We start from the raw sequence: 59889 nt of genomic DNA, 5'->3' as shown, positions 1-59889 counted from the left end.
CCAGCAGAGCTGAAAAATGATGCAAAACCTATCCATCAGATTTGCAAAGAAGTAAAGGCCACCAAACTGAGTCTTCAAAGCACAGGCATTTCCCATAAAAGAAAATCTGAAACAGCATCTGCCTGGCAAATGTTGAGAATTATTCACAATCTTTATTTGTACAAATGATGGAAGGAAAGGAGTTGCTTTTGTTAGGTGTCTGAAATTGAACTACTGTATCTTCCTCCAGGGTCCCCCCTCTCTTCTCTTCCATAGAAGACGAGTTTGCCAGTAACCGACAGGAATGAGAGCTGTATTGCTATAACATTCTCCATCATGGGCTCATCATGTAATATTTAGGCCGCTTACTATTGCACATAATGAGAAAATTTCCCATGCTGCTTCTGGTGAGAGCACAAGGAGGTCTTCTCAAGCCGTTGTTCCCACTGAGGATTTCTGGAGCAATTTTTTAAAAATCCCAGACATCTGAAGAAGCAACTGTTTATATGACATGATCCAAATTCTGCACCATTGCAAACCTCTGATAGCAGAGCATTAAGAAAATCTGTATGAAACACTAGGAGAAGAAAGTCAAGACTGGTTTAAATGTTCCTAGTCAGAGAAGAATATTTAGCCAGTGTAACATATGAAAGGCGCTCAAAATGGACTGTATAGCAAAACACTTCAATCAGAGCAAGTTTAACTGCTCCTTTATCAATGCATTTATTCCTTGTCCTCAAGAACTCCAGCCGAAATGTTTTAAGCAATTAACAAATATTTAAAGCATTGGAAAGAAGTTGCTATATATATATAAACAGAAACTAAAGATGGCAAATAAATTAAATTTGACAGGTAAAACTAAATCTGAAGACATTCCTAGATACTGTATTTTTAAAAAAAATAATAAAAGGAAAACATACAAGCACAAAAATAATACAAAAGACTAAACACAATCATCAAAATGTGAAAAAAGAAAATAAATACAGATAATGATTTTTCAAAATAGGCAATGTAACAAGACTAGATAAATCTGAGTCCATTCTCCTTTTTGTGTTTTCTTCAAAAGGTTATGAAGTTGATACAACTTTAAATGGCACATGCAATTTAGAGGGACCATTTCTGATCGGGTGGAGTGATGTGTACAATTGAAGGCTTGCTTCTTATTAGAAAGGAGAAGTCCGCAAAGCATCCAAGATGCTTCAGCAACCTTTCAAGAGCGTGGAGAAAACTGAGCTCCAGACTTCAGGAGAATCACTTTTCATCCTGCAGTGGTGGTAACAATGCTACAAAGCTAAACGATGTGACTTCCTTTGAAAACCAAGCCACAATAGGAAAGGACCGCTTCTTATACAATGTAAACACATCCAAAATGAGTTGCAGATTGTTCTCCAAATGACGCAGCTTTTTTGGCTCCACAAGACAGTTTAGATTGAAGGATCTACTGATGTATACATTTGGCATTACTTACAACTCCGACTTGGCATCTGCGTTCTCATGTTTTACTCAAAATCCCTCTCCACATAAAAACTAAAAACTTATCTTAAAAGTACTGTGTAAATCCCATCATTTCACAGAGATGCCTTAGACGAGAGAAGCCAAACGGACCTGGAAGTGGTGGGCTAAAATTCTTCAGAATAAACTTTTAGCTTCTCAAAATCTTAAGTCATGGTTTACAGATCCCAAACAGGAACCAGGCTATTCAGGCCAATGCAGTCATATCAGGAGTTCAAAGACTTTATGTGACTGAAGACCGCAGCTCTTTCTGGAACAGGGAGGAATTTGTTGTGCTCCTTTGTAGACATTTGGAAATCTTTGTCAACATCAGACCAGGTCTAATGACCATAAGGAGAAGGGAGTGCAGCATGGCATTTTGCATAAATTCCTGGGCTCGTGCCCAGTATAATTAGGGAGTAGCATTTTATTCAACGAAGAGAGGAATGATGCCCTGATAACAGTACAACAGAACAGAATCAGTGGGCTTAGAGTTGGAGCCTCTCTCTCTCTCTCTCTCTCTCTCTCTCTCTCTCTCTCTCTATATATATATATATATATATATATATATATATATATATATATATATATATATATATATTCAAGCACGTTGTTTTATCATCTCTGTCGAGTCTTTAAATTTCCTCCACTCCATGTGCAAATATCATCACCAGGCCTGGCTCTAGCACCATCTCCTCTCCCATGTGCTGATTCTCACAGGCCATCACAACCACAGCTTGTTTGCCTGGGATGCGTTTGGCCACATAGTTTTCGTAATAACGTCGGTTCATCTGGCGAGTTTCTAGGGTGGCCAAGCCTTGGGGCCAGTTCCGTTCATGGGCATTTTCAATCAATTCATTGATGATGGATGTGGGGCAGCCGCTTTCCACCAAGGAACGCTTGATCACAGCTTGGAGTACAGCATCTGGTGTAGAGATCATACCACCCCATCGGGTTACCCGGGCTGGCTGCAAGGAATTCACCCACCTAGGAGTCAAGTGAAAAGAAACAATCACACAATGAGGAAAGAAAAACAGATGAAACCAATAGCACCGCAATGAAAGCCTAGAGAGCAAGATTCCTTTTACTTTATTTCTGATCAAGTGGATCAAGATGGTTCCCTGCCAAACAATCATGATGAGTAATGTTCAGGTCTATTTGGACTACTCCCTGCATTAGGCACAATGTATTATTTCTAACATAAAATTAAGACTATCTAGGAAACAGAAAGCCACCGGACAAATATTTCAAAATTTCACTTTAAAAAAACTATTTCCTCCAAACTTCATACAGTGATCTTGGAAATGTTTTGAAGCTTATTTTCTTTATGGCAGTCATGAAGAATCTGGATTCACCCAAGCACTCTTGATCCCCTAATAAATCTAGCCTGCACAGCCACAGATGAGGAAGTTGATCTACTGGATCTCCTGTTGAATCTCATAAGCTGTGATCTCTCTAGAACAATCTCTCATTCCTGTGGCTCTACATTGTGTAAGATGAGGCACCAGGACTTATCCTAAAATCACAGCTTCTGAGGTTTACTTTTAAGTCTGTCACATTATGAATCCTTCTAGCATTGCTCCCAATTCTATTTGTCCTAATTTGTTTGGGAATATATTTTTATCTACATAATCACTTGCACACCATCCATTTCCCAGGGTGGTTTACACAATCAGGCCCTTTTGAAATGAAGCCTCAAATCTTAATTATTCTAACAATGGGATACCAAAGTGGTATCCATTGATAATCCAGACATGTTCTTTGGCATTGAACAGGATCTCCACTCCTTTGACTATTTTTTAACATTTAAAATATCTACATTTGTTCAGTATCTTTCGCATTCTTAACATTCCCGTGTCTCCATCAATTAGAACTTAGTCTATGTTCTAAGGCAGTGTTTCTCAACCTTGGTAGCTTGAAGATGGGTGGACTTCAACTCCCAGAATCCCCCAGCCGGCGCTGGGAGTTGAAGTCCACCCACCTTCAAGCTTCCAAGGTTGAGAAACACTGTTCTAAGGTCTGTAATTTCAAGACGGTAAGAGATCAATGCTTCAAAAGTAAAATCTGAACATGTTACCTTGACATTTGTAATTAATCTTAAATCAGTCCCAATTTATCTCCTTTATCATGCTGATAACAGCAGCAACCATCTAGTTAGTGGTCAAGCTACTGTAATGGCTCAGGAAATAAAGAGTTACCTGCTTATGATTTCTGAATTCATAATCTTAACAGGTTATCCAGCTCATTGAATATTTGGAGTTACCTCTTTATATTTGAAAGCTATTGTCCTGAGAAACAACTTCCAGAATTGGAAAAAGATAACCTATTCTTAGCTAGCATAATGGGAAGTGAGGGTGGAGGTTTGTTCTCTGAGCTTATGAGTTGGTTTCCAAATATTTCTTTATCAGGCTAGGTAACATCTTCCATGGAATTTAGGGGAGGTCGGTGTCCATGTTGTTCTGCTCATAAGAGCTTTGTGTGGTCAGTAGGTCTTGTGATAGTGAGGTCACATCAGGCGCGGGTTATGTCAAGTGAGGGTCTTGTGATGGGGATCACGTCAGGTGAGGGTCATTTGGAGGTGAAGTGCTGGCTGTGGGGGGTAGGCATGGGTTGGTTGATGGTTGGTGCCGTCTTTGGTTGGCTGTGTGGTTGGTTTGAATTCTAGGTTGATGTGTCTGTTGATGGAGTTGCTTGTGGAGTGCCAGGCTTCAATAAACTCATGAGCGTGGCAGGTGGTAGCATGACCGATGATTCTTGTACTGCTCCAATTGAATTGGTGCGGTTCAGTGTCAGTGTGGGTAGAGATTAGGGATTGGGGATCGTGGCCTTTGGGAAGTATTATGGGCTCCTGAGTGCTTTCTGAGCTTGATTGTTTGCAGATGTTTCATCTTCATTCACCATAATAACAAGTATTACCTTGATAGCTATGTTTCAACAACTGTACTTGGTAGCATAACATATAAATGTACCCCATAATTTTTCCTACAGAAGTTTGCTCTAATTTTCAATAATTTCCCACCACTATTCGCTATTGCCTTTTCCCAGGTTTGAACCCCCACAACTCTTCCAGTCCAGCATTAGTGAGAGATTAATACTTACTCAAGGATTTCATTATATTCAATAGTCTCCTCCAAATTCTGCAGGTTGGGATTGACACTACGTATTGCTCGCATGTACGCTTTTAACAACTGTATGTCCCGTTTCTGCAAAAATGGATATTACATTAATTTAACTAATAGGACCCAGAGGCTACACTGCAGCAATAAAAAAAAATCCATATATAGCTTAATTTATTACAGTAGTTGTTATCAATAACATTTATTAATGCTCAACACTTTACACATTAATAGTGTGCAGCAATGCAGATTCAAAGAAGAAAGGGAGATTTGAACTGCACTGGGTGTCCTATCAGCAACTCCTTGAATGAAGTCGCCTCTTTTCCCAGGCTTGGATTTGGGGTCCAAAAGAAGGCATATTTGATTCAAAAGGATGCAGACAGGTTCTATGTGACTTCCTCCCCACGTATTAAATCATGTTTGAGTCTAGAATGTTGCATGATGCTAAAATACAAGTCCAGGGAATACAGGTCGTCCTTGACTTGCAACTATTCGTTTAGTGATTGTTTAAAGTTACAACAACACAAAAAGTTGATTTACAACTGGTCCTCGCACTTACAACCATTGCAGTATCCCCATTGTCATGTGATCAAAATTTGGCAGCTGGCATGTATTTATGACGGTTGCAATGTCTTGGAGTCACACGACTGCCATTTGTGATCTTCCCCAGCCGTCTTTTAGCAAACAAAGTCAATGGGGTAAGCTTGATTCACTTAACAACCACCTAATTCACTTAACAACTGCAGCGATTTCCTTAACTGTGGCAAAAAAGATCATAAAACTGGGCGCAACTCATTTAACAACTGCCTTTCTTAACCATGGAAATTCTAAACAATGGAACAATTGTGGTCATAAGTCAAGGATTATCTGTATAGGTAACTCTCAATTTACAACCATTTGTTTGGTGATCATTCAAAGTTACAACAGCATTGAAAAAAGTGACCTATAACTTGTTTTCACAGTTAATGACTGTTGCAGCATCCCTGTGATCAAAATTCAGATGCTTGGCAACTGTTTTTTTAAGTGTATGGCACTTGTTAGCCAGGGATCACCAAAGTGGCTGGCTGCCTCTGTGAAAGGAAATTTTTTCGGGTGGTGTTATCTTACCCGCGGGATGCCTGAATGTCAGTAGGCATTCGGGGAAGGCTCCTTTCCTGTCCCTATGTGGTTTATTTGCTCACGGGAATCGAACCGCCGAGCTGCCAACCTCAGTGGAGCACAAGTTTAGTGTCTTACCATGTGAGCCACCGCAGCATGTATTTATGATGGTTGCAGTGTCCTGGGGCCATATGATCATTTTTTGCGACCTTCTGACAATGGGGAAGCCAGATTCATCTAACAACCCTTCTACTAACTTAAGAACTGCAGTGATTCACGTTAACAACTGTGGCAAGAACCGTCATAAAATGGGGCAAAATGTAGTTAACAACTATCTTGCTTAGCAATGGAAATTGTGGTCATAAGTCGAGGACTCCCTGTATTCACAATTACGACATGTTTTCACTCCAGCACAAGCTGTACAAAGAAACTTTCTAAAAATACAGTCCCATTCTCATTCCTCTTGTTTAGAAAAGGTCAGTGGATCCTTTAAGCCACCTGGCTGTTTGACAAAGGAAAGAAAATGCAATACCTGCTCTGCTAATTGATGCTTATGTTCTGCGGACGTCTTTTCCAATTCAGCTATTCTTGTCTGTTGCTGCTGCACTACTGATCGTAAATGTTTTATACAGTTATGATTCGGCAATTCGTCTTTGGGCATTTCCAAGCTGCACAGAGAAGTAACTACAATTGAGTGCCTAGAAAAAAACTGTTTAGGCGGATAAGCAACCAAGAACAGAGGTAAAAAGACTCTAAGAAAACCGAGCCTGAAAATAACAACTCCCACGCTACCAGCTGCCAATACTGTGCAATTTGGGTACACCTGATGCATCACAAAAGCCATTTCACATTGACAAAACAAGACGGCACAATTATTGCTGCCCTCACTAATGTTTCCAGGTCATGCTGTCATGTGTGATCTTTATCATCAGACCAGCAGAGAATTATGACACGGCTGGGGTCACGATCAGACAGACACCAACAAATTTGGCAAATACTCACCCGCATCCCTGTTCACAGGTCACAGGCCGCTTTGGATTGTGTTCGCAGTCATTGAGGTGAGACATCAGGTTGTCAAGCCGCACTACAGCAGTGCAACCAAAAACAGCGTTGTCACACGTGATTTGCAGCTTAGATAGCATATTACGCATGATCCGGGGAACAGGGCGCAGGTGAGCCACAGTCACAACGCTTCGGTCGACGGGACACGTCTGCTGTTGGGAGAACCACTGGGTGATACAGGCATTGCAAAAAGCGTGCTCACAATGAGGCGCCTGTGTAGAGAACAGAACCAAGCATGCCAATTTAGATTACATCAAGTTTGCTGCTCAAGTTGACGTGGGCTCTTAGCCTTCCATGCAGCTCCTTTTCACTGAATGCTTTTCACTAACAGAATTGGAAATACTGCAGGACAGAACATCCATCGATCAATTAATGTAACCAAGCTATCAAGGGCATATGAAAACATCCGTTCATTCTGCTTGTCGTAGTGAGCACCTATCAGGGAAAAGATATAAAAATCACCCAGCATTAATTATTCACTGCCAGGTGTTAAATTTCTGTCCTTCGCAACGACTCTATTACAGATTACCCTGTATTGTGCCAATTCTGGATTAGTATATATAAGTATGAGAAAAGATACATAGTTACTTCCTTGTACAGTATTCCAATATACTCTCAAAGTACAGAAAAATCCCAAATGTACGTCCCAAAACAGATAGCACAAAGTCAACTATGCCTCTAAATATGGCACAGTTGTCATTCCAGCTGTTTTTCCAAGTACAATTTATTCACATGTTAATATACTTTATAAACGTAGTTCTTTGTCTCACAGCTCTACTTCCAAGTACTGTTGTTTGGAGGAAACGAAGATGATTAATTTCTAAAAGAGCTAAATCAGGCAAAGCTCTGGGACCAGATGGCCTACCAAGCGGATTCTATAACATTTTTGAAGATCAATTACTTCTTCCGATGAAGCACTTAATGAATTCTATTTTACAGGGGAATCTTATACCAGACTCTTGGAAGGATGCCTACATTTCTTTAATACCCAAAGATGGATTTAACTTCTGTGAAGAATTACAGGCCAATCCCGTTCCTTAATAATGACTCCAAATTCTTTACATCTATTCTAGCTGAAAGACTTAAATGTTTTACAGGATTATATACATGAAGACCAGTGTGGCTTCTTATCTAAAAGACAAAAGTTAATGTTAGAGTAATTTTGAATATAATTGAATATTTACAACAATGTAGTGACAAACAGGTTGCATTCATCTTTCTGTATGCAGAAAAAGCTTTTTGACAATTTGAACTGGGCATTTATGTTTAAAGTGGTGGAAAAGATAGATTTTGGATTGGGCTTTATACAGGGTCTGAAGTCCATCTATGCACTCCAGAAAGCTCGAATCATGGTGAATGAAGACTTTACAAAACCAGTTCAAATTCAGAAGGGAACAAGACAGTGGTGTCCTTTATCCCCTTTATTATTTATTCTAATGTCGGAACTGTTAAATAGAGATATTAGACAGGGTAACAGAGCAAAAGGACTACAATTAAAGCATATAATGAAAGTATTTTCCCGAAAATTAAGACCCAACCAGAAAATAAGCCCTAGCATGATTTTTCAGGATGCTCGTAATATAAGCCCTACCAACAGAAAAAAGCCCCGGTTAAGATTTTCAGCCCTCGTGGGGGGGGGGAGATCATGGCTTGCACAAGAGGCAGCGAATGTGCAGGGCCAACAGTGTCTGGCAGCAGCAGCAGCCTATTGGCCCCTTGGCTGGCACACTCTGGGGTTGCATAGCCCACGCAGCACAGGTGAGTCTGAGCACTGTGACTGCTGGCCCAGCCCTCCAAGCAACAAGCGGAGGCAGAGGCACGGGGGGAGGCACATGATCTGACCTGCCGGATGCACTACGCAGCCGGCTGCCCACTCTGTCCCACCGTCTGTCTTTGTTTGCCTGCAGCTGCGATGGAGCAGGTGGCTGTGTGGCATATCCAGTGGGCCAGATTGCCTGCCTCTGCTTGGTAGCAGTGCTCAAAGTCACCTGAGCTGCACACGCTGCACAGCTCCAGAGTGTGCTGGCCAAGGAGCCAGCGGGCTGCAGCCGGACACCGTTGGCCCCCACATGCTCGTCACCTCTTGCGCATCATGTGGTGATCTGCTTTATGACTATCACAACTTATCACAGTAAGTGGCAGGCTCCATTACAGGTGTAATTCAAGAACCTGAAGTTCTCATACTACTTTCGGTTCTACAATAAGGTTCCTACAGTTTTTTCTTGGATCGTCTTAGGTTTTCCTTACACATATTGCTGCACTGAACACTCCTTTGCCAAGCTTGTGTTTATGCTCCCATGTGTGCCTAAAAGGAAGCTGCAGAAAATCAACCAGCTGAAAATCAGAAGACTACAAATTTAATAAAAGTATCTCTCTAATAACAGAGTCCAAATGTCTGTTTTCTTTTAAAGACAGAATGTAGCCACATAGCAAGACACTCATAAGAATTACATTGAGATAAGGACACCATCTTATCATAGCTAAACTACAAATATTACAGAGCAATATTAACTCATACAAAGCAATATTCTCATGATTTTAGTCTCTGTGATTTGCAATTCAGTTTTTAGCACATAAATTTTAACCAGGAACTGAAAAACTGGCAATGTCCCCTTTGAGTCCCAAGTTTCAATCTTCCCTCAAGGATATAAGATATCCTTTTTGATAAGAGTTATGTGAGGCTGCAATGCCCATCATCCTCACCTGGCTGAAGCTGCTTGTAACAATAGCCTGACATATTAAGAGGGTTTGATTGAGGAACCTGGTATAAACAATCCTGAGATAGACAAGACCAGTGGGCAAAATCAGTGGAACAAAATAAATCTAATGTGATAGTTAAGACATAGTTCTGGGATCAGAAAAAAACAGATCCAAGTTCAGAAACTCATTGATGACACTGAGCTAATTGCCGTTTTCAATCCAACCTGTCTCTCAAGGTGGTTGCTATGAGGAAGAGCTCCAAAAGAAAAAACGGGACATCATAAGGTTTCATAATATGATGAAGAAGAAAAAGAAGCATCCTGTGTTTCTATGAATGGGAGAAAATTCTTCAGTGCCATTCATATCATGAAGAACAAATGTTAAAAATGGTTAAATAACCAGAATATTTTTCAGAATATATATATATATTTAGCTGCGAAATTCTACATCCTCCCCACTAACATGCTTAATACTTGCTAAATGGAGTATCAGGATGCTGTCATCTACTAATTACTATCAAATTACATTCTTATACTTGCACTATATAGGTCTTGAATTATGGTTTCACAGTACATTTTACAGCACTGTCGTAAAAACTATTCCTAAGCAAAAAAAAAAAAAATTAATGATGATACAGAAAGCACCATAAGATAGTAAAAAGAGTCAGATCAAGTTTACATTAGAAAAGAACATATTATTTTATATAGTTTTTATCTTTTTAAGATTGTAAGTCACCCAGGTTACCTTATGGTAAAATGGGTGGCCAATAAATTTTACAAATATATAAATATTTACATTTAAGTCCCCTTTGCATGGAGAATTTGTTAATAATTCAGCTTTCCTTATGATCACAAACACTCCTTATAATAGCTAGCGATGATTGAACCTCAGCCATTTAATTATTTTTAATTTACCATACAAGATAGGTTTTTTTTACTTCAGCAAAGCAAAATTAATGTTATTAAAAAACTATTTACCTTTATGAGTTCATTATTTGGCATCCAATTATTTGTCTTGCATAGATGGTTCATATGGCATTAAGCTGATGATAGCCAGAAGCAAAGATTAATATATACTTACAACTCCCAGACAGGAATTCCACATTGCTCATAAATTATGCTGGTATATTCAATTCTATGCTTATGGCAATGGAAACATTTGTTGTGTCACACTTGATCTTAGCCAAAAGGCCAATAAGCCAAACTGTCTCATACCACTCACTATATTATTTCCATTAACCTTACAGCACAAGACTTTCTAACACGTACTGAATGAACAGATTTTGAAGTATAGGTTAGACCGCATAATACTGCAATAACCGAAGAACGCATCTAAGAAAAAAAATTGATCCATTCATGCAAAACGATCCTGAAGATATAGCTGAATTCTTAGTTGCTACAAGTAGAATGAAGCACCTCACCCTTCAATGATTCAATCACTATGATTTCTACTTCTTATAAAAATGAGAATAAAGGCTATAAAAGTTCAGTAGGCAGGTTGTCCCATAATGATGATCTGAAAATAGGCTTTATACAGTTCAAGCCGGATTTCATTTTCGTAATATATTGAAATACTGAAAAATTACTTTTTAAAACTGATGCTAGCTTAAAACCACTGAATCTTTTAAAATAATTATCAAAGAATGTAATAGTTTTATTTCTATAATATTTATTAAGTTCCTACACCATGTTTCATCCTGTATTTTGAACTATGTGTTAAAGCTACTTTAATCAGTTGCACGGGTGTAGCATGTAGAAATCTGCTTGATTATGGGATAAAATCTCCATGAAAAATACTCAAACACAGTCTAGATCTTTGTGCACTGAGCATCCTTAATATTACATAGAATATTTACACCAGTAATAACCTCAAAGGTGGTCTGAAAGACATTAACATAATCTATGAGTTTAACTAACATATCTACTCATGGATGAGACTGTCTTCCCGCGGGCTTTTTGCCCGAGCACCATTTTGGCTCTTACCTCTTTGTAGCCAATTTCTAGTGGAAATAGAACTGCCCGTGTCTGCAGATGCCACTAGAGCATTCAAGCACATTCAGTGCAAAAACGCAAATAGATCTGTTCTGCAGGAATGGGTACTTGATGCAGCTTTGCAAAAGTCATTTTGTTTTGGCTTGCCTTCTACTGAAGAGACCCACAAAATAAGTAATTTTGGACAGATACGCAATGTAGATAATTGCTATTTAGCCTCACTCTAAAACCGTGAGGATAGGTAAGCTGTAGCTCATTGGCTACATGTAGCCTCCAGATCATTGTTATGTTGCCACAGTCTTCTGCTCCCACTTTCAAAATTTAGCTGCAACTTCTACAAAATTTAGCAATGTAATTGTCCAGGTGTTAAAAAAAAAACCTCAAGCAAAATAAGCTTAATGCTTTTATTTTATGACACAACACAAACAAGAGGTCAATGTTTTCAACCCTGTCTCTTCCAAAAAGCCACATAAAAGCACATTTCTTGGCTAATTCTTTCTCATGCAGAAGTTACATATGTAAAGAGAACTAGTGGGGTAAAGAATAGTCCCTGCCAGTTCCCTGATGGAATGAGAAATATCAATAAAGCCTATTATGCGCGTACAGGTAGTCTCAGTTTACAAAAATTAGTTTAGTGACTGTTCAAAGTTACAATGGCAGTGAAAAAAGTGACTTATCACCGTTTTTCACACTTATGACCGTTACAGCATCCCCGTGATCATGTGATCAAAACTCAGATGCTTGACAACTGACCCACATTTATGATGGTTGCAATGTCCTGGGATCATGTGCTCACCTTTTGCAAGCTTCTAACCAGCAAAGTCAATGGGGAAGCCAGATTCACTTAACAACCATGTTACTAACTTAACAGTGATTCACCTAACTATGGCAAAAAGGTAATAAAATGGGACAAAATTCACTTAACAACTGTCTTGCTTAGCAACAAAAATGTTGAGCTCCATTATGGTCATAAGTCCAGGACTACCTGTACAGTATCTATAACTGTGATGGCGAACCTATGGCATGCGTGCCAGAGGTGGCACACAGAGCCCTCTCTTCTGGTTTCCGGTGTGCAGCTGGTCTTCGCACGCACCAGAACGCCAGAAATCCGAAGATCAGGTGGCAGGTGCACATGCGTGTGCTGGCCACTTGGTATTCAGGTTTCTGGTGCTCTGGTGCGCATGAAGACCAGCTGGCTGGTGTGCATGTGCATGCCAGAAACCCAAAAACCAGGTGGCTGGCGCACGCATGCGCACCAGCCACCTGATCTTCGGGTTCCTGGCGCTCCAGCGCACATGCATGTTCTGGTTTGAGCACTCGATGCCAAAAAGTTTCGCCATCACTGATCTATAAGGTCACTGTATTTTGGTTGAATGCATATTGAGATTGAATATTATTGCAGCCACACAATGGCCCTATGGACACAGTGCAGTAATCCACAAGGCTTGGTTAGCAGAAGTATGCCCACAAACACTTTTTTCTAGGACACCACAATTATCAAAGCAGCTGTCTGCGCTTTGCTTGCTGTTAAATTATTGCTTGCTAACAAGACAGATGCAGCTATGGCTAGAAGTACTGTACATCCTGTTTTTAAAGAAGTTGCTCAATTATAAACAGACAATATATGGGTGTTTCTATAGCTGTACTATGTGGAAGGGTGGGGGGGAGGAGGAGTCAGCAAGTGTATTCACACTCACTAACCTTTACAAATTACTGTAAATGTGGTCACGGTTCTGCCAACAAATGTCATTTTTAAATCTGCAAAGCAAGCAAGCTATTCAAAACCATTTAGCTAAATCCATCTTTGCAAGGAAACCGTGCCCTTCCCGTCCACCCCCACTCCAAAATAAAGGAAGAAATCAATCGCTAAACTATTGATTAAAAAAAAAAAAACAGTACTAAGCTATACAGTAAAAAAAGGGTAAAAGTTTCCCTTGTCCAGTCATGTCCGACTCTAGGGCACAGTGCTCATCTGTTTCTTGGACGAGAGCGCCAGTGTTGTCCAAAGACATTTTCCATGGTCATGTGGCCAACATGGCTATATACCAAAAGTGCACAGAACACTATTACCTTCCCCCCTGAAGTGGTACCTATTAATCTACTCGCATTTGCATGCTTTCAAACTGCTAGGTGGGCAGGACCTGGGACAAGGAACAGAAGTTCATCCCGTTGCACGACAGTCAGATCTCAAACCTGGGCTGTCACCTTTTCAGCTGACAAGCTCAGCACCTTTAACGACAGTTCTTAAGGTTAATTCATTTATCATGGTTGCATGCTGCAAATACATATGTATTTCTCCATCTATTCTAGAAATAACGTTCCTTCTGAAGACATGTGCAGAGTGGAAAAGCTAGTCAAATCACAGACTCATTCTATACAAAATGGCTTGTTCTTTAATCCTTTTAGATCCATTACTACCGGTATTAACCAATTCAGTCTTGCAAAATCACATGCCTTTGGATTCCATGGGAGTGAAGTGGTTTAGAAATTGCTTTGAGTAACTATTTTATTTCTGAACTTCTAAATATAATACAATGCACTTGACAGGAAGGAAAGTAGCCTCTTGCAGAGACAAAGAACAAATGGATATATAGAAAGACAGTTTTATTCAAATTTGCCCCAAAGGAAAGCGATACTGAATTTAAGACACACCCCTTAAGCACAACACATACACCCCCATTGTTTGCATCTGCTGCTCTTTTCTCAGCGAACTAAATATAGCTTTCTCATTGTAAAGGCAAATTAATTTGGGGAAAGCAGTTAAGGCAACCTGTCTGAAACAACAAATGCCATACTGCTTTTCTCCATGGATAGTCGTACTTCAGCTTAGAATATGTATTTTTATGAAGGCAGAGGTAAACAGAAACGCCTATAAGATAAACTGTTACTTTGCAATATCCTGATAAATTCCTAACATTTTCTTGACCCAGAAAGTTTTGTTAGCTTTTTTTGTGCGTGTGCTTTTGAATCACTATTGACTCTTGGCGACTGCCTGGACGAGCTCTCATATTATGACACTATAAGTATTAAAACATTGATTGAATCAACTAAAGCTTATTCAGAGTGATTTATTTTTTGCATGATATCCACAACTTTAATTATATCTCTGCACTAACATATATCAAAACTTTTCCAGAATAGGCAAATTTTCTCTCTCTCTCTCTCTCTCTCTCTCTCTCTCTCTCTCTCTCTCTCTCTCTCTCTCTCTCTCTCTCTCTCTCTCTCTCTCTCTCATATTAACAAACTCAGTTTTATATTTTGCTTTGGAAAACTAGTGCTGTTAATTTAAATAAACTTCACAATGCTTAGCATATTGTGCTGAAATTTTCAAAAAAAAATTTTTTTTCTAAACAAAAAGTTTAAACCTGGACATTTAGCTGAAGCAGTTGAACTGAAATAGAAGATAATAGTATAAGAGTGCTACACAGTTAGTTTTAAGTACAATATATTTATTATTACATTGATATTCTACCTTTAATCCAGAAGCTCAAGCAGCATATAAGTGCACCCACCTCCTATTCCCCCCAAAACCAACAGCTTGTGGGAACAGATTAGGCACAGGGCGAAACTAGCTCAAAATTCCACAGTGTGTTTCAGTGGCTAAGTGTGGACTAAGTTTGGTCTCCCCATTACTGGCACAACATCTTAATCATTACACTGTGCTATGTTTCCCTATATGAGTAAGAAGGACTTAATACATAATTGCTTTCTAAAACCTGTATGCAAAATACATATTAATTAATGTAGTCTTTACCACCTACCTGCACTGGCTCCTCCAAAACCCCACTGCAGATGGGGCAAATAAGATCTTCATCAACATCCCCTTGAAAACGTGCTACATCATACCCCATTTCTCATCACCGATGCCAAAACGCTAGGAAAAAAAAAAAAAAAGCAGGAGGAAGAAAAAATATGTATTTGAATTTTCATGACAAAAAGCTCTAAAAGCATGTATTTCAAAAATATTATTTGGGTGGAATCAGTTAGAAATCCTTCGTCTAACCAGGTTGCCTGCCTACTAACTTGATATGGCTGCCTGCTAAGTCACAGATTCACAGAGACGGCTCCAAGCCGCTAAGGAACAGGATGTGGCACGGCAGAGAAAGAACAACTTGATTCAGCCCCGTTTTCTCCGAGATTAATTTTCCACAGTTTTACTAGGCTATTACTACCAGATTAGATACTTCACTCCACACTCTGTTATTATTCACTTCTTCATTTGCAGTTTTATATACAATCGTCTTCAACTTACAACCATTCATTTAGTGACTGCTTGAAGTTACAATGGTGCTGGAAAAATGGACTTATGACCGTTGCAGCATCCTCATGGTCACATGATCAAAATTCAGATGCTTGGCAAATGGCATATATTTATGATGGCCTGAGGTCACACGATGACCTTTTGAGACCTTCTAGCAAGCAAGGTCAATAGGGAAGCCAGATTCACTTAACAACCGTGTTACCAACTTAACTGCAGTGATTCACTTAACTGTGGCAAGAAAGGTCATAAAATGGGGCAAAACTCACTTAACAACTGTCTTGGTTACTAATGGAAATTTTGAGTTCAACTGTGATTGTAAGTTGAGGACTACCTATATTCCACACCCTTCTTTTCTATTTCTGCAGGAACCAGAATATATAGGCATCTAGTCTCCATCTTAGAACCCATGACTGTATATACTGAAGGGAGAGGAGTTCTGGAAATCTGAAAGTAAGCATTTAATGATGGATCAAGGTATTTCTTGCTATCACCTTGCTGAAAAAAGAATTAAATCAAGTTACTCCTAATGTCAGTGAGTGAAATAGACATCTTTGCTCAAGAGAGACTACTTCTCAAGCGTATACATAGCATAAATCTTTCCCCAGAATGCTATCTAGAAAAGTTTGCAAGAGTACATTAGAAGTAGACTTTGCTTGTTCTCTTAGGACTAGCTTGGCATAACTATCTGCATATTTTTTACTAGAATTTGGGACATTTTTGAAAAGCTTGGGATGATTCATTGAATCCTTTTTTTTCTAACATCTCAACAGGATACTGTATATTTTTCTCTGTTCAGTCACCTCTTCCCTTCATCTCTGCTGTCCTCCTCTTTCTCTTTCTTTCCTTTCCCAGTGTTATCCAGTCTTCTTTTTTTGTTTTTGTTTTTCTGTTCTTCTTGTGTGTGAAGGTTATCTTAAATCCTGCTTACCTTCCTCTTGGATAAAAAATGTTACTCATCAATATTTGGGACACTTTTCACTAATTATTTTACACAGCAAAAAAGTTAATGTTGAAAAAAAAAATCAGCCTGGGTGGTCACTTTGAATGAACAGTAGAGAAAAAGACATGTACAATCAGCAACACCACTAAGCTCTACTATAGGATATACAAATCATAGTCAGTCTATTCTGTCTAGAACAATCTGCTTGAACAGAGGACAGCAGCCATTCAAATTACTCAATACTCACAAGTTTTGCAAAGAACATCTAGATGAATTATATTTGAAAGGAAAAGGACGCCTATCAATTTTTTTTTTTTACTGAATTGCAAGCCTATATCAATCAAGACCTCACTTTAAAAATGTTCCGATATTAACTATTGGATCTTTATAAAGGCACAATCAGGCCCTGCCAGGCTGTGCTTGTTCCCTGCCACCCCTCATCATGCCCTCCTACATCTGGCAGAAGCCACCCCTGCCCGGCCATGCTTGTGCTGAAGCAGCCACTTATCAACCTACTGGCCTGCTTGCAAGTCACCCAGGATTTGCAACTTTCTGCCAGCATCCCCACTGACTTTGCTTATTGGAAGCCAGAAGCAATAGCACTTAGACTTTTATGCCGCTTTACAGTGCTTCACAGCCCTCTCTAAGTGATTTACAGAGTCAGAATATTTTCCCCAACAATTTGGCTCCTCATTCTACCCACCTCAGAAGGATGAAAGGCTGAGTCAACCTTGAGCCTGGTGAGATGTGAACTGCCAAATTGCTGGCAGCCGGCATAAGCAGAAGTACTGCACTCTAACCACTGCGCCACCATGGCTCAGAAGGAAATTACAACAAACTCCTTACTTAATGACAGTAACAAGGGACTGCTGGAATTGCTGTCACTAAATGATACAGTCATAATATCGCCTTTTACAACTGCATTGCTTAACAATGGAAATTCCAGTCCAAATTACCTTTGTTAAGAAAGGAATACCTGTCACCTTGCAGAAAATGAAACTTCCCTTATGGTTCAAAGAGAGGACTTTCTTTCATACTACGTTTCCCTGAAAATAAGACCCTGTCTTATATTTTTTTGAACCCTGAAATAAGCATTTGGCCTTATTGCCATGCGCTCAAAAGCCCTATTGGGCTTATTATCAGGGGATGTCTTATTTTGGGGGAAACAGGGTAGTACGAATTCTTTTTTTTTTAAATATACTTTTTAATTAGAGATTTTTAAATGGATAAAATTTAAACATGAAACAATACAGAAATGAAATTAAGAAGGAAATAAGAGAGGAAAAATGCAGAAAAAGGAAAATATATTTAAAGAATCAACTTCCGATTTTTATTACAGCAGTTACAAACAAGCTTGGTATCACTCTATCTTAAGATCACATTACTTAGTTCACTTCTTACCATATTTCAACCCTTTCCAATTGACAAATCAAGAAATCATCAATTTATTCCTGTCCATTTTCAACAAAAAGTCCACAAGGGGTTCCAGTGTTTTATAAAAGTACTTATCCCTGATCAAGCAAGGCAATTTTGTATTGTTTTCTTTTGCAGAGAACTTTACAATAGTTATTTAAGCTTTAGCTTAGTGTTGTCTTAATATTCTTCCTGATGAGGTGCACAACTACGTTCTTTAATACATTTCTTAACTTTCCATTTCTTGTGTTAATTCTGTACAGCTTGTCCATTTCAACATCCATTGATGCCTACTTCCTCCCACTCTAAAAACATTTTTAGGGTTTTAACAATCCTCTCCTTACTATCTTCACTAAATTGTCCTGTAGCTGTTCTCAGTCTCAAGCAGCCTTCATTCTCTTTTAAATTCAGTAGTATCACATTTTCTAAATCTTTTTTTGTCTCTTGGCTTATAATTTCTGTCTCATTTTTACTGCAGATTCTTCAAATTTTTTATTTATCTTTTCTTCTGTATTTAATACACCCAAAGACCAACATTACTCAAATTTTAATAATAAATCATAAACTGTCAACATATTCTGCAGGCAAAACAGAAACTTGACAAAACTCTTATAAGGTGATTTGATAAGAGTTTTGGGGGCTTTTCAGTGTAATTAGCCAGATATTGGCCCAGTGGAAACATACATGATTTGAGGTTCAAGTAAGTTTTTTAAAAAAATGAAAGGCCTTTAACCATAAAAGCCATATTGTTTTTAAATTGAACTTTAAGGGAAACATCAAACCAATTCCCTTTACTGCAGAAGACTAACATGTTCTGATCTTAAAGCAATGCTTGCTGCACATTTTTAGTTCAATATGTAGGAAAATCAAAATGGAGCAGACCCCTCCATACTAAAGTAATTAGTAATTAGATAACTTAATACACAATATGCCACAAATATTGCAAATGCAAAGAAATGCATTCCTAAGAGATATTTTAGTAAGATAAATCTGCAAAACAATTCTAGATCTCAATATCCAAGCTGACTTTCCAGTTGCAATTTATAACCAGTTGCAACTCTTTTCATATGTCAAACTAAAAATTAAGTATTACGTTAATTTAAGGTGACCAGATTTTAACATTGGTAAAGAGGGACATTGTGGGCGTGGCTTATTTTGTGGGCATGGCTAGCTGGTCATGTGACCGGGTGGGCGTGGCTAGTTGGTCATGTGACTGGGTGGGCGTGGCTAGCTGGTCATGTGACCGGGTGGCCATGGCTATGCGTATAGGGTAAGGTGAACAGATTTTAACATTGGTAAGAAGGACACCATTGTGGGCGTGACTTGTTGTGTGGGCGTGGCTTGGAGGCCATGTGACTGGGTGGGCGTGGCTAGCTGGTCATGTGACCGGGTGGCCATGGCTATGTGTATAGGGACTACTCAGAGGGCTGAAAAGTCATTTCTGACAGGTCCTCACACTTTTGACTGGTCCTCACACTTATGACCATCCTCACATTTATGCCCGTGCAGTATTCTTAACAACCATGTCACTCATTTCACAACTGCTTCTCTTCACCATGGTGACAAGATAGGGCAAAAACGTAAAATGTGAGGACAGTCGTAAGTTCGAGGACTGGTCAAAAGTGTGAGGACCAGTCAAAAATAACTTTTTCAGCCCTCTGAGTAGTCCATATGCACAAAAGGACTAACCAGAGGGCTGAAAAAAGTCATTTCTGACAGGTCCTCGCACTTTTGACTGGTCCTCACACTTATGACCATCCTCACATTTATGCCCGTGCAGTATTCTTAACAACCATGTCACTCATTTCACAACTGCTTCTCTTCACCATGGTGACAAGATAGGGCAAAAACGTAAAATGTGAGGACAGTCGTAAGTTCGAGGACTGGTCAAAAGTGTGAGGACCAGTCAAAAATAACTTTTTCAGCCCTCTGAGTAGTCCATATGCACAAAAGGACTAACCAGAGGGCTGAAAAAAGTCATTTCTGACAGGTCCTCGCACTTTTGACTGGTCCTCACACTTATGACCATCCTCACATTTATGCCCGTGCAGCATTCTTAACAACCATGTCACTCATTTCACAACTGCTTCTCTTCACCATGATGACAAGATAGGGCAAAAATGTAAAATGTGAGGACAGTCGTAAGTTCGAGGACTGGTCAAAAGTGTGAGGACCAGTCAAAAATAACTTTTTCAGCCCTCTGAGTAGTCCATATGCACAAAAGGACTAACCAGAGGGCTGAAAAAAGTCATTTCTGACAGGTCCTCGCACTTTTGACTGGTCCTCACACTTATGACCATCCTCACATTTATGCCCGTGCAGCATTCTTAACAACCATGTCACTCATTTCACAACTGCTTCTCTTCACCATGATGACAAGATAGGGCAAAAATGTAAAATGTGAGGACAGTCATAAGTTCGAGGACTGGTCAAAAGTGTGAGGACCAGTCAAAAATAACTTTTTCAGCCCTCTGAGTAGTCCATATGCATTAAAGGATACAGCAATAGAGAGGGATGAAGGAATGGAAATTAGAGTAGGAGTGAGGGTAAGAGAGGGAGGAAGAGAGGAGGAGAAGGAGAAAGGAAGAGGAAGTAGGGAGGAGAAAAAGAGGGTGGGGGGAAGAGAAAGTAAGAAGGAAAGAAAAGAGAGTGGTGGTAGGTTTGAGGAGAAAGATTGCTGTACAATAAAAAAGATGAAAGGGAAGAAAGCCAACCCCAAGCAAATATAAAGATATTAAGATTAAGAATGAATTGTTAAACTTTAAAGAATAAAAGAGAACAAATATGAATAAATAGCAATAATTAGAATTTAGAAACACACATACAAACATGCAATGTATTTTCTTTGAACAGAATATTTGGCTGGTTCACAAATTTAAACAGCGTTTAGTCATTTCAATTAAATTTACAATTTCTATATTTCCTTTTTGCCATATTTATTCCTCATCTATTTTTTTAAAAAAACAATATTACCCTTCATCCTCATCTCTAATCTTAATCAAATTCAATTTTTCCCTTCTATTCTATATTATACCCCTTCCCATTGTCATCTATTTTTATATCCATCCTCACATTGGTTAATTATGTAATTATGTAATACAGTTGTTTAATACAAATTCAACATTTTAATATAAATCAATTAGTTATATAACTATATTTTTTTGTATATTAATCAATATGAACATGAATATTCCAATTATTTCCATGCAATCCAATTTCTTACAAATCAATTAATTATATTTACCAATAATAATAAACCAAATAATTTCCCCCATATATTCCTCCAAACCACAACTTAACCATTTCTGCTTTCAACACAATATGCAATTATTAATAGTATCTCAATTATTACAATTCCCTAGTTAAATAGAGCTTTTTTTCTTTTGTGTTTTAAAATCCAAAATTTCCCATTGTTTGCAGTTTTGTACCTACCTTTTTTGGTGAGGAAAAAGAAAAAGAAAGAAATCTGTCTCTGCCTCATTTTGTCACGTTGCAGGTTTAGTTTCGCTTTCACCTTTGTTTTCAGTATAGCTAGGGGAGGGGGAAATCTGCTCCAGGAACTTTTTGCAGCTTTTTGCAGCTAATTAACCTAGCGGAAGCTTTTAACAGGGGCTGTTTTTCTATTTTTGCAGGCATGGGTCTATTCATTTTTTTTTTTAACACTGATCAGCTGTAGGTCGGCCCTTTGAAGCCCGGCGGCAAGAGTTTAAAGAGTTTTTTTTCCCTCTAGCCATCAGCGGGGATTCAGGAGGCAGAATGAAAAATCGGGACTTTTTTAAAACGCCGCGGGACGCGGGACAAATTGCTCAAAAGCGGGACTGTCCCGCCAAAAGCGGGACGTCTGGTCACCTTACGTTAATTACTCTTTCACATAAAATCAGTTTCTTGGCCTTGAAATGAAAGAAAATATTCTCCCCTCTCCAAAATTTTAAGCTGTTTGGGCTAATTTATGAGTAAGACAAATCCATTACTTACTATAAATTGCATTAAAACTGTTTTCAGGTATCAAATTATATCATATGGCTGTAATTGGTTGTTAACAAAAAGCTACCACAGCTGTATAAAGCTTTTTAACCTGGTCAGCAACAAGATGGAAATGGATTAAAACTGCACGCTACTCCTCTTAGTATAATGCAGAGACCTGGCCACCTTTTAATTATCTTCTACTGAAATATTCCGTACTTCATAGAACATTCATTTCAACTGTTTAGTCTACCTACTGTATAGATGCATAATGCAATATTATAATTGCATGTATGTATTCAAGTGACTATTTGCAAGCTACAAATATGATTAATCACATAAAAATCACAACATATATAACTAAAACATTATTTTGAAAATAACATCCATATTTTAATCTACATCAGTATTTATATTCAACCTGCTGTAATCCACTAAAACTTCCTCTGGACAATCCAACAACCTCTAATTCACTCTAACATCTGGCAATTAAAAATTTAGCAATTGTAATTAATCTCAAATTAGCATTAATATTTCTCAATGTGGGGTCGTCAGAGCTGAAAAGCAGAAAAATATATAATAGTTTATCAACACATTGAAATAAATCACATTTATACATCATTCAGAAGAAATAATAAAAAGCTAAGAAGGAAACAAAAAAACCCCCAGAAGATGTCTTCTACAGCAACAAATACCCAGATAAGCAGGGATTAACACCATACAAACAATCAAGCAGAAAACAATACCCTAATCAAGGAACAACCAAGGAGAAAACCATACCCCCACCAACACTGGCAGGGCAAGCTGCTGTTTATAAATAGGGAGCAAACCCCACACTCACCAATACTGATGATGTTATCTAATTGGGTAATGAGATATCTGCAAGCAAACAATCAAGCTCAGACCATACCAAGGACTCCACAGTTCAACCTTAAACTACAGTCACCTTCTTCTATTGCAAGTTCATAGAAATGTCTATGTAATTTTCTTGCCAGCAAAAAGACAATAGTTTGCCATTTGCTTTCTTCTGGAATTTTTTAAATTCAATATTAGGCTACAGAGATAATAATCTTTGGCAATTTATATAACTAGATCCAAGTTTGAACAACATCTAAGCCCAGATAAGAGTAGCTAGGTGTGGACATCTGCTGAGACTTACTGGTAGCACCCACTTCTCCATGATATCCATAATGAATCTGTTCAGTTAAACACCAGATTTCAACAGAAAATGAGATATACCTATAAAAGCAAACAGTGTATTGACTTCTGGAAGAAACAATTATTTTACCTTCTGCAGCAGAATTTCTTCCTGAATAGCAACAAGACAATGCTGATGTTGCTTTCCTCTTCTGAATTGAACTCTCACCATGGCCCATTTTTCTCTCTCTTCTTGTTCAGATTAAGTCATCGTTTATTTTAACAGCCAGAATCTGTGGTCATAAGAGGATAAATAATTTAACAGAAAATTTAAAAAAAACAAAACAAATTTATACCAGTATGGCATGTTGTGTTAATGCCTTAATATTTTTAGTAACAGCAGAGCAGAGCAGAGCAGTGCACAAAATTATGTAGATTCTCTTCATCATTTGTTCTATACACGGAATACAAGAATTAATATTCAGCTCATTTCCATACCCTTAGGCAAAGTATATTATTTGCAACATATTTATTATGTCTGACTTATTTGAAACATTTCACAACAGTATATATTTTCAGCCTTCTCTGACACTTAATTCTCCCAATTCTAAGTAGTTTATAGTGAGAAGATGCTTCATGTTTAGCTTTGCTCAGAACATACCCTAAAAATAATACTTGGTGCTTATTTAGTGGCAATAGCAAATAGCAAGAAGATTAAAGGTGATTAAAAAAAAAGCATTCAATATTCACCACACGAGTTTTCATTTCATAATGTTCTGCTTCAAATACTAATGATGCCTCATTTCATATCAACAGATATTTTACCCATTTGATTTAAATAGGCATCTACCATGTTTACCAAAAATTGAAATCACACATATTATAAGAGCTTTTATTTTTAGGTGAAACCCACAATGCCATTATTGAGTCCAGCTACACAGAAGGTTCAGAACATAAGACTAAGAACAGACATTGGCAATTTTGTAATTTTTTCCCTAGAAATCTATTATCCCACTGTGCTGGGAACAGCTAAGACCGGATGCATCATACAACATACGAAGGAGCCTACAGATTCTATTATGAGCAAATGTATAAATATAAATATACACAATACTGTACAAAGGAGCAGCAAAGAAACAAGACAGGGCTTTAAGAGATGAGAAACAACTGTTCTTCACCTGTTTCATGTAAGACACGGCAAGCAGAGACTTGCATCACAATAGTCACAAGCAGGAATTAGATCAGTCAGACTATCACTTTGAAGATATTACCAAAAATAGTTTAATTTTTAGAAGAACAAGAGATATTCACCACGAATATGAGGCTACTTCTTCCTTCCAAACAGATTTTTATCAAAGTTGCCTCACAATCCCTGTTTATTATATGTGATCATAATAGCTCTGATCAAGCCAAGAGAATAATACGCAACCAGAATCTTATTATATGAAATATGATCTTGTTTCTTTGGTTTGGAAAATAGCCTGGGCCTAAAAAACATTTCCTTGGCTATAAACTGCACAACTGAACAAAAGTAGCAACAACCTGCTTTACTCTCATAAACAAGATTTGTTCTTTGCTAACATAGGCTCCTAAACTGAAGTATGAACATGCCTTGAAATTTTAGAAGAAATACTCTCCAGATTATCTGCTATACTTTACCAAAGTTGTTACCCACCTTAAGCATCTTGTTGCTACAAGATTCTTCCTCAGATGTTGTTTCATCAAAAAGGCTCTTAAATACTTTTTTGCCACTTCACTGTTTCAGTTCACCATACATGTCCAAGCATTATTCCTTCAGCTGCTCCTTAACTTAATTTTCCAAACCACCCCCACAGCACTCTGTTATTCAACAGAAATTCAACCTCCAGGACCTTAGAATGGAAGGGAAACAGAAACACCTGCCAAGAATACTCAATCCCCACAATTTAATTTATTTGGATTCTTCAAGCTGGCTATTGAAGTAATCCCCACAAAAGAGAGGCTTCAATTTCTCTCTTGATTTTCAGCCTTCAATTGCTCTTCTTTACTTGTCTGTAATTCCCTCAATATCATCAAAGCTCATTTCAAAAACATCTTAACCACTGAGCAGCCCCCTACCGTAATACTTTTTCTCTAAAAAATTTACTATACCTCCCCCTAGCCTACACCATCCAAACATCAAATCAGTATAATACTGTTTTTTAGAATTCATGTGTTCATTCAAATCCAGATCTTGAATTGACACGTTTATGAAAAATGCTAATAGTTTTTTTTTGTTGGTAGTTCATCTTGGCTCTAATTTCCTAGGTCATCTGGATCTGGAAGGCAGTATTAACTTAAGGATGATCCTCTCTGTTAGCCTTTGGACATAGATGAGAGTTGTTTCTCTTTTCCCCAAATCTATTCCATTTTTCCAAACCTGATCAGTTTTCTTCCTAAAAACCTGCAACCATGAAACATCAGTAAGAAACCACCATGATGATTAACTTATCACAAATATGATTATTATTAAGCTGAAACTGGCTTCAATGTGTTGGATTATTTGCAAACACATTTCAATTACCAAACTATCTTCTCCCCCAAAACACTGCTAATCTCTTTCATTAGTAATGATTTCATTCTATGTAGGTTGCTTTGTCCTATTATTAAATACTCTAATCTCTTTGGAGGTCATTCTGCTAAAAAATAAAAAGCAGTATTTAAACTGAAAACTATAGAATTGTACAGTCATATGTATGCACATTATTATTACATCACATTATTCCCTTTCTGGGTAAGCAACACTATACAGAGCATAGAGAAATACTGTGTTTGCCCGAAAATAAGACCCTGTCTTATATTTTTTTGAACCCTGAAATAAGCACTTGGCCTTATTGCCATGCGCTCAAAAGCATGATTGGGCTTATTATCAGGGGATGTCTTATTTTGGGGAAAACAGGGTAATAAGAAAACCTAACTCCAAGAAATTAAGGCGTGACATAACAAAAAGAGAAGATTATTAAAACTAATTACATCAGCATCATTCAATATAACTCTTGATATCTTTTTTCTTCAAATCATTCATTTCTACAACATTCTTATGCTATATCATATTATTTCCTTTTTGTTTTTTAAAAGTATTCTCCTTTTTTTTTGGCTCTTATAGTTCATGCAATATCTGATCCATATACCTCTTGCTTTCTATAGTCACACTGCATTTTCCAAATTTTGTTCATTATCACTTTCAAACACCTTCCCAGGTTCATTTGGTTCATTTGGTAAAGTAATTATCTTGTAGTTTTTGCAGTTCCTCTTCTTATCCTTTCCTACCAATAGTCCTCGATTTATGACCAGTAGCTTTGCAACTGTTTGAAATGACCCAAATTCAAAGTTCTGATGGCTCCCTCATCCTGCATTTTGGGCTCTTAGCAACCAGCCAACATTTATAGTTGTTTGCAATGTCCTGTTATGCGACATTGGTTTACGATGTTTTTGCCGGAAACCAGCATTTGCTTTCAATTTCTGGCAAAAAAACCCTCCCATTATGGAAGAGTTCATTTAATGAACACCACCAAAAAAATCATAAAATCAGGTGGGTCACATCATGGGTCAGCACTTAATGAATGACACAAGTTACAACTGTTAATTCCAGGCTCAATTACAGTCATAGGTCAAGAACTATACCTGTATCTTGAAAAACAACAGCAGCATTCAACAATCAAAAGAAAAAGATAATACTTCTCACAAATGCAAAAGTTGTACAACCATTCCATAAGCATACCATATCCACACTTTGTCCTAATCCTGCAGCACTACCATTTTTAAATATTCTGATAGCACTTACTACTCTTCTTTCATCCATTTTTGGACACTAATATTTAAACTTCATTTTATTTTTACTTTAATAGTTTCAATATTTCCAAACAAATATCTAAAATACTCCTTCCAGCATTTCCAATGTCACTTTTTAAAATTCCCATCCAATCTGCTGGAAGCTCATTTACTTCTTCCAAAGCACTGTTTGATGTTTAATTTTCATCAAAATCACTTTGCATTTCCTCTGCCTCTTTGAATTGTAACTATGCCTTTCTTTGTATTTACATTTGTAAATACCTCTTTTAGTTTATAGTTATATTGCACCTTTCCCTCATCCTTATTTTTTGCAGTAATCATTCTCTTAGATGTATTACATTCAATCACCCAAACATCCTTTTCATACTTCTTAGACTAGAGTAACACCATACACTTCTGTGGCACATATAACTATTTCCGTTCTGTTCAAAACATTTTACCCATTCTCTTACTCTATGCTCAATTTCCATTTATTCTGTTGGAAAACGAATCTTCGAACACTTTTTCATATAGGACTCATACTTTCATTCCAGTTTCTTACCTGTCAGTTTTTTTCTTGAGATCCAGTCTTGACTCAAATACTGGATGTCCTACATTCAAGACTTCTCATCACTGCAGCCTTCACTAATCCTCTCAGTCTTTCATCAAAAACAATAAAAACCAATCATGCTTTTTATTTCTATTTATTTCTTTGCTATGGGCACATATGACTACAATGCATATTCCAAACAGATTTTCTAAACTTTCTAAACAGCCATCATTCTCATCCATAGGCCACCCACCAACCTTTTCTATATTCTTTCATTTCCATCCATCCGTTTTATTTATTTAACACAGAATAGATTAGGCTGTCAGCCTCAGTCATTGTTCTAACATGACAACAATTCTTACTAACAAGGGCAGTATTGGCACATTTTCGCTAATACAACCTAAACATAACCAAAGCCTGTTTCGCTTCAAATATGCTAATTTTATTCTATGCAAGCTGCAATCTCTAATCTAAAGACTAACTTTCAAGCCAACATACTGTTAACTACAATTCACTAACCAAAATGCTGATATATTTATTCCCTTTTTGAAAAGAACTCAAAATGGTAGACTCTGATCTTCTATTCCCCTCCCTGATAGAGGTCCAGTTCACCTTTTTTACATCTTCACGTAAGGAGCTTTTCTAAAATTTTGCAAGTAAATTTTGCAAGAATCTTGCCAGGAAAAATATGGTCCTACTGTTTTTTACCTTAGCTCCTGAGCCCCACACTTTCTTCACCAGCCCAACTACACGTGTCTTGGAAATAACCCACCGGCTGCTCTCAAATCTCATTCAATTGTACCATTTTGCCGAAGAACAAGTTTAGTTTATTAAGTTTAGTTTATTAAGGCTCAAATGCAGATAGTAGCTGTGGCTAGAAGGGCCTTTGCACAACTTCATGTTCACACCAGTTGCGCCTGTATCGGAATTGTGAGGGCCTCCTGAGCATAGTTACTCCTGCCCTGCTAGTCTCTCAGTTAGATTGTTGCAATGTGCTCTACATGAAGCTATCCTTGAAGATTATTCAGAAGCTACAGCTGGTGTAGAATGCAGCTGCATAGAGGATTCTGGGGGCCCTATGGTGGCACATGTAAGATTGCTGTTACATTAGATGCCTGTGTGCCAGTTTGCTTTTGGGTCCAATTCAAGGTATTACATTTAAGGCCCTATAAGGGCATACATCCAGGGTATCTGTGGAATTATCTCACCCCAATGGACCTAGCTTGCCCCATTAGCTCCAGTGGAATGGGCCAGCTGCAGATGCCATCTGCTAAAGGGTGGGATCAAGAAGAGCCTTTTCCACTGTGATCCAGAAGTGCAAACTACTCCCACCCTTCTGGTTCCCTGCTGAAGGTGGTGGATGGGGTTAGATCTCATCCCTGCGCTGTCTGTCTCATTGGATCTAGTTTCTTATCTAGATTTAAAAAAAAAAAAAAGATTTCTATATTTATCTTTTTACTGTTTGTTAAGTTGCCCAGAGTTGACATACCAATGAGTTGGCATATAAAGTTGATAATTTTTAAAAAATGACCAGTTAGACTGTAACAGGAGGCAGGGCAACATTTATCTCGGTACATCAGGACTTTCTGGTTATAGTTAAAAAGATAACCACGTACCATTAAAAAAAGAAATACGTCGGAGGACAAAACAGAGCTGGAGTTATAAGTTCTGGAAGGTTTGATTTTATTTACTTTTTTTTTTAAATTTTATTTTAAATGTGCCTTCTCTTTTCTACAGCAAAACAGAGCTTTCTGGTTTAGATTCAGCCTGTGCATGAAAGAGGGGGTGAGAAGAAAAGCAATCCCACTCTTTACATGGCTTGATGCTTCGCAGATCGTCTCACCAAATTGCACAGGTGGTTGTCCTACCAGATGAACATCCCTTACTTTTTCCTCCGGGAGCTCAAAAGCGGGAGAGAGAGAAGGTGCCTTTCCTAGACTAACCCCGTAACAACAACCCTACGAGGTAGGCTGGGCTAAAGAAGAAAAAAAGAAAAGAAAAAGAAAAAAAGAAAAAAGCGACTGTCGGGGAATTCTGAGGCTGGACGGGAATTGCCTCCACCTCTTCACTACTCTGGCTTTCCAGGGAGCCTTTCCCCTTTTCTCTCGCCGAGCAACCCTCTGCCGCCCATTCTCGGAACAAAATGCCTCCCCACCACCACTGTCCTTCCACCAAAACGGAGGGAGAGAGAGCTGCACGGTCTGTCACACGCCGCCCACCCGCCGCCCTTTCCCAACGCAAGCGTCTCTCGGCACCGACCCACCGACTTGCCCCCTGCCCGTCTGCCAGGCATGTCCGCCTCTGAGCCCCTCCGCACAGCCACCCCCTCCCCAGTCACCCCCCCCCAAAAAACAAGCGCTCAGCGCTCCCCACGGGAAGCGAGCCCAGCCCTGCAGCGCCTTTTCTCCCCATTCGCATCCAAGCCACAGTCACGGACCTCTTTGGTCTCCCTTCTAGGCACCGGCCGCCGCGCCTCCGTTCTCCCCTCCATCATCCCCCACCTCCCAGACTGCCACCGGAAACACGCCAACCTCAATACGGATGCAGGGAATCCACCCTCCTTGGGCAGCAGGAAACGCTGGAGCAGGGTTAAATCCGGGCCGCTCTAGCCACCGGGCCAAAGGGGTGGTTTTTATGGTTGCTTTTTGCTGGCAGACGGGCGGGGTTCGCTCCTCTCCTCCCGCTAAGCCAAACAAAGAGCTCAGAGGAGGATCTTCTGATCTAGCGCGAAGCGAGGGGGAGGCTTGCCAGCCTGCTTGCCTATTGTGTTTCTGACTCCTTTACGGGGAAGGGTTTGAGATGGGGTGTGATTTCCCCAGGCGCTCCAAACATGCCTTGCATTCACACAATTGATCATGGCACTTCACGAGCCCTCTTCCTGAGACATCATCACGTTACCTGATCTTCCAGTAATGCTGGTGGTTGTGTTTTTTTTTTTTAAAAAAGAGAAAACCGGGTTAAAGGCCAGTGCAAATCAACATTCCTGCACAAAGGCAGAAAAACAGAGGTGTATATTTGCAAAACTAAATCTAATGATTGTCTTTGCTAGAGTAGCCCTTGAGCTCTTGTTGGAAGATATGAGAAACTCAATATTAAAAGAGCAGGGAAATTCCCCTAAAAGAAATAAGCAGAAACCCAGGCAGAGTTTCGGCCCACACCTTTATCAATGGGCCATTAAGAAGCTGAAGCCACCCTATTTTCCACAACAAAGGAAGGACAAAATTACAAGGGCCTGCAACATCCAAACAGATATGGGACACAGGAAAGAAAAACAAACACCCAAAAAGGAGCAGAAATCAAGCCAAAGTAATTTAAACACATGAGAAAAAGGAGAAAACACAGAAATAGCAAGCTGAATAATTATAGGGAGAACCCAATCACAAACAAAAACAGGATTTCAACACCATAAAACAATCACACACACAAATCAAAGGATTCACAAGCCAAATCAAAAGAATTTCAAAAGACTTTAAAGGGTCACATAGAAAATCAAAAGACCTTTTAGGATATAAAAAAGGGTTACTCTTACAGTTCAAACAGGCTAGACTCGGAACCCTCTGCTTGTATTTGTTTCTTGCCTGCCTTCCTATAAACAATAAACTAATTCTGCTCTCAAGCAGCTGACCTCCAATCATTTCGAAGTAATCTCCCAGCCGGGAGTTTTGAATTTAAGAAGGGAAAGCTCTGCTTTCCAACAATCCTTAAAGGGAAAGCCTTCTTTTTCCTTCCAACAATTGGCGACCCAGATGGCCTCCCGGCCAACCGAGCCACCGGACAGGGCCCAGAGATCAAAACCCAGCCGGCAGGGATCTTCTTTGTCCGGGGAAAATATCTACGGACCCTGCCCAGGAGGCATCAGGTAGTAAAGGGAGTCCTTGAGCTTTGCACTCAACAGCTGCTTGAAAGCAGGTGAGTACCGCTTTAAATTTAAAACGCTGGAACTCTGTGGGGAGTGGAAGCGAGAGAGGAAAGGTGTGTGTGTGTGTATGTGGGTTTTACCTGCAGAAAACAGCTGGATCCCACCTCCTCCTGTTGACCTCTAGCTGCCCCCCCCACCCTGCTGCTAGTTCGAAAGAGCAGTGACCAGCAGGATTGGGAAAGCAAGGGGGGGTCACGGAGTGTGGGACTTTCTGAGGAACGCAAGGAAAAACTGAACAGGCTATGAAGAGAGAAGAGGTTAATAAAAGAAAGGAAAAAGGAAAAAACCCAAAATAAATAAAGGGAACTCCAGTGTATCCCAGAGCGAACCCCAGGATTTTTCAGACAGTGTGAAGTTAAGTTAGTTAGATAGATAGGTAATTGTGAAGTTGTGAAGTTGTAGGAGGGGCCCGTACTCGTCTGCGTTGGGGGCAGCAGGTCCTCCCAGATTCCCGTTTTTAGAGGGATCTGAAAATCAGTGGTGGAAAATTCCCTAACAAGAAGAGGTAGGCATACGCCATAAGGGAACCGGCGTCCTCTCCAGGCCTTTTTCCTGAAAACTGACGTTGTGTCGCCCAGCTGAACCAAAGTGTGAAACCCCACATCGGATGGGGAAACATGGGAAGTTGCAGCTCGAGGGTGGTAGATACCCCTTTAGAATGAAAAAGAGAAAAGTGAAGAAGATATGTAAAAAAAAGGGCCTTGCTAAGGGATGACACTGGAAGACAAATTTGGCCTGACAGTGGTACTTTTGACTTTAAAATTTTAAAAGCACTTAGACCCCGAATTAAGCCCAGCCAAATACCCTACTGGTTTGCTGGGCTAAACTAACCAAAGACCTAACTATATGGAAAGATCAAACTAAAGCAGAAATCCATTTTCTGGAAGGGAAAACTGAGGCAGGAATAACTGAGGGAAAAACATAACGGCTCCCCTGCTGAGCAAACCAGTATCAGGAAGAGCAAGAGAGAATACAATTACATTCTGACACATACGCCCTTTTCTGCTTCAGACCTTGTTATTTGTAAAAAAGACACTCCAACATTCAGGGCAGACCCTCAGGCAGTAATCCGAACCCTGAAATCTATAATAGAAAGCCACAACCCATCCTGGTAAGACATGAATCAGTTGCTACAGGTTTTCGTAACTCAGGATGAACTATTAAAACTATTTGAGAAAACAGCACAAATAGCCAACCAACCACCTATTCCAGGACAGGCTGCCCGGACAAGGGTTGCATGGCCAACCCAGCAGCCTGAATGGGATTACAATGATGCCAATCACTGGAGGGATTACAAAAGGGCAAAAAGCAATCTAATGGATGCCCTAGAAGAAATAGAAAAAGCCTCACAACTGGTCAGAATTTCAAAAGACAACCCAAAGGGAAAAAGAAAATCCTGACCCTTTTGGGTTCGTCTCTCAGAGGCAGCTGTGACATATGCCCTCCTAAACCCAAGCTGCCAAAAGGACCAGAGAATTTTAGCCTCAGACTTCGTGGACCAGGCTAGTAGTGACATCAGGGAACATTTCCACCGTATTGTATCTAATAGGCCTACATTGGAAATAGTGGAGTTGCGCAGGATTGCAAACTTTGTATATGACCAAAGGGATAAATTAAAAGAGGAAGAAAAAGATAGAAAGAGGAAGATAGAGAGACATGAAGAACTAAAAGTTTTTGCTGCCATGTACCATAATGCCAGACAAGTTCGACACAGGACTGCTGGGATGAGGCAGGGGTGCTGGAAATGTAGACAGGAAGGATGGCCCCAAGATGGGTGCCAACATTGTTATGTTATGTTATGTTATGTTATGTTATGTTATGTTATGTTATGTTATGTTATGTTATGTTATGTTATGTTATGTTATGTTATGTTATGTTTCATATTGACATGGGAAAGGAGGGCATTTTGGCCAATATTGTAAACAGACTTCATTTCGTGGCCAGCCCCAAGATTCACCTAGAGGCCCCATGCCAAGCAATAATTCACATCACCAAGGCGAGCAGAGATATAACCAACATCGCGAGCCGCCTACAGCCCCTTTTCCCCAAGATGATACATTCCCCCACAATAGAGATAGTGATAGATCTCGATGGGGGCAGGGAAGGGGAAGGGAGGCACAATTTTCCTGACTAGAACATGAAAATGAACTCACTGAATACACGGCTACCTTCACTGGGCTCGCAATTCCCTTAAGGAATGGCCCAGAAGGGGAAACCATTATTCCCTGATCATAGGGGGAAAGAAATATGACTGCCTGGTTGATACTGGAGCTACCTCATCATTAATTATAGAGGCCCCATATAAAGACTCATTGATTCCAGGAGCTCGAGACAATAATGGGAGTTGGAGGAAAAATCATTCCTGTAGAATCCACAAGTAGAATTGGGACCGTTCTCTTTCAAACACTCTTTTACAATCTGTCCCCAATCCCCACTCTCCTTCCTAGGAAGGGACTTATGCAGAATGGGAGCCACCATAAAATGTGGAAAGGGGGGCCTTACGTTAAACATTCCAGGAAAAGGCACCCATCTGCTGGCCACAAATAACACAGGGCTTCATGTGGATCTAAAGATCTTGCCATCCTCTCTGTGGGGCTGGGATGCAACGGAAGTGGGATTATTAAAAGGGGCAAACCCAGTCACCATTCAGGTAAAGAAAGGACCACCTCCATGTGTTCCCCAATACAAAATTCCAGCTGAGGCAATTCAACCTATAAGGAAACTGATAAAGGCTTATCTGGAACAGGGAGTCCTTAAGAAATGTACATCTCCCTGCAACATCCCAATCTTTCCAGTTAAGAAGAGAAAGGTAGATAATGAAGGAAACCGCATCTTCAGATTTGTACAGGATTTGAACAACCATGTGATGCCCCGTGCCCCTATAGTACCAAACCCTGCAACTATAATAACCGAAGTTCCAGCTTCGGCTATGTATTTTACAGTTATAGACTTGTGCTCAGCCTTCTTCAGCATCCTGGTAGACCAGGCATCCCAATATCTCTTTGCTTTTACTTGGGAAGATCAACAATACACCTGGACTCGCTTGCCACAAGGCTATATCGAGTCCCCTTCCCTATTCTCTCAAATCCTGAAGGCAGACCTCTATGAAATCGTCTGGGCATCCCCTCTCCCTCCCTCCCACAGCGCTCAAGCAGCTGAGCTTGTAGCTTTAACAAAAGCCTGCGAAACTGCAAAGGGTCAGTCTACTAACATATATACTGATTCTAAATATGCTTTTGGGGATGCCATGCGACAAGGTGCCTTGTGGAAACAACGAGGTTTTTTAACATCAGCTGGCCAACAGATCATACATGCAAACCTAGTGGTTCAATTATTGGAAGCCATACAATTACCAAAAGCCTTGGCAGTCATTCATTGTAGGGCCCGTCAAAAGGATGACTCCACACAGTGACGAAAGGAAACAGATATGTGGATGAAGCGGCAAATGGATAGCACCAGAACCTCTGCCTCATAACCTCATGGCTCCAGCCCTAATGATAAACCCTGAATTATAATACACAGAATTTCTAGATAAAGGAGAAGCTGAGCAATGGGAACAAAAATTAGGGGCAGTCTTTGAAGAAGGATTTTGGAGAGTCCCAGATGGCAGACCCATAGCTCCACGCCGCCTCCTTAGATTGATTTGCCAAAGGTTACACACCAAAGGGCATTGTGGGACACAAGCCATGGTAGATGTTGTAAGGAGAGTATGGTATGCACCTGGAGCCTATAGTGAAGCAACAAGGGTAGCTAGCATCTATAAAACTTGTCAGGCAAATAACACCACGTCCAGGAAAGCAATCCATGAGGGAGGGAGACCCTGGGCACAAATGCCCTTTGAAAGAGTACAAATGGATTATATACAGCTTCCAAGGGTAAATGGTTATCAAGGAGAGAGAGCTAATAGGGAGGTAAAGACCCTTTTGGGCAAGCTATGTCAAGAAACCCACCTCTCTTGGCCACAAGTGCTTCCAATCACCCTCTTTTATATTAGAACCAGACCAAGACGAGATATAGGAATCTCCCCTTTTGAAATCCTCTTTGGTCGCCCCCCCCCAGACAAATTACAAGGCCTGGATCCCCACTCCCTAAGTTTAGATAAGGGGGATATGGTTCTCTGTTCTTATCTTTCAGCCCTTCACAAGAGATTACAGACCCTGTGGACACAGTGCTCTAACGCAGACCTTGCCCTTGGAAGAAGCCCTGCATCCCTTTGAACCAGGACATTGGGTGTGGATAAAATTCTTCACCAGAACATTACCACTACAACCCAGGTGGACAGGACCCTACCAAGTCTTGTTAACCACACAAACAGCTATCAAAATGGCAGAGAGAGATTCCTGGATCCAATGGACACATGCCAAACCAGCAGTTATAGACCACAGCTCTGCACCAGTACAAACAGTCTCACCCATCAAGCTCATACCAGATCTTGAAACAGATCAATGGTCACTAGCAGCATTCTTTGATACCACAGAACCTGAAAACACCCTATGTACAACCACTGGATTACAGGACATTGAACTATAGATTTATTTTTTTTTAGGACGTTGGACTGTAAGATTCCCCCCCCTCCCCACTTCTACCTCATCCAATTTCTGTTCTTTTCTTTTTTTTCCCCTTCACTTAGAGTAGAGAACAGGACTCTGGACTTCATTGTTATTATTGCCTTTTATTGCTATTGTTTTTCCTCTTCTTTGTTAATATTGCTTTTAAAAAAAAGGAAAAAAAAGAGGGGGGATAGAGGGAGTAGGGAGGGTTCGACCATGGGAAACAGAAAATTCAGCGTAAACATATTGTGCAGCTTATACTGTATACTATTTGTAACATGTGTGACAGCACTCCTGGAACCAAGCCTTTTTTCCAGAAAAAGGAAACATGTGGGAATATCTAGCAAGGGAAGTACTCAACACCACTAACTTTTGTCTACATATTGACCACATGCTTAATGGGAGTAGTATCTAGACCACATAACAGCTTTAACTACACTAGGCTTAAGGACTTTCATCTCCCTGACACCTACCCTACCATCTTTGACCTCTGAACAATGCTTTAACCTCACAGGATGCCAACCTAAAAAAAAAAAAAAACAACCCACTGATTGAAATAACACAGATCTCAAATGCAATCCACAGAAACCATCCCATTCTCCTATAGCCCTCAGGATGGTTCTTCCTATGTGGCCTAAAAGCTTTCTCATATCTTCCTGCAAATGCCACAGGGGGGCCCTGCACCCTAGGAAGGTTGACAATGCTTATGACGTCCTTGCAGAAGTGACACAGAAGAGCTTTCCATACTTTAGAATCAGACTGTGATTCAAAAGTCTCCTTGCTCACAACAGCTGAATACGTTGCATTGGCAGTATCACTAGTGGGAGTGCCAGGGCTAGCAGTAAGGAATTCCAGAAATCTGAATAGCCTGGCATGTACCCTAGCCAAAAGTTTAAATTCGACTTTCCATGCCCTGGATGCCCTCAACAGAGAACTGAGACAAGTCAGAGCGGCTACCCTGGAAAACAGAGCGGCCATAGAAACATAATTATGGCTGCGAGGAGTTTAGCGGTATGTCCTGCATAAAAAAAATAATAATGAAACTTCTGGACTTGTGGAGAAGGACATCCATCAATTGAAGGAGCTGGCCCAAAATATTGGCTATGATCAGTCATTCTTAGATTTTTCTTGGATTTTCTCATGGTTGCCAGACTTCCATTGGCTAAAAATCCTCATTTCTACCATTGTCACTGTCTGTGCTTTGGGAGCCCTTATGTGTTGCTTCTGTCAATGCATTCCGCCTTGTCTCAGTTGCTTAAGAGCTTGTAGTCCTCCCCCACCAAAATCAAGCACTGCAGGAAAGCAGGCAGCTTTCATGATGATCCAAATTGATCAGGAATACCAGGTATATCTGGATACCACTCTAGATGATGGGGATAATGAGGAAAACCTCATAGAAAAAAAAAAGAGAGAGAGAGATTGTTGGAAGATATGAGAAACTCAATATTAAAAGAGCAGGGAAATTCCCCTAAAAGAAATAAGCAGAAACTCAGGCAGAGTTTCAGCCCCCACCTTTATCAATGGGCCATTAAGAAGCTGAAGCCACCCTATTTAGGAAGGACAAAATTACAGGGGCCTGCAACATCCAAACAGATATGGGACACAGGAAAGAAAAACAAACACCCAAAAAGGAGCAGAAATCAAGCCAAAGTAATTTAAACACATGAGAAAAAGGAGAAAACACAGAAATAGCAAGCTGAATAATTATAAGGAGAACCCAATCACAAACAAAAACAGGATTTCAACACCATAAAACAATCACACACACAAATCAAAGGATTCACACACCAAATCAAAAGAATTTCAAAAGACTTTAAAGGGTCACATAGAAAATCAAAAGACGTTTTAGGATATAAAAAAGGGTTACTCTTACAGTTCAAACAGGCTAGACTCGGAACGCTGTGCTTGTATTTGTTTCTTGCCTGCCTTCCTATAAACAATAAACTAATTCTACTATCAAGCAGCTGACCTCCAATCATTTCGAAGTAATCTCCCAGCCGGGAGTTTTGAATTTAAGAAGGGAAAGCTCTTATTTTTTCCTCCGGGAGCTCGAAAGCGGGAGAGAGAGAGGCTGCCTTTCCTAGACTAACCCCGTAACAACAACCCTACGAGGTAGGCTGGGCTAAAGAAGGAGAAAAAAAGAAAAAAGCGACTGTCGGGGAATTCTGAGGCTGGAAGGGAATTCCCTCCACCTCTTTGCTACTCTGGCTTTCCAGAGAGCCTTTCCCCTTTTCTCTCGCCGAGCAACCCTCTGCCGCCCGTTCTCGGAACAAAACGCCTCCCCGCCATCGCCGTCCTTCCACCAAAACGGAGGGGGAGAGAGCTGTATGGTCCATCGCACGTTGCCCACCCGCCGCCCTTTTCCAGCGCAAGCGTCTCTCGGCACCAACCCACCGACTTGTCCCCTGCCCGTCTGCCAGGCATGTCCACCTCTGAGCCCCTCCACACAGCCATCCCCTCCCCAGTAACCCCCTACCCCAAAAACAAGCGCTTAGCGCACCCCACCAGAGGCGAGCCCAGCTCTGCAGCGCCTTTTCTCCCCATTCGCATCCAAGCCACAATCATGGACCTCTTTGGGCTCCCTTCTAGGCACTGACCGCCGCGCCTCCGTTCTCCCCTCCATCATCCCCCACCTCCCAGACTGCCACCGGAAACACGCCAACCTCAATACGGATGCAGGGAATCCACCCTCCTCGGGCAGCAGGAAACGCTGGAGCAGAGTTAAATCCAGGCCGCTCTAGCCACCGAGCCAAAGGGGTGGTTTTTATGGTTGCTTTTTGCTGGCAGACGGGCAGGGTTCACTCCTCTCTTCGCGCTAAGCCAAACAAAGAGCTCAGAGGAGGATCTTCTGATCTAGCACGAAGCGGGGGGAGGCTTGCCAGCCTGCTTGCCTATTGTGTTTCTGCCTCCTTTACAGGGAAGGGTTTGGGATGGGGTGTGATTTCCCCAGGCGCTCCAAACATGCCTTGCATTCACACAATCGATCATCGCACTTCACGAGCCCTCTTCCCGAGACATCATCACGTTACCTGATCTTCCAGTAATGCTGGTGGTTGTGTTTGTTTTTTTTAAAAAAGAGAAAACCGGGTTAAAGGCCAGTGCAAATCAACATTCCTGCACAAAGGCAGAAAAACAGAAGTGTATATTTGCAAAACTAAATCTAACGATTATCTTTGCTAGAGTAGCTCTTGAGCTCTAAAACGGGGGGGGGGGGGGGTTTCAACATTCTTTGTTCTGACAAGGAAGACGGGCATTTCCAGTTCTTCTGTGATTCTTACTTCAGGTTTCCCTAAAGTTCCACTGAAATAAAAAAAATGCAGCCTTTGTCCAGCCTTCTTTATCCCTTTAAATGATATATACAGTCTGTTAAAATGTACAGTTAATTTTTTTTTTTGCTATCTCTTATGACTGGATTTACGTATTGCATTGTAAGGAAATAGATATACTGAAATACTAGAATTAGTAGAAACTTGTTAATTGTTTCCTGCAACATATATGTATGATATATCATGTCTTTGTATACCTGTGTAGGAAGTTAGCACCCACCCCTTTCCTAGAGAAATGAAATATTTTGGGAAATATTAAAAAGGCAGAATATTATGTTTTCCTGGATGAGAAATGGAGAAGCATGTTTTAAGGACGAAACATCTCCTATCTTTCTGCCCCCACCCTTTGTTAAGGGGCCAGAGGCAGAAACTCAATCTTCGTCACTGGACCATCATCTGCAACACAATAGGACCCATCTAGCAACAGAAACTCACCACCTGGGAAGATTACATCAGCCAGCAAGGCTAGCTAAGACCCCCACCCCCTGGGAGTCTGACAACCAATCAGGATACTCTTTCTGGGCCCCAGGAAGTTCAAAGCCAGAGAGGGCATAAAACCTAGGGACTCACTGCGTCTCGCCCTTTTTCTGTTCAGGAACTCAAACCATGTGATCCTGTCCACCATTAAACCATCTTTCCAAGCAGTCTCCATGTTTCCAGTGTCTTTTTCCCCATTTGGAGCTGAACCCAGAAGGATATTTCTTCCTACATCTGCATGCTGTAAATATTTGTTTCCTGGAACACATACATATATTATGCTTTTAAAGTTGTAACACAAATATGCCACATTGACTAGCTTCCTGGAACAAACATATACTGTTATTGGGGTCTATAAAGTATCTGGCATTTGTCAAAACATATGTTCCACCTTTTGATCAGAGCCTTATCTCTGTATCTGTATCTTGAGCTCCCTTCACTCCAGGGGGCTAAATAGCCAAGTGTGAACACAAAGAAGATGATCAGGAAGAGATAACGCTAATGGTGCTAATCAAGGGGCTCTACCCTGTTCCAGGGGATACACAAATCAAAGATGCCAGAATTGGGGGTTTTAACTGATGGTTTATGACTTTCCTAAACAATATAAAAGGAGTTCACATTCTCTTTCTTGTTTGTAGTTGTTACCTGCATGTATCTTGTATGTGTTTGGAACAGCTAACCATTTAAGCTTGATCAAGATTAAATGCTATTTTACTCAAGCCTCTGTTTAAGTTTCTTGTTTGGCATTTATGAGCTTAAACATATTATTATTGGACCTTACAGCACCAAGGCACATAGCTTGTTTAACTTGATGATGACTGAATAAATCATAGCCAGGTTCACACAGGACAAAAAAGCAGAAAGCCTCGGTTTTCATAGGACTAAAACAAAACAAAACAAAACTATTTGGATGCAGACCAGGTGCAGGGAACGGAGATACCCATGTTTTCTGGAAAATAAGACTGGGTCTTATATTAATTCTTGCTCCAAAAGACGCATTACGGCTTATTTTCAGGTGATGTCTTCTTATTTCATGTACAACAGACATGTCAAACACAAGGCCCGCGGGCCGGATGGGCCCATATCTGGCCCGCGGGGTCACCCTGGAGATGGCAAGGGACCGGCCCCTGCCACCCCAAGGCCACCCGAACTCGGCTGGGCATACACCCCCAGTGTGCGCACAGGTGGCAAGTACGCAGTGGAGATGGTGTCCGGCAGCAGCCACACCCCGCTGGCCCCTTGGCCAGCATACCCTGGGGCTGCATAGCCCGCACAGTGCAGGTGAATTCGAACGCTGCAAATGCCAGCCCAGCCCTCCAAGCAGTAGATGGAGGCAGAGGCATGGGGGGGGGCTGCCCACCCATTCCCTCCCACTGTCTGCATGAGTGCTGCTGGCACTGGGGAGCTACAGTTCATTGAGGGAACCATGAATGCCAACATGTACTGTGACATACTGGAGACGGAGACTGGTCCGCAGGGCAGTATTCCAACATGATAACAACCCCAAACACACCTCCAAAACGACCATTGCCTTGTTAAAGAAGCTGAGGGTAAAGGTGATGGACTGGCCAAGCATGTCTCCAGACCTAAACCCTATTGAGCATCTGTGGGACATCCTGAAACGGAAAGTGGAGGTGCGCAAGGTCTCTAACATCCACCAGCTCCGTGAGGTTGTCATGGAGGAGTGGAAGAGGACTCCAGTGGCAACCTATGAAGCTCTGGTGAACTCTATGCCCAAGAGGGTTAAGGCAGTGCTGGAAAATAATGGTGGCCACACAAAATATTGATACTTTGGGCCCCATTTGGACATTATCACTTAGGGGTGTACTCACTTTTGTTGCCAGCAGTTTAGGTATTAATGGCTGTGTGATGCATTATTTTGAGGGGACAGCACATTTACAGTTATACAAGCTGTATACTCACTACTTTACATTGTAGCCTAGCGTCATTTCTTCAGTGTTGTTACATGAAAAGATATACTTAAATATTTACAAAATGTGAGGGGGTGTACTCACTTCCGTGACATTCTGTAAATCATAATTTTTAAAGAGCAACAGTCATCTCTGCCTCACAGCAATTCTTCCTCTGACCCGCTGTTGACTCACCAACAGACCCAATATTGCAGAATATAGTCTCATGCTATATAACTAAGCTCCATTTCATGCGGAATAAACTAAATTATTAATGTATTTTAAATAGAACACTATCTTTAAATAGATTTTTACTGCAAAAGCATTTTATTAAAATAAATTTGATAAAAATAAAAAAAATCCAATTTAAATAAAAAAAATTCCGATTTAAATTTTAAAAATCTGTTTTGTTTTGTTTTTTTAAAAATGATTTTTATTCACCCTGCCCTTAGCCATGACAGGGCTGGTGGGCTGTGGCTGCTGCCAGACACTGTCAGCCCCTGCACACTCGCTGCCTCCTGTGTGCGCGCCGGAGGATGCTCGGCTGGGCTGGCAGTGGCTGGTCCCTGGCCATCTCTGGGGCAGCTTGTATTTGACATGTCTTCATTAAATCAAGTGTTAATTGAAGACTTATAAGACAGGAGTGGCAACAAAAATGCTGACAGTTAAGATAGATCATCCACACAAAAGCGATGAAAAATTGCAGGTACCATTCAGAAAACGTTTCTTTATTTCACACAAGTGCATTAAGTTCATTACAACATACGATATATTGAATTATGAAACATATCTGTTCGTTATCGAAGTGCACATGTTATTCATGTGTAGGGTCTGTACTCCGATTGGTCATTCGGCAATAAGTCTCAAGTTCATCTGTTTAGATAGGCGTTACATAGGTGTCTTCTCCAAAGGCACCCACTTATGTATTTACAAATACTTAATTATAATTTATATTAGCATTTATTTTAAGTATTAGTGCCAATAATATTTATTTATATTTAATTATATATTAATATTATTACTTTATAATTCAATACGTCCATCGTGTGTTGCAACGGACATACTAAATGCATCTGTCTCGCTGATTATCTTAACTGAGGCATATTTTTGTTGTAGGGTTTATATTATGAGCATCCTGAAAAATCATGCTAGGGCTTGTTTTCCAGTTGGGTTTTATTTTTGGGGAAACACAGTACCATATTTGGATTGCAACAATTCAGATGACCATAAGATGGCAGTATAGATACAAAAAACCCAAACTTCATGCTATCATAAAGTAGTCACCTGGACTTTTATATCCCAGTGTATGGTAGTGTAAGAAGTCAGCACCCGACCCCCCTCAGAAAGGAGGCTTTCCTAGGATCAAATCGTTCACTTCTCTCTACTACCAGGAAAGCACTTCAGACAGTCCCTCCAACAATTAAGTTTTATGAATTGTATACTTTTGTATTTATTTAGAAAACTGGAGCATTCCATTCAGTATCCATTTACATGGATTTACATGTATTTATACAGAGCCAAACAGCTCCATCATAAACAAAACAACTTCAGCTACAGTTCCCACAGAAGGCTGAACTGTTAGGATTAAAAGCGGAAAAACAAAGACTCCTAAAATCTACATTCCCCATTCAGCTCCAAGGACAGGGCATGACCTCCCAGCCACAAAGGGAGTCAGACAGCAATAATTAGAATACCAAAAAGGGTACACTCAAGCACAGGTCAAAGTATAATTTCACAAGGATCAGGCATCTCAATCACAAAGCCCCCAAAAATATATAAAAGCCCACCTACTCTCAACCCCCATTTTGTCAGCCATCCCAGAAACATGCTGCTGTCATTAGTTTCTGGATACCAAATAAACAGACTTCCTTTCCTGCAACCTGCCTCCATATTTCCAGCATCTTTCTCCCGGACTGGAACCAGACCAGATTTTTCTTCTAACAGTAGTTTGTAAAAATATGGGTGACCACTAGATGGCAACAAAAGGATACTATATATTTATAATTACACCTGTTAGCAGTATACATTTCGAAATAATTTATTATATATGAATGTTGACTATTGACCTCGCCCTCATGTCTTGCTCTGCTGCCTCATGGCATTTATTTTCCTGGAGAAATGAAGGAAGAACACCAGGTATGTATGCCAAGAGTTTATACTCCCAGCAGGATCACTTGAGGCTTAAAGGTCATCCCAGCTGCTTACTAAAGCAAGCAGACATCTATATTGGACAGCAGTGATACAGGACGATGTTGAAGATAGATGAACACTTTAAGGAAAATGACAAGGATATAATTTCATGCTGTGGGGGATTAGGCAATACTAAACCATCTCTGTATTTTACCAAGAAAACCACATGGACAGACAAGACAAAGATTTACAAAATAAGGCCAGATGAGGAGCTTTCTAGAGGAATAGTACCCAACATCAGTGGTGAAATCCGGCCGGATCTATCCAGCTTGCGCAAACCGGTAGCACTGGTGGTGGAAAGTTCCGCCCACTCACCGGGATGTCATTACGTCCCGTTTTTGACCCTCTGCACACGCGCAGAAGGCTATGCGCATGTGCAGAAGAGGTACGTGCGCTCACACTCCCAAAACAGTAGCGAAGGTAAGTGCATTTCACCGCTGCCTAACATGCTATTGTGGAAGAGCTGAAGATCTTTTAGAGTAGTGTACTTATGCTTTTTATGATGCAGCTAGATTAAAAAAAATCTCTAACATCCAGCTGCTGATGTCATGCAAGAAAAGAAAATCCACAGCTACAAAGCCAGGATTACAATGGGCAGCAGGATATAAGAAACATGAACATGGGAAAGCTGAATATGTGAAAGATTAAATCAATCAACTGCGCATTAACATCTTGGGCATCAGAAAACTGAAATGGATTGGTATTCTGACATGCGGTCAGAAATTCATTCAGTACTGTGTACTACACAGGACACACACACAAAAGGAGTAATACTGTTGTTTTTAACCAATGATGATTGTGGAAAAGAGATTGAGGAATTTTCTGATCAAGTTCAATCTGCAATCAATTTATAAGCAAGATGTGCTTCTTGTGGTTGGAGACTAGAATGCAAAAAAAAAACCCCAATAAAGAGAAAAACATAGTTGGATTATATGGCCTAAGAAACAGAAATGAAGCACAAGAATGATTTACCAATTTCTGGCAATCCAATTTCAAAAACTCAGTTTTCAAGGACATCATCAGGAATCACTTTGAAATACATGACGTCATTGGTAGGGAGTAAGAGGAATTGTAAAAAGAAATTAAATAAGGATCCTTGTAAAAATATCAAGAAATAAAAGAAAGCAAACTAGATCATAATAGATAGTGGAAAAACTGTAACCAAAAAGAGATGAGAGAAGATGCCAAAGCCAAGAAAAAGAAACTTAACTTAATGAAAATTTCAGAGAACTATTAGCAGAGACAAGAAGCAGTATTACATCAATATCTGTAAAGATCATAAAGATGGAAACAGACACAGAAAAACAAGGGTTTTTTTTTTCAAAAGATCTCTGAATTCCAGGAGATGCCAATTTTCATTTGGAATGATAAATGAATCAATTGGAGAGATGGTAATTGAAGATTAAAAAGATGGGAAAATGTGCTTAAATTTGTACAATAAACATCTCAGCATCTAAGATATCTTAGAAGATATTCCTTTTTTAGAAGAACTTCTAAGACTAGAAGATGAAGTTAAAGCAGTAGCTGGTCATTAGTGAGAAGCTCACAAGAACTGAGGATATACTGTATTTGCAGAAAAATAACAAGCGACAGACAAATCAGTAAAGGATGGAACTGAATATGATTGTCACTGATGCTTCATGGGATGCTCTCTTTTCTTCATCTGAACTTTAAAATATTAAACGAGTCATCAAACCTTTAGAACTGGGAACAAAAGTTTCTGAAAAATGCTTCTATGTTGTAATTCCTCTTCATAATATATATTTTCTATGGAGGAAGGACCTAAGTATTGGATATTCAGTAAAACCTCAGTTTAACGAACCATTTGAGTGGAGTGTGTGTCTATTAAATCCAAATGTCTATTAAATTCAAATTCACATCATTGTAAACTGCCAATTTGTAAAGACACTTATTCCTGGGGAGGAAAGCTATGGCAAATCTAGATAGTTTACTAAAAAGCAGAGACATCACCCTGCCAACAAAAGTGTGTATAGTCAAGGCTATGGTTTTCCCAGTTGCAATGTATGGCTGTGAAAGTTGGACCATAATAAAAGCTGAGCGCCAAAGAATTGAGGCCTTTGAACCAGGGGTGGGTTCTACTTACCTTTACTACCAGTTCGCAACCTTGGCCACCTAATGAGAAGGAAGGGCTCACTGGAGAAGAGCCTAATGCTGGGAAAGATTGGATGGAGTCACTGAAGCAGTCGGCGTGAGCTGAAATGGACTTCAGAGCATGGTAGAGGACAGGAAGGCCTGAAGGAACGTTTTCCATGGGGTTGCGATGAGTCGGACATGACTTCGCAACTAACAACAACAAAACTGCCCCACTTGCTAGGAGTCAGGTGCCAGTAAATAATAAAGAAGTGAGCTGCCCATGACAATGGATTGATGGAAAAGTTCCAAAGAACTGTATAATTGACATATTATTACACAGTGAATGTTTGGTTATGAATTCCCAAGCTGTCTCAGATCCTATGGAAAGGAGGTTGAAATCACCTAGTAGTAAGAGGCTGAGGAAACCCACAATTATCCTTTCAGCATGGAATGTAACAACAACTGACAACCTGCACAACAGTTAGGATCTTCTGGCAACCAGTTGCCACACTATGCCAATCCTGTCATGGGGTTGCAAATGATGCAGAATAAAACACCTCGCTGGATAGATCTCCATGAAGGAGACTCTTCCCCTTCAGCCAGCCAGATCTCGGTAATTAGAATATAGCTAAAATCTCCTGGCCTTTTGAATAATCATGTCACATCAATGCACAGATAATCTTATTAAAGTGAAAATAGGCAGATGTATGTGTATTTTTATTAAATTCAAAAGCTATAACTATGAACAATACAAAATACATATCAATGTAAATCTAACCTTTAACAGAAAATGCATTCAATAAATTAGGGATATTTTGTGGGATGTTACAAAGATGCCCATTAATTGTACTGTCTGTTTCTAATTTTTTGCAATCAGCTTGTGCCCATATTTAAACGAAACCCAAAAGGAAGACATTCAATGATAGACTAATTTCAAAACTGATGGAAATATTGCATGTCTTGAGTCCGCTAGTTAAATTCTTGAACATCAAGATTTGAATATATTGCAAATTGTTTTTTGGGGTAGAAAACGCTCTGCTTGTAATTAGTTGTTGGCAGTCAAAAATTGAGATAGCTATACTTCCATCAATACGTTTCAGGATATTTCAGAAGATCTTAACAAACACAATAGATTTTTAAGACTTTAAAACTGTTAACTGATAAACAATTTGTAGTTTGTTCCCATGCAATTTTCATCTGTGCACCCACAGTCTTTCTCTCCCTCCTTCATCTCTCCGTACAGTACCTATTTAAATCGTACAACAGTTGAGCTACTCCACGCATCTGATAAAGCGAGCTGCAGTTCATGAAACTCTATGCCTTGCATTAAAATCTGTTTTAAAAAATGCTCCAAGCTCTATTTTTGCTACCATAGACAATTGCGGATCTCCCCCTACAATGTCTACAGTTGTTGGTACTGTCACTTTAATGCTTTATCAGCTTGCAATTGGCTGGAAGATTGGAACATTCCTACATGTCGAAGGGCTGTCTTGTGCTGTGATTGGCTGGATTGGACGCTGCAGGATACTTCCTGGAATGTCTGCAAGTGGACGTTCATCTGGCTCTTTCACTGAAAAAGTGGTGATGGGGACTTTCTTTTATGCAAGATGTAATTAATAGCCATGAGATTATAGGTAAGAAGAATATGCGTTTTCGGCAGACTGTTTGTTGCTTTGGACATAGCACAAAAACATATGGACATGTTGCAGGGCCAGCAGAATCCATGTTCAGTAGGAACGAGTCTGCTCACTAGCATATTGACTTAGTTGTTCTATTGAACTTTTAAACTATCTTTCATTTAATTGCATTATTACAATGCAAGCATATTATTTAAGAGCAATGGTATCTGCTTCATACGGAGAGGCATCCCTTAGCAAAAAACTGCTAGAAGATGTAATTTGATCAGGAGGAGGATAAATGATTCCCTAAGAAACAATGCAAAGTACTTTGTTTGCTTTTCTTTTTCACAGTGGAATGAAACCTCTGACCAGATCAAGGATGCTACACAACCTCCCTTGAAACTGGCTTTCTACATGTGCTGAAAAATTATTAAGTTTTGTTCAAAGTAGGTATTCTAACAAGGATCAGTGGGAGCTAAAAGCTGATAAAAGCTGCATTACTAGCTTTTATAAAAGACCAGAATGAGCTCATAATTTGAAAAGAAAAAAATCGACAGCAGCAGTTTAAATATGGATGGAATTTGGGAGTGGATGTGGGGGAGGGGAGGGTATATTTTATAGCCATCTTTTAGATACTTGGATTGATTACACTCAAGAGTGTATTGGAGAGACGAATTTTCTTTATAATTTCCCAAGGAGTGTCAAAAAGCTTCTGCCCTGTTATAGGGAAACAAGAAATCTATTAAAAATGTGATTTTATGTATGCATTCTAAGATTGTAATCAGTAAAAGCTCTTACACTGTCTTTTGTGATGAGTTGATTAAAACTGTAGTGATTTTCTGTGTAGCTTATAGAAGTTGTATGTAAAACATTTGCATTTCAAATCTCTGTCAAGGAAGTTTGTCATAAATGTATAGATGTGTGTTTTATGATCATGGAAATTAAGGTGTGCTTGGGATAGAAGATGTGTGTGCCTGAGGATGGTATACAGAATTCAGCCCATATTCCTACACATATTTCCAGTAATATTCTGCTTCTTTCTTGATAGACAAATATTGTAGAAATTGATTTCTTGCATATGTACTTTAACTCCTTGTTTCTGTTGTTTTTTATTTTTGATTTTTCAAAGTTTATTTTCCGAATTAGGTATGGTTTGGATAATATTGGTTGGGTTTATATATTGAGCTTAATTTGCTTACCAAATCACACTTGATTGGATTCACACAACATACTAAAAAAAGAAAATAAAATTATGCCTTGTATGTTAAAATGTAGAGTTTATTTTAAACCCTACCTTCTTTCTTCTTTTACAATTACTTGCAAGATGTTGATACTATTTTGCCCTCTTGTGATTCTGACAAACTGGAAAAGCTTCTGTGAACAAAAGCTATACAGAATCACAAAGCACTTGCAGAATAATATTTGAAATTATTTGTTTTTAAACATCATAGGCTAATATGTCAACTATTCAAGAGAGAAAGTGAACAATTTTTAAACAGATGCTTCTAAAAGTACAGATGTGAGGATGTCTGCACATCACTGTACTTTAAAAGCATCTTTTTGTTTAAAAGTGAGTCATGTTCACTTTCTCTCTTGGTATTGGGCAAAAATATATCAACTTCTTGCAAGTAATTGTAGCAGAAGGAAGAATGTGATAATGGGAGGAATAAATTTAACTTACACATCTTGTATGTGTATGTCTTTATAATCTTGCACATTTAGACATGGGCTGTGTTTTATATCAGTGGAAGAGTACATAATATCTTCAAGATTAAAGTAGAATAGTTATTTACTATAAATCAGCATTTTCTTATTTGTTCTATCTATGAATATAAGACTACTTAAAATTATTTGCCAGGTATTGGAAATCAAAAGCCATTTAACATGACAACAGAAACGTTGGTGAAGGATATTAAACCAGGCATGAAAAATCTAAATCTTATATTCATTGTGCTGGAAACAGGTAAGTCACATGGAAGAGAAGATAGGTTTGCTTTTTTAAATCACTATATAAGCAGTTGGGAGACCAAGCTACATGCTTATTTCACTAGAATGCTTAAATTCTGGATAAAATATTTTACTGCCTTTTTTGTAATTGCTTTGCAATGATTTCCTTTCCCTCATTGATTAACTAATTGCTGTCATATTCCAAAAAATGTTGGTTATTGACCAGACTAAAAAAAATTCATTTAAAACAAAATTATTTTTTTTAAAAAATGATACTTTATATAAATGGACAGATAATTACTGAAGTTTTAATGCTCAAAATAACATTAGTGAAAGGTAAAACATACCAAACAAAGCACATTGAACTATTTTCATGATACAAAGCAGAAGTATATTTTGTTGAGCTTAATGCCAAAATCTCCACTAAAGTATTATTTATAATGCTAAAAAAGAAGAAAAAACAACATCCTTAAGAATAATATACTTAATATTTAATTTCTGACTTCCCCCTTTGTACTCCGAACAAATTGTAGTACCTATTGGCTTGTAAATTTAAAAAATACTTTACAAAATTTAATATAAGTTACATTCTAGGGAATTCAATGATATCTACTTACAGTACACCTAAGTGGGTTTAAAACTGCAGTCTTATATGAGGGGGAAAGTAATACAGGTCTTGTTTAATGATCATTCATTCAGTGACTGTTCAAACTTACGACAGGATTTGCTACAAGGAATGCCAAAATTGCTGTTGCTAGCAATAGAGTTGTGAGGTTGCATTGTATGACCTCATCACTTAGTGATGGAAATCCTGGTCCCAAATATCCTTGTTAAGCAAGGACTACCTGTATGGCATGATTACTGCTGCTGATCATGAAGACATTTCTTAATGATAAGGAGAAGCAGACTGAACTCTCAGCAAAAAGAGTAATTTTTAGATAATCTAAACGATTTACTTCCAGTTTTACACACACACAACAGAAGCTCAGTATTTAAACTTCTGAGCTTAAAGGAATATGCAGATGAAGGTGGGGTGTATTCGTAGTGAAGCAGTGACGGATAAAAAAACCTCTCCTTCACTCATGATAACAAATCCTTGCAATTTTCTTGAATTGTGGTTCTTGTTCTATCACTAGGCCGGGTGACCAAGACAAAGGATGGTCATGAAGTACGGACCTGTAAAGTAGCTGACAAAACAGGCAGCATAAACATCTCTGTATGGGATGATGTCGGAAACCTAATCCAGCCGGGCGATATCATCCGACTCACCAAAGGGTATGGGGGATTTTTCCAAGAGGAACAGCTTGGGAGAAGCTGAGGGAAGAGTTATTTTTGAAACTGTGGCTAAACCCGATGTCAAGAGAGCAGCAAGTATGACTTGGCTGTTTTGTGGAATGTGCTCAAATTATTTCATACAAATTAGTTATTTAACGTGTTTCACCACTTTTCTAAATTTTGTTAGGAAAGTTTAAGGGAGTGGGGGGTGGATTCTGAGACTTCTATATGTTGCTGAGCTATTATCTTCCAACAATCATCATCATTGGCCATGCAATCTTGGGCTACCAGATGTTTTAGATCCAGCAGAATAAGCTTTCATCAACCCTAATTTAAAGACTCTATAATTCTTGGAATCAGTCTAATCTGCAACATTTAACCTAATTCTTAGACTTATATATATTTTCTTCTGCAAATGTACATGTTGTTTTTAAGGTTCATTTTCCTCTTATTTACACAAAGGCAGATTTAAGCTTAATTTATGCATTGTCCTTGGTCATAACTTAAGTTTGCTTAATTTTGGCTTAGTATATGGAGTTGAACCCAGCTATTGTGGTTTATAAACCATGATTTATGGCTCAGTATGTAATTTGAACCCATCCAATTTTGCTTATTCAGTAAATGATAGTTAACCAAACACAGAACACATGAATCTGCTTATTAAAAGTGGTGTACAGGTAGTCCATTTTTAATGACTACAGTTGGGACTGGCAACTTGGTTGTTAAGAGAAGCAGTTGCTAAATGAAACCATTGCTGTGATCTTATGATTTTACTTCAGCTTTCCTCTGGTTTAGAGACCTACAAGGGTTGAGAATGTGAGAATTGGTTGTAAAGTTTTTCAACACTGTTATAACACTGAACAATTGCTAAATGAGAGTCACTAAACAAGAACTACCTGTATACAAGCAGAGCACCCTGTAAGATTGCTCTGACCTTTTTTGATGTTCTGTACAAATATGAATGAACATGCTAGCAGAGACCTAACACATTAATAAATTTGCCATACTCTGCAGTCAGCCCAACTAACTAAACATTTTTGTTCAATTCCAATAATTGGAGCAAATCTAGAAAACTTAAAAGCATGATCCCATACATAGCTCCTTGGAAGTAAGGTTTTTTTTAATTCAAGGGTACTCCATTGAAATTAATCTGCTGAATTCAAGGTATCACTGGTTTCAATTAGATTTAAAAACATGTAATCTCCTTTCTTGCACCCATTACCATGTTTGTGTGGAAGGTTGATTTATTTCAGTGAGGGACAAACAAGCACTGTACAGATAGTATGCAGGTAGAGTTTCATGCGATGCACCAAAAAGACAGATTTATTTTTGAGAAAAACTAGGAATTGTGTGCTGCTTTTTAATCATGAGTTTTTCTTTATCAGGTACTCATCGATTTTCAAAGGCTGCTTGACACTGTACACTGGACGTGGAGGAGATCTGCAGAAAGTAGGAGAGTAAGGTTCACAGTTTATTTCAATGGCTCTTCCTAGGATTAGGGGATGGTTAGGTGGATTTTTTTCCCAATGTTGTGCAAAGACAGATTTTTGTTAAAGAATAGTTCTGCCCTAGAAGACGTTAAGTATCTGAAACCGTGGAAGACATCTTCTTTTGTTTCTCGGTTGAAAGGTATTGGTAACACATTACCATATTTCTAGTTACATTTAACAATCCATCTGTCATTAGGAAATCACCGCTTGATTCACAGCTCTAGATATGCCACCACTTCTTAATTCCCTAGGATAAATGTCTCCACCGTATGCTAGATTTAATTTTCATTTCACTTTGTATCGAGATACATTTTATGTTTTGTCTTACAGTGAATCTCTAGTTTTTCCAGTAATATTTCATTGAGAAATCTCACACTGAATTTATTACAGTTATTTGTGCTGATAAAGATTTGTTATGATGATTTTTATTAAATCGCTTTTGTGTTGCCATATATTAGCCATTCTTAGATCATTTTATAGAACTATAGAGGTTCACCATCCTTAGGATAAAAAGACATGCCTTGGAAGAAAAATGTGAAAAAGGACAAGGAATATATATTAAGTATGTGCAGGTCAAAGAGGAAAAGGTAATTCAGAATGCATGGGGGTGATCATGTAACTCCTCTTGAAAATTTATTTTATTTTAATCCTGCCTCTATCATCTTTATAAATAATTAAGGCAGCAAATACATATTTGGCAGCATATCTAATACACCTTCCTCATATTTTCCCAACAACAATCCTACAAGATGGTTTGGACTGAGAGAGAGTGACTACCCCGAAGTCATTTAGCCAGCTTTAATGCTTAAAGCAGGACTAGAACTCATAGTCTCCCAGTTTCTAGCTTGGTGCCTTAACCAGTAGACCAAACTGGCTCTTTCACTTCATAAAATTTCAGTTTCATGAAGAAGATGCATCTTTTCTGGGATTGTACAAATGCTGCCTCGCATTCCTTGAAAAGATGTGTTTGATTTAAGGAACTGCCAGCAGGTGCTATGTGCACCCTCTTAATTCACTTGATCTCTCCCCCTTTAAAGCCGGATCTCTGAACATCTGAAAGACTACTTCACAATCCTCAGTTTTAATGTTAGAACTATCTTGATTTATTTATTCCACTAACCATGAATTGATCTTAAATGCCCAGATGAAACAAGTTTGTCCAAGAAGGTCAAATAAAGCATTTCCTAATTCAATTCAATTCAATTCAAATCAAATCAAACCTTTATTGTCAATGCACAACATATATACAATGAAATTGAATGAGCCTCCCTTGGTGCAGTCTCCCCCCCCCCCGAAACACAAAATACATTTCAATAACTCAATAAATGAAAGAAATAGAATCCCTAAACCCAAATAAGTAATAACTAACACACATTCCCATATACATATACATATATATATGTAACATTATATTATATTACATTGGTTTGAACATGTTGCATGCCCTGCAAGTCTATCATATTATATGATAGTTCAGTGATGGCTAACCTTTTAGGCGCCGAGTGCCCAAAACGGAAGGTGCGTGCATGCATGCATGCACACGTGCCAGAGCGCTAAAAACCTGATGACCAGCTGCTGAGTTGGGGCGACAGCACACATGCCCACAGAGAGGGCTTTGTGTGCCACCTTTGGCACGCATGCCATAGGTTTGCCATCGCGGTCCTAGTTGATGTCTGAGATAGAGCTACCCACCCGCCTCCTTTGATTTTCAACAGGAGCTCACTGTAAATAATCTTGCCTCACTGTTAGTATCTACCTCTGGATCTTTTTCATTTATTAACAATATGAACATTAACGCCAGATTCATAGTGTTGCCATTGTTGGCTGGTCAAGTTTTAATTTCAATAGCTTGAGTTAATATTTTCCTACCTTTATTCTTTCCACCCACCTCCCTTGAAAGTCCATTGTTTGGAAGAGCAGAGCTTTTAAAAGTTTGTATTTGCCAGAGAAAAGTTAAAGGTAGTTAAAGGATTGTTTTGGATGGCTATTCCATCTTGCTGCACTACAAAAAAGGGACATTCTTGCACCTGTTTGTGGGGGAGGGGCGGCAGTCTTCAGTTTATCTTCAAAGGAAGCTTAGCAATAACCCTTAGGATACCAGATGGATTATCATCTCTGTTATAATTTCAGTGGTGCCTCATTTTGTTTCCCTTCTTCTGTCTAACTTTTTTTTTCTTTTGTTCTCAAGCCACTTTGATTGTAAGACTCAGGGTTTCTTTTTCAAACGAGCTATAAGCCGCTATAGGACATATTGCGGTTTCATTACGACAGAGCAGTATGCATTATTGAAGAGTGGGAATTAAAAAGAACAAAGAAAAAAAAATCATCAGTTGAATGACAATTGCATCTCTTGCTCTCTAGGTTTTGTATGATTTATTCAGAAGTGCCAAATTTTAGTGAGCCAAATCCTGACTATGTTGCCCAGCAGTCACAAAACAAAAATGTAAGTATAAGAATTGCCTTAGTTTGGTTGTTTTCAGTTAGTGACTTATATGACTCAGAGATAGTATAGGTTGGACATAATCTTTAAAACTTAACTATGAGTGAAGAATGATATGTAGAGTAATAGATTGCTTCTAAACACACACACACAAACACATTTGTGTATATATGTACACACACATATATATGGAAATTAAGGAAAATGCAAGGATCTTTGTCTGAACTGATGTTGAGGTGTGAAATAAATGTTTAATGATGGATTTTATAAGCCTAAGAACCATTCCTTGCCCAATCACATGATGACTGGTACTTTTCATGCCATTTCTTTTTGCTGAAGCAGAATCCTTTAAAAATATGATAACCAACTCCTGTTGCATTTCTTCTCTTTAAAATCCCATGCTTGTTTTACATTTTGTAGAAGCTGGGTTTTACATGTGCCTATTAAGAGAAAGTTTCAGCAGGTGGCAGCATTGGCCCAACTTGGACTCAGAAGCTAAACTAAAGGAGACTTGCTTATTACATAGATAGGACTCTAACAACCACTATTGGAGATATTGATTGAGCCAGGAAGTTGAAAAATGGGGGAAAAAACATTCTTGAAAAAGGAATGAGAAAGACCTCTTTAGTTCTGTTGACAGTGACATATACAGTATATGGTTGCCTCCATAAAGTGCTCAGAAGTCAATCTCAACTGAGGGAGCGTACACAACCTAATTGCACAATCTAATGCAGGACAAGTGAGCCCTATGTTTTGGGCTTCAACCTCTGCTAGTCCCAACCAAGGTCTGTAGATTCAGATCATCTAGAGAAATGACTACAGAAGGTGTCATGGATCTCAAGTGTCAGGCAAGACCAGGGATGCAAGTCCCACATGGAAGCAATACATGTGGTAGCCATTAAAAAAAGTCATGGCTTCAGTTATCTAATTACACCAACCACAGTGAAGAAATTGACCCTTCTCATGGACACCCGAAGCTGGGTAGCCTATCCTGGCTTTCCTTTTTTAAAAAAGGGGATAATAAACTTTTCAGGTCTGAGAGAGTTCTTGCATGTTTAAGAGCCACTTTGATGAAATGTGAAGGGATAAACAGAAGCTGAGGGGGTTCTCCTGCATGATTTTTAAAAGAGTGGTGTAGTGGTTAATGCATTGGATTGCACTGAAAGAACCTGGATTGAAGTCCATCCTCAGTCATGCAAACTCACCAGGTGGATTTATATACAGTCTCAGCCAAACATGCCTCATTGAGTTATGGGAACAAAATCCCCATATTTCCAGCCTTGAGTTTCCTGAGAAAATATGAGAATCGAATCTAATAAATAATAATACAAAATCTCAGGATATGGATTTGGCAAATTGATTGGATGCCTGAATGGATCTAACTCAACAGTATGAGTAGGACTTTAAATGGGAGCAAATTTATTGGCTAGTTGGCTGGACTCATCTCTCAGTAATATTTTCCAGATAACATCTTAGTAGATAATATCTTGCCAGCCAGATTTTGTTGCCTTGTTGTAGAAGAGGTTTTTGTTTTGTAATTTAATATAGTTTATGCTTTGGAAGAGCCTAATGCTGGGAAAGATTGGAGGCAAAAGAAGAAGGGGACGACAGAGAATGAGGTGGCTGGATGGAGTCACTGAAGTAGTCGGCGTGAGATTAAATGGACTCTGGGGGATGGTAGAGGACAGGAAGGCCGTTGTCCAGGGGGTCGTGATTGGTTGGACACAACAACAACATAGTTTATGCCTCCTCCTCTTCTCCACCCATTCTGAATCTACATTTAGAAATTCTGGGTGGTTTGGTTTCCTCCCTGACTAAGCCCCAGGGTCTTTTAAATCTAGAATTTCTGCATGGGTTAAAATAGTTGTTTTGGTTCTGTCTTATAGACACCGAATGACAATGCAGCCCCTACAGCCTCTCAAACTACAACAGGACCTTCTACATCAGCAGGTAATACATCTGGATCCAAGCTAGTGAGAGAAAGATCTGCTCTTGCCTTGATGACATTCTGACAATCTGATTTATAGATTTATAAATAGGGTGGGCTAATTTATTGGCTGGCTGGTGCATAAACATGTAGCTGGGCTTGCATATAATATTACATCATAAACTGGGACCTTTTGTTCCTTCTGCTCATTCATTTTGATAGGTTAATTATCATTTATTTAGTTTTAACTTATTGTTATATAGAGGTAGTCCTTGACTTACAATCATAACTGAGTCCAAGATTTTGGTTGCTAAGCAATGCAGTTAAGTGAGTTATGCCTCATTTTACAACCCTTTTTGTGACAGTTGTTAAGCAAATCACTGCAGTTGTTAAGTGGATCATGCAGTTGTTAAGCAAATCTGGCTTCCCCCATTGACTTTGCTTTGTCAGAAGCCAGGTGGGAAGATTTTAAATGGTGATCATGTTATCCTGGGACAACGCAACTGTCATAAATCCATGCCAGTTGCCAAGCACCCAAATTTTGATTGTGTGACCCTGAGGATGCTGTAACAGTCATAAATGTGAAAATGTTCATAAATCAATTTTTTTAGTTCTGTTGTAACTTCGAACAGTCACTAAACAAATGGTTGTAAGTCAAGGACTACCTTAATTTAGATACTGTGGTTTATAAACCATGATTTGTGACAATGTTACATAGGAATAAAATTAGTGCTTTTGTTTGGTCAACAAGCCATACGTCAATGGATTAGTCAGGAGGCCACATGAGTTCTCCCAGCATCTCAGGATTTAGTAGCAGAGAAGCCAGTCTTCACTGGTACAATATTTATGTGGGGATTTGAAAGTAAGGGTGGAGAAGGGAGCGGGAGGCCTCCAACCTTCACCTGAGACTTTTCTCAGACTCCCAAAAAGTGAAGTGAAATGGGGCCATTAAAAGATGGGTATGATTTTTGGCTGTTGGGACTTTTTTTCAGTGGTAGAATTGGAGCACTTTATCTTCATGAGGCTTTCTGTGCCCATCCCCCCTTCCATTATTGTCTCTCCTTGAAAAACTCAGAAAAATGAGCAGAAGGGCATTGTGATGATCCTTGGGGGTGTTCAGCTGCTCAGGGAAGTAAGTTGCTGCCCCTGAGAAGGCTGCTAACCCTGCTTAGTGTGATGTCAATCTCAACTTCTGAGCTAGTCTTCGTTTGATTGGCAGCATACGTACAGAGCTGTGGCCTAGAGACCATGGTCTCATTGCCTGGTGACTTACTGCAAACTTGTAGAAGTTCCTTCTTGGAGAATCATCTGCCAGAGGGTCTAGCATTTGTACTCTAATCAAAGAAATGAAATCCAGGTCCAAAATCAAGTTATCTAGAAACCAACAAGCAAATGTGACCCCCTTTGGCTTCTTTACCTTTCCACCTATTTTTGAATCATTTTTCTTGCTCATACTCCTTTGGCCTCCTTTGTGGGTCCTTGTCTGAGAACTCGGTACAGGATTTTTTTATGTAGGGACAAATCTTTCATAATAACTCTGCTTTTCAAGATTACACTGAATTTTGTAGCTTCGTTGATCTTGTTTCACTCATATCTTTCTATGTTCCTTTATGTTATTTGGCTTCAGCTGCAGAGAACCAGAATGGCAATGGGTTGATCCCCTCTGGTGGTGCTCTGCACCAACCCAGCATCTCAACCCATCCTACCACCAGTCGCATCACTAGGAGTCAACCCAACCATCAAGGTGGAAGCTCATCAAGCATAGGGTCATCCTCAAACCCAGTCAGCAATGGCAAAGAGACACGGAGAAGTAGCAAAAGATAGCAGGGGCTGTAAATTCAGGAAAGTTTTGGATACCTCTTTCCTCCACTGCCTGCAATACTACTTTGTGCCTCCTTCTGAGGCAAAACAGCTGCTGCTGAGAAGTCATGGATACACTAAGCTGAAGTAGAGACTATGGGAACAACATAACGTTTAACCACTGAAATGTATTTTTAACATGGGGTGTTGTGATTGGGTGAGATATAACAGTCTTCAGTGTTTCTACTGAAAGGTTTGGCTTGCCTTTTAGGAATCCTCAAATATAGTAAATTGCACTCAATTTTTGCTGGAAATCAATAACAATTGACCTGCCATCTGTTTACCTGACAGTATTTTGTTCCTGTCCATTATCTTCCCAGAGAATAAGCTCCTGTGAGTTGGGCATGAGTTTTTGCATTTAGGTCTGTACTTCTTAAAGCTCTTTACTTACTCTTTTTAATCTATGAATTGGAATGAATATGATTCATAACTTCTCAAGGAAATGCAGTTGGTGATGCCATGCTTTCCCAAACAGCTTTAGGACTGGCCAATAACAGAGCCTTGTCATGTCCAAGAGCCCTGGTAGCGGCGTGGTTAGAATGCAGTATTGCAAGCTAACTCTGCTCACAGTCTGGAGTTCGATCCTAACGGGCTCAAGGTTGACTCAGCCCTCCATCCTTCAAAGGTCGGTAAAATGAGGACCCAGATTGTTGAGGGAAATATGCTGATGTTGTAGACCTCTCAGAGAGTGCTGTAAAGTCTAAGCACTATTGCTATTGCTACAGCTATTCCCCCAAAAGTGACACTATAATTTACAGCAAACTTTAGAGAGGTTTCTGAAAACAACATGGTAAAAGTACAGCAAAGCCGACAAGAAATTAATCTTTGTTTAAAAATCCTAGCTTTTAATTGTTATGAAAGTTAATGGTTTTTAAACATTTAATTATTCAGATACAGATATTCACCACTATTGCAAACATTGATTATTGTGCGGAGATATTGAATTTTTTTACATTCCAGTAGAACGTAGAATGGGGTTGGAAGGGATCTTGGAGGTCTTCTAGTTCAACCTCCTGCTCAAGCAGAAACCGTATATCAGAGGCTGTATAGATTGAGCTTCCTGACTACAGTCACTGCTCCTATTTTGGGTCTTCGTGCAGACACAGTCAAGTGAAAGATCAAGTCTGCTTATCTTTGAACTGGAAGACCTATACAAATTTTTAAAAAAGCCAGTCAGAATCTTCTGACATTGTAAGAGTGTTATTGGGCATTTGTCATGTATATTTTAATTTAATATCTCTTTCCCATATCCATAATTAGAAAACGTAAGGGGCTATCCTAAGCCAACATTCTGGAAAGCTTTCAGGAAACTATATATTGTCTGACTCTCACTTATTTGAAGAAGTATGAACACCAGCCTTCATCACAAACAGAT

General features: G+C 39.4%; 2 protein-coding genes across 8 annotated transcripts in view; one reads left to right on the top strand and one right to left on the bottom strand.

The window, feature by feature from the left end:
- Positions 1–2058: 2058 nt before the first annotated feature.
- On the bottom strand, positions 2059–38581 carry RNF41 (ring finger protein 41). Of its 7 annotated transcripts, XM_070934879.1 has the most exons (8): positions 27503–27858; positions 24827–25022; positions 23303–23444; positions 15199–15311; positions 6687–6958; positions 6217–6352; positions 4570–4673; positions 2059–2457 (listed from the first exon to the last, which is right to left on the bottom strand). In XM_070934879.1, exons 4-8 carry the CDS (start codon positions 15286–15288, stop codon positions 2106–2108), a joined length of 954 nt encoding a protein of 317 aa, XP_070790980.1. In that variant the 5' UTR covers positions 15289–15311; positions 23303–23444; positions 24827–25022; positions 27503–27858; the 3' UTR covers positions 2059–2105. The 7 variants fall into 7 exon arrangements, with proteins under 7 accessions (XP_070790980.1, XP_070790983.1, XP_070790982.1 ...); XM_070934882.1 differs by lacking the exons at positions 24827–25022; positions 27503–27858 and adding an exon at positions 38460–38581; XM_070934881.1 differs by lacking the exons at positions 24827–25022; positions 27503–27858 and adding an exon at positions 38465–38581.
- An 8914-nt stretch (positions 38582–47495) lies between these two features.
- Positions 47496–59889, top strand: part of NABP2 (nucleic acid binding protein 2) — a 12459-nt gene continuing 65 nt past the window's right edge. The window contains exons 1-8 of the mRNA XM_070934878.1: positions 47496–47590; positions 47927–48021; positions 49434–49538; positions 50659–50797; positions 52183–52254; positions 54649–54730; positions 56614–56677; positions 58282–59889. The exon at positions 58282–59889 is cut by the window's right edge and continues 65 nt beyond it. Coding sequence (XP_070790979.1) covers positions 49460–49538; positions 50659–50797; positions 52183–52254; positions 54649–54730; positions 56614–56677; positions 58282–58478 — 633 coding nt within the window. The 5' untranslated portion in view covers positions 47496–47590; positions 47927–48021; positions 49434–49459 and the 3' untranslated portion in view covers positions 58479–59889. The remainder of the gene's footprint in view (positions 47591–47926; positions 48022–49433; positions 49539–50658; positions 50798–52182; positions 52255–54648; positions 54731–56613; positions 56678–58281) is intronic.

Source organism: Pituophis catenifer, unplaced genomic scaffold (assembly GCF_029215685.1).
Source record: "Pituophis catenifer annectens isolate HBS135680 unplaced genomic scaffold, rPitCat1.0.hap2 SCAF_2, whole genome shotgun sequence".
In the NCBI taxonomy this organism is placed as follows: Eukaryota; Metazoa; Chordata; class Lepidosauria; order Squamata; family Colubridae; genus Pituophis; species Pituophis catenifer.
The sequence above is the reverse complement of the archived record's forward strand: the minus strand, read 5'-3'. Positions and strand labels throughout refer to the sequence as shown.

What these genes read in the sequence shown, in the direction of transcription:
- RNF41 (XM_070934882.1), bottom strand. Translation starts at nt 15,288, where the DNA reads ATGGGGTATGATGTAGCACGTTTTCAAGGGGATGTTGATGAAGATCTT. An exon ending in ACCTGTGAACAGGGATGCGG is followed by an intron (nt 6,353 to 6,686) that starts GTGAGTATTTGC and finishes TTCTCTGTGCAG; the next exon opens with CTTGGAAATGCCCAAAGACG. An exon ending in AGCATCAATTAGCAGAGCAG is followed by an intron (nt 4,674 to 6,216) that starts GTATTGCATTTT and finishes CCATTTTTGCAG; the next exon opens with AAACGGGACATACAGTTGTT.